At 38.9% G+C, this 61746-nt stretch overlaps 1 protein-coding gene and 1 long non-coding RNA gene across 5 annotated transcripts; both read right to left on the minus strand.

The window, feature by feature from the left end:
• Window positions 1-11444: 11444 nt before the first annotated feature.
• LOC124162660 lies at window positions 11445-12646 on the minus strand. Its single transcript, XR_006865640.1, has 2 exons — window positions 11621-12646; window positions 11445-11480 (listed from the first exon to the last, which is right to left on the minus strand). It is a non-coding gene; the product is annotated as an uncharacterized LOC124162660 (long non-coding RNA).
• Window positions 12647-19082: 6436 nt separating this feature from the next.
• LOC124162472 (methyl farnesoate epoxidase-like) lies at window positions 19083-60471 on the minus strand. 4 transcript variants are annotated; one of them, XM_046539014.1, is made up of 10 exons: window positions 60360-60471; window positions 37143-37271; window positions 36425-36661; window positions 34479-34660; window positions 33819-34067; window positions 32849-32963; window positions 27541-27721; window positions 26959-27091; window positions 19509-19650; window positions 19083-19359 (listed from the first exon to the last, which is right to left on the minus strand). In XM_046539014.1, the coding sequence occupies exons 2-10, from the start codon at window positions 37225-37227 to the stop codon at window positions 19178-19180; spliced, it is 1506 nt and encodes a 501-aa protein (XP_046394970.1). In that variant the 5' UTR covers window positions 37228-37271; window positions 60360-60471; the 3' UTR covers window positions 19083-19177. The 4 variants fall into 4 exon arrangements, with proteins under 4 accessions (XP_046394970.1, XP_046394973.1, XP_046394972.1 ...); XM_046539017.1 differs by lacking the exon at window positions 60360-60471 and adding an exon at window positions 46519-46537; XM_046539016.1 differs by lacking the exon at window positions 60360-60471 and adding an exon at window positions 40153-40412.
• Between the last annotated feature and the right edge of the window lie 1275 nt (window positions 60472-61746).

A 61746-nucleotide genomic window follows, 5' to 3' on the forward strand; every position in this document is an offset into this window, starting at 1 on the left:
TGATTCCCTCGTTATTCTGTAGGTAATCCAGCACCTTATCCAACAACGAACCTCTGGCAAACGAACGAATTCTTGCAGAAAAATTTCTCGGGTTTTCCACCAGTTGATGTCGTCCATGTCTCCCGACGTTTCGATCTGCGACTTGCTGATCATCCTCAGGGGATCTTCCGAAGGAGGATGAGGCAGTTTCCCCTGAGAATGATCAGCAAGTCGCAGATCGAAACGTCGGGAGACGTGGACGACATCAACCGGTGGAAAACCCGAGAAACTTTTCTGCAACTGATACGCCGGGAAAACCTAAGATCATACAGAACGAATTCTTCTTTCCCACTTAACCCTTTTTTTCTTACCCCTAAACGTACTAACCAACAGTGAAAACCATAAGATCCGCTAAACCCTATCTTTCCGATAAACCGCATTCACGCTGAATGTCCCCAACCAATTATCCATCTGGGTGCCATTAAACATAAATAGTGAACCTTGCAAAGTACTTTTATTTTCCAAATAAAAATCTTGAAAATGGCTAAAAAGGTTTGATATTATTTTAGTTGATATGAGTGGGTAGACTAGAATTTTGCTAAAAGACCATATGAAGGCGTGAAAATTTGTTTTCACAAAGGAAAATCAAGCTTGTGACAAGGGAAATGTAGTTATCATTATCGAATACAACTTATTTATTTTGAAGCTTTACGTGCGGTGTCGTGTATATTGAGGAAAGGATGAGAAAAGCCAAGAGACCTTCGAGATATAGGTTTACGGGAGAATCCAGGAAGTGAAGTGGACAGAGAAAAAAAGGAACAACGAAGTGCTGGACATGACGGGCGAGAAGAAGAAACTTTTATGTGAGACACGGAGGAGACAGAGGGTTTGCATGGAGCGAATACGAATCCGTAGATGATATTAAAAACCGTATTGTAGGAAAGAATGCACGGCAATCGAGGGAGGGCGAAGATTAAAATATAACCGGGATGACTGTTATCCATTTTTAAACGCATTGACACGCGTTTAACGCGAGAACCAGGGGAATGCAGAAACAAAAGACGAGGAGCTCGACCCTAAGAGCCCAAATGCAACGCCGGCGAAACTGTTGTTAAAGACAATGAAGACTCACAGAGTAAGTCCCGTAAGCAACGGCACTCCATCTATATCATTCAACGGAATCCTGCACAAGGATCTTCTACTCGATAGCGGAGCCCTTCGCCTAATATCTAGTATTAAGAGGCACTATCTATTATGATCTTAAATGGCTAGTAGCACATTTATTGACATTTATTTATTTTCCGCGCCAAGAAACCGACCTATTTCTTAGACGCTTGAAACACGAACGAAGCATAGGTATCTGATAGAGTGACTGATACAATAAGCCCCGGTGACAACACGTACAACAATTCGACACCCCTTCTACAAACTTCTCAACACGCTGGCTTAAGTTAAATGGGAAGAACCCTCTAAGCCATATTCGAAACTTACCCTTTCTTCCTTTCGAGAACCCTCCAAACAACGCACAAGTCCCCACCTTATTTTACTTCACATCCCTCCATTGCTCCCAACAAGGTACGTCAGGCACCCATCAACCAACCATCGTGCTCTTAGAACCTAACCCCACGAAAGCCATCCCTCTTTGATACTAAAAATAAATAAAAAAAATAACGCTCCTCATAGTTTTTTTCCTCGAATGCTACTACCCCTCACGCCGTAAGTTCACCCTCTACCGCACCTTTCCATACTGTCTCCACCCCTCTTTATGTTCCTCCCTCGCCAAACACAACCATCCTTCTACTACCCCCCATCAAAATCCAATTTTCAAGAGGGCTCGCCGATGTTGACATTATAGGCGCTGGGGGAAATTGAAGCAAAGGACACTCCGGCAAGGCATGAGACGAGATACGGACAGGAGGAGGTGGGGAGAGGTAGAGAGAGAGGAACGAAAGATGGGGCTGAGAGGTGATTGGTTAAGGGTTCCAGATGCGTATAAAATAAGGCGATTGGGTTCGGCGATAAGGGGGAGGGAGGTGATCGAAGGTGGAAATGAAGGATGGAAGAGATTGGGAAAAGAGAGAGAGGAAAAGTCAGGCAATTCGATGTCTCGAGACCGGAATGTGACGATGGTATAAGTGAGATTGGGCTCGATCCCTTATTATAACATATATAATTTTATTGCCGAGTGTTATACAGATTTAGAAATAAAAATACTCTCATTTTTCCGTTTATCGATAATTCGCCCAGTTCTCGAGCGATTTACCGAGAGAAATCGACGGTCCTCTCGCAAATAAGTAGATAGTTGACGTCACGAACTTCTGCTGCAAGGAGAAACGCTTCTCAGCTACTTCTCGGCCTCGCACATAGTCCTCGAGTTGTAGGTATGTTGTCGTTTACACAGTTATGAGTGATTCCTTTCCTTAATGTGCACTTTTCCGTGAGCGAGTGCTGAACCGGAACTGTACTGGCGTCACCGAATCATGAAAAAAGGGAGGCATACTTCGCGGATTTTAGTTTCTAAGTTTCATATTTCTCATGACAGTTTGTAGTACATGAGGGATTCCTATTCCACGCTGCAGGCTTCAGGTTAGTCAACCCTGCCAAACACTCTGATTGGGAATATAACGATTAAAACGCAATTGGGTTCTTATTCACCGAAGTAGTAACGGTAGAATATTTCATGTCGCATAACATAGTTGACACGACTTTATCTGGAGTAATCATGGCAAATCAAATTGGAGTACCCGTCTTCATATTGATAAATATCTCAAGTCAGCTCTTAAGACTTCTGATGGCCGTGGAGTCACGCAACAAAATGCTAACATCGAAATGTTTGCTAACGAGCAGAGGTAAATGGAAGTCCAACCCGCTCCGGATGACATGATAACAAGTCTTATGTTTGAGCTCATGGCAACCAATGAACGAACAGGTAAACAATATAAGAAAGTTGGATCAAAGTAGGTATATAAAATGTGAATGTTGGTGGCGGCTGCGTAGGTAACATTTTCTGCTCGACGTTTCACTCCTCCTACTGGGAGCGTTTTCAAGAGAATGAAAACTCTTCCATTTTCATTCTCATTCTTTCATTCTTTTCCACTCTCTTGAAAACGCTCCCAGGAGTGAAACGTCGAGCAGAAATGTTACCTACGCAGCATTTCCCGAAAGCCACCACCAACACTGATTAAAAAAGCTGCGAAAATCTTCATACGAAAATTATATAAAATGTGCTCACACTGGTTTAGAAAAAATATCTACCTGTATCAATGGAAATCCATACGTTCACCTACGTAACTTAATTCTTTAAAAACGGCACATAAAATGCATGTAAACCTGTTTACCTTCAATTAACAATTTTTTCCCGATTAAACCCTAAAATATATCATCACGGATTAATCCTTCTATACTGGCGTCACATTTTTATGCAACGACATATTTTTCCAAAGTATGTGGTTGTATAAAAATGTGGTCTATTTCTTCATGTACTTTTCCCTCCATCCCCACCACCTTGTACAAATTACTTCGAGGTTTATGGAGTATGTGTTAATCCCTTCAAAAGGCTTAAAGCCGTATTCACAATAACTTAACTTGGCGTTGCTATGGAGTTTAAAACTTGAGAAGCGCTCAACAGATTCAGGCTTCAATTGGTGAAAGTTAGACGTATTTAAATAAATAAAAGATCGTAGCACTTTCCCACAATTTTTTTACTGCGTACAGCACGTTTCGGCTCACTGAACCATCATCTGGAACAAGACCAGATGTACTTGTCTTGTACCAGATGATGGCTCAGTGAGACAAGTACATCTGGTCTTGTACCAGATGATGGCTCAGTGAGCCAAAATGCGTTGTACGCAGTAAAAAAAACTTGTGGAAAAGTGCTACGATCTTTTATTTATTTAAACTTGAGAAGAACGTTCAATGGTTAGCAACTTACAAGGGCGTAAATCGAGTTAGCATACCCATTTTTTGAGAGAATCTCAAAGTTATCTTAAAATAATTAGTCGTTTCAGGCATGACTTTATGGAATGTACTTGACATATTGAAAAGAAAAGAACACTTTTTAATTCCACTTAAATATTTAATGTACGTCCTAGGTTTCGACGTGGCACGTCATTCATCGTCTGGATGAATGACGCAGAGAAGACGCAAAGATGCACAGAAGACAGAAGAATAAACAGTTACACACCCTTTCACCCGACCCACGCGTCACTACTTCCTTCTTTCTTACCTACTCTTTCATTTACTTTAGAGACAATTTAATTACTGAAATCCCAAATCCTCTCCATGCTCTTACACTCATTCCCCACCTCTTTGCCCAAGCCCCGCCCTTGACTCTCTCCTCAGAACATTTTTTTAAAATATATTTTGAAATAATTTTGTGTCAGGTTGTGTTGCGCCACATCGAAACCTAAGTTGCCCATTACATATTTATGTGAAATTACAAATTTTTCTTTGATTTTTCGATATATTAGAAATAGTAACTTACAAGTAAAAACTGAAAGAATTATAATACCTTTTGGAAGTCCTCTAATAAGGATTTCACGATTGATACATGGTCTGAGCTGTGATCGTAGGAAAATTCAGTAATCATTTCGGAGCAATTTAAGTCAATTTTCGCCTATATGATTGGTTATAATCGGGATATTAATATTATCTTCAACTTCAGTTCAACGGAATTTGCAGTATATCCGGAATTCACTGGTTAGACTCAGGACTAGTAAATACGTACAATGATTCCCTACGCCTATCTACCCCACTCTGGGGTGACCTCGGGCCCAAACTACACAAACCATCCTACGTGTTAAAGCAGTCTATGAGTGAAATAAGTGATGACTCTGATTGACAGAAGGTAAATAGTAAATTATAAATTTACTCCCATGAATAAAAAAATAAAATGGAGAGTGAGAAACTATTAAAATGGCATTAATTTTTCTTGGAAAGACTGTTGACAACAAAAAATGTTATTAACCAGAATTATTTGCATAGAGCCGTAGGAAATATCATCTTCTTATATCAAACGCTTGTTTACTCTTGACGCCAACTGATTCTTTGCATTGGTAAACATTTATTACTTAAAATTCTCGGAATATGTTGTGATGATTATCTTTTGATTTCAATTTTCATTTACACATGATTAAGTTTTAAAACGAAGCTGGAACTAATGTTAAAGAGAGCTAGATGTTTCCTCAAAAATACGCAACATAAAAAATAGTTATCCGACAATTCCAAGCGCTATTTGACTAGATGGTGACCATGACTATGGCGTATCCTCATCAACACAAGTAGATGCAATTTTACTAGGAAAATGCATTCATCGCAAAGAATGAAATGGCACCATTTATAGTTCTAATGTGCGCCTCCTAGAGGTCAAGTCAACCGAGATAATTATTTCTCAAAAATCAAGCGTTTATAAATCGACGTCTTATAATAATGAGGAACTTGACAGACCACGAAACGTTGGGCTAGATGGATTCTGAATTAATTCAGCCGATTCAGGCGTGATATAGTGGAAGTTCGGCGTGGCTATGAATGCCTTCCGGGGCTCCCACCGGGTTAGGCACTCCACTTCTGTCGACGTTTCGATGAAATACTTTTTCACCGTACTCAGGGGTAGTTGATACATTATGTGCCTGCTAAAATTCAAGTCTACCGAAATAATTATTCTTCAGAAGGACAAGCGTTTATGCTACGAAGCGTCTTAGAAAAAAATGAAGAACGTGACAGACATCGGAACATTGGACCAGATGGATTCTGAATAAATTCAACAGATCCAGGCGTGTTAATCATCAACCAGCTCCTGAGGACGATGAAAAAGTATTCCATCGAAACGTCGGCAGAAATGGAGTGCCCAACCCGGTGGGAACCCCGGATGACATTCACAGCCACCATTCGCCGGGAAAGAATCAAATTCTTCTCCAAATTCGACATATTGAAATAAGAGGTAGTTGTACTTCTCAACGTAAAAAGTGCAACTACTCCTTATTTCAACAGATAGATTTTATCACCCTGCTGGCAACCCGGAAGAACTGTACTCCCCTACAGTTACGCTTTGCGAGGATGTTTCCCCAAGAAGTCATCAGAAAGAAAACGGCAATCCAGATTATTGGCGTTTAAACGAAATTTCTACCTATCGTGGGGACTAGATTACGATGAAAAAGTCATTATTCCACCGAATATCAGCGCTCTCAAGACTAAGGGGACGAATGTATGGCGACACGCCTAAGGAAAAGGGCGTGACCCCGTTTATCAAGCGACGCACCTGAGCATTTCATTAACCGTGGAGGGAAAGTTGATTTTTTTCCGATTTCCCATCCCCCACGGATAGAAAGGCTTCAAGGGAGATGATGTGGCTCCGCTTATAGCTTCCGGTTCCGAAAAACGTACCCTTTCGCACGATCGGTCGACGGGGTGGGGTGGAGAGACAGAAGGGGTTTTTTGGGGGGGTAGCCCGCCCTTGACACCGCTTTAAATTAGCTGTCACGAGGTAGGTACGATTTCTCTCCACTCGAACTAGATTGGCTGTCGTTAAAACGTGACGATGGAGCGGTAATAGCTTAAAGATATGCTACGGAGGACGTGGGTTGGAGAATGACGCATGGTCCTCAGGGATGGAGGAGACGGAGCCATTATACGAGCGGCCAAATTTAGTGCACGACACAGCTTTAGACATGTCCAAAAGGCGATTCAAAATAGAAAATTCGGTAGGGTACGAAATAAAGTGTTTAATTAAACATATCGCTCGCGGTTTCCTTAATTTTAAAATGGGTCAATGTTTGACTCTTTACCGTCCAAAAGGCGATTCAAAATAGAAAAATAGAAAATTCGGTAGGGTACGAAATAAAGGTTTTAATTAAACATATCGCTCGCGGTTTCCTTGATTTTAAAATGGGTCAATGTTTGACTCTTTACCGTACATTCATGTCAGCCTCGCCTCTCTAGGAAGTAGACTTGGCAATGAGCGACCATAAATAGAAAATTTGACTGCTTGCGAAAGATATATTTTTTTAATCGGTTTCTTTTATTTTAAAATGGGTCAATTCTTTACTTTCTCGCGTACGATCATGTCGGCTTCTCCTCTCTATGAAATAGACTGGACAAAGAGCTTCTCAAAGCTGAAAACTCGGTTAGGTACAAAAGTAATTTAAAAACAAATCATATTATTCGCGGTTTCCTTGATTTGTAAGTGGGTCAAAACTTTTCACCATACATTCACGTCAGACACACTACACTAAGAAGCCCACTTGACTGAGCGGTGAACTAGCACTTTATAACCCGGAAGGTGTTGAGAGTAAGCCTGGACGATGTATCGATACACCGTCAATTGACACTTAAGTAACACGATATTTAAAATCGGAAATCTGACATTAAGTTTCGAAAAATATTGATAAATTTATCCCATAAAAATCGGGCCCGATAAACACATCGGATAAGGGAAAGTCAATCAATCCAACGGACAATTTCTTTTGTAAATAAAATTATAAAATTAAGAAAAAAGGTGTGTGAGGCTGGATTGCATTTCAAACGATTTCATTAAAACAGGAGACTCTGCCATTGTACCAGAAGTGCGGCACTCATTCAATATAACGATGAATAACAAGGCTTTACCCAGTGATTGGACAAGTGCATATGATAATATTCTAATATTAAAAAAGAGGGAAATGAGCATGCAAGACACTACGAAGGAGGTCAATACTATAATCTTAGATTTCACCGCAGCCTTCGGCAGAGTGTCCTCGCAATCATCTCCTCTCAAAACTGGAGCTGTTACCACAAGATGGAAGGGTTAAAAGTTGGATACCAAACTTTCTTATTGGCAGGAGTCTTAGGGTTAAATCAGAAAAGGAGTATTCATGGGAGACATAAGTCACATCAGGAATTCATTAAGGGAGCGTCCTGGGGCCACTTCTCTTCCTAATCTACTTAATGTCCCTCTGGGGAGCATTGATTCTAAGGTCTTTCTTCACGCCAACAACAGCATAATTTTCAGGAGGATCGAAGGGACTGATGATCATGGCATCCTTCAAAAAGACATTGATTATCATTCTAAGGTGCATAGATAACAATATGGATATAAATACTAGCGTAAATTTGCATAAGAAACACTCAATGTTGGCAGAACTCACTTTCGGGATATAAAGTTATGTGTAGTAATTCATCTCTCGGCTGAGCTTTAAGCCACCGAGTACATCCACCAGGTTGCGGATGGTGGGTCACCCTAGGTGGGTCAACCTAGAGGTTAGCTGCAATATAAGCAAGTTTACTTGTCAAATAAGCAGTCGAGGACAAAAAGCTGCGGCATTCTGAGGAGGTATTGGTCTATCCTTGGGTAAGATAAGCCATCCAAATGATAAATTAAGCCTATGAAGATGCTGTGATAAGGCAATGAGAGGTTGCTTTCAATTATGTCTCACATCACCCAGGGGAGAGGGCAGCAGCTCTTCTTCATATGAGTTAAGGTGGAGACCACGGTGGTCAGTACAGCAACACTCATTTCACTACAGGCGGGATAACATTTACTTTAACGGCTGTAGTACTGCAATGTGGAAGGCAAGGGGAAACAACTACATTATAATCCCCAGAAGTCACAGCTCCTCCAACCTTAAATAATCTGACGTGATGGAATTCTCTCAGGTAAAAAATTCTGGAGGTAAACTAATCCCCATTCTGATCTCTGGGCAGGGACTACATGAGAGGGTAAATCAGTCAATTGTGATAAAGTTATAAGGATAGGTACTTGGAATGTGAGATCACTTAGGACTTGCGGTAGGACAGGTTATTAAGGATGTGGAAAAGATGAAATACGTCACTATGAAAAGGTTTGCTGATAGGAGAGAGGAATGGAGAGCTGCGTCAAACCACTTAGGATTGTTGACACATGATGATGATAGTAATAGGGTGGTTTCCTATTATTTTTTATTGCCTAAATCGAAAGATTATTACTCCTGAAGTACGCATTTCACGCTATTAGATTTTCAAATGACGACATCTATTTTTTGCGATAAAATGAAAAGTGAAACTTTTCAAGCACGCGAAAATGCGACGGCTAAGAATGAATGCTGGGAAAAGCTCATGTGACGTCATTCTGGTTCCCACTTTTGCCGTGTGTGGTGACCTTGGGGCAAGGATGTGTGCGCCGCGGTGATGCAGGGTACTCTGCTACCTCCTAGCAGCCTGCTGCAGGCTGCTATCAGGTAGCAGAGTACCCTGCTAGCAGGTAGCGCTTGGCTTAAATAAGGATTATTAATACCTCATCAAGCGAAGGAAACTTTCCAACCATAGGTAGTTTTAAAAGGTGATTATTTAGAGATGTTTCCCTGAAGTCTATACCTCATGCATGCATTGGTAATCTCAGACGATGTAAAACTCCTATCTACTCGTATAAAAACTAGGTCCATGTGATGTCACGTGGAGTGGCATCGCATGGGCCATGGGCCAATCTGGCCTTTTTCAAATGCAGTAAAAATTGACCATTGCTATTCCTCTAAACTGGGATTTATAAAACCAAATAATTTTTATATTATGAATACACTAATGGTGGGTAATGAATGGCAATCAATGCCTTTCGTTTCCTTTGATGAAGGAAACTACCCTATTCATGCAAATACCTTGAGTTAACTTAATCAGAGATTTAGGATAGGAAATATGTCCTAAAATATTTCAAAGTTTTGCATAAGACAATCAAGTCTCTAAAGGGCAGCAGGATGGCCATTAAGGTGATGACATATATGCATTGTGTCTGCTAGGCCCTCAGGCACTGCTAGTCAGCAGATTAAAAACATCAAGCAATAACAATAATTACAACCGTCTAAATTATACTGATTGGGTGAATACAGATTTTGTGCTCACGCATTATTCGAGAAAGAAATACAAACAGCAAAATGTAACAGTAGAGATTAAAATCATCAATGCTACCACACTCATCAAAGAAATAAAATACAAATGTTGCACTCATTTGTACTTCCATCTGAGTCATAATAATTACCAATGATTTCTCCCTGCCTGCATTGTCTGTCACCTCATGTACGGTTTCACTTAACCATTTCCGAAAAAAAGGTAGTCTTGAATAGAAATCTTGAAAGGGATTGTTGACTCGTCGTCAGGACTGAGAGTGGGAAATATAAAACTCCAATTGGCACATGCATGGACACAAGGTTCCTCACTTCAACCTCACTGGTAAGGTTAAAATGAGTGTATTGTAATCTCTATGGAATGGCTTGGTTCTCTGGATTTATATTGACGCATGATGGATTTTTTGGAAGATGAACATTATACATTATAGGTACATATATAGTTCTCCTAAAATTAACAAAAAACTGAAGATGAGATTTTGGTAGCTATAAAGGTCAGTGGCACAGCAGGGGGGGGGTTTTGGGGGATAAACCCCCCCCCAGAGCTCAGAGAAATTTTTTAATTTCATCAATTTTACTTAATGGATTAGTATTACTTATAGAATAGTGTTAGGATTAATCAAATATCCCACAGAAAGCCGTAAACCTCACCACTTTGAACCATTAATCCTAAAAAAAATTTAGAGGAGAGCCCATGCAACTCCCACTCACCCTGGCGGGTATGCAATACCCCCACACCCCAAAGTATTATTATCTGTTCATTTTATCTCTGCGGGTCAACTTTCGTGAGATCCCGGACACTCTCGGAGGGCCTCGCTGAAGGGGGAGGGGCCTCGCTGAAGGGGAAGGGGCCTCGCTGAAGGGGAAGGGGTAGTACCGATAGAGAGAGAGCAGGAGCGACCTTAACGTTGCCAAATGTACATAGCCGCCCTTGTGTCTCACTGAAAAGGTGTGACTCACACGTGGCCACAGATATTTTGGGCCCGGCGGCGAAACAATGCATACAATGTATTGAGGATAATCCCATCTCAGAAGCCAGGATATTGTCCGCTAAATGCGAGACCGCTGGTGAAAGGCATACATAGGCGTAACATTCTCATAAACGGGGAGTGCAAGGGAATTCGCAAGGATAAGGATGCAAAAAGAATGTAGAAAAGTAGCGCGACGGGTATTTTATTAAATAATTTATTTGTAACTTATTGCTGGAGTGGTGTGGCTAATATTTCAACCTCCTCGTCTTCCCTCCCGTCAGTGTCTTCATTTTCCGAGTCACTTTCCGTGAGCTGTATAATTATCGGCTCCATAATAGCGTCCCTAGCAATTTCTTTTTTCAGATCTTCATCTTGCAGCTGTTCTGCATGACGGACACATGCAGCCCACGCATCCTGCGTCACTTCATCGATGACCTGCAAAATTAAAGTTCGCGCATCACTTATTCAATCCAACCAAGAATGTTAGCCAATCTCTCCAGTTTTGGCGATACCAACCTGATTAGTGATGTCTTCAAGGTCTTTCACCTTGAACGTGGTATTCCTTTCAGCTACCTGTCTTTTTACTTGTGCCCACACCATTTCAATTGGATTGTATTGGCAATGATATGGCGGAAGTCTTACGACATTATCTCGCTGCTCCAAGACACTTAAAAAGTTTTGGAACCTGTGAATGAGTTTTAAAGAAGCACGAAGTTAACAATAAACATCAACTTCGCTTAAAAATCAACAAGAAGTGTGTATAATTTTTAATATAATATTTTTTTAAATAATACTGTGAAATTAATTCCTAAGTTTTAGACTTACCATTTCGTAAAGACGATTGCATTCATATCGCAATGGTAATCCGTATTTTTTTTGCCTTTACTCCGGAATACCAGCTTGCATTCGTTGAGGAAGCCAGTTTCCGCCGATCCCACATGACAAATTATTAATCTTGATCCCTTCCCGATGGGAACTTTCATCCCTCCTTCTTCATTCGGCCCTATCCAACATGCTCCTAAGGAGTAATTTTGATTTACCCAAGTTTCATCGAGATAAAAAATTGGCCTTGGTCCACTGCTCCGCAAGTTTTCCATTTTTCTGAGGAAAGAAATTCTGGCTGCGACAATGTCTCCCCTCTCCATAAGGAATTTCCTCCCATCCACTGTTCTTTTATAACGGAAGCCAATGTCCCTCATAGCCTTCCACAATGATGTGCGGCCACCGACAAATTCACCTGATTCCCTCATTTTTCTATGGACCTCAGTAATTTTTGGGAATTTCCCCTGGTCATAAAAATCGAGGATATTCCTCCGCAAAACAGTTTTTTGGAATTCATCAAGCTCTGTAACTGTCTTTCTCCTTGACTTTCTCCCTTTATAAGGGGATTTAAATTTCGGAGATCCTCCACTTTCGGGAGAGGTATTCCTGCCTGAAAAGGTTAAATAAAGATTTATTTAAATCTACCAATTTTGCCTAAATGAACGAAAATTTAGGTTATAAAAATAGATTGTATTGTAGACAATATATACGAAGAAATGTAAGATTGGAAGTGAGATCATTACCTTCGCGAGCGATGGCCTGGATTCTTCTCAGGGGTAGCCCACAGGCTTCCGCAGCTCTTTCCTGGACTTTCTCAAGAGAAAGAATTGGTTGTCCCAATTCCTTTTCCCGTTGAAAATAACGAAGAACATTAAACACAATGCTCTTCGCTCTACTGCGAAGCAGCATGTTGACTTTCTTCTCCATAGCGCCTTCAATAAACACCCAAGGTATCGAAAACTATATAGGTTGTAATACCCAAAAGTAAATACGGAGTTGAGGAAAAGGGTTAGGGTTTGGTAAGAAAGGGATCGGAAAAGTACTGAGAGGGAATAGGTGGAGGGAGGGAGTCGGTGCTGATGGGAATACAAAAGATGAATAAAAATTTTCTGGAAAGGAGATGGAAAAGGATTGAAGTGGAAGAATAAGGAACAGTAAGTTATAAGTTGGATTTAAATGGAAGAATCGAAGAGCACCAAGAGGACGCGCGAGATTTGGCAACACTGCTAGCAGATTCACGAAGTTGACACGACGGAGGTCTGAGAGCGACTGACGTTCCGAAGTGCTAGACCACGCCTACTGCCTGCTGATTGGCAGAGGGAAAGTCACGTGTAGATAAACTTTCCCTCCTCTCACCCCAACTCTGTTAAGCCACACCAGCTCACCCGCAGAGATAAAATGAATAGATAATAGTTGCTCCTAAAACCCCCCCTAGCCTTGATTTTTGGCTGCGCCCCTAATAAAGGTGAATACCATGTATGGTTACACATTTTAAGTCCACTACAAAACACTCAAAAAGCAACACATTTAACAAAAATAATGATTTTTTTCTCTTGTGAGATAATATTTGCCACATTGCATAATTTATAGTAGCCCTGAGTATAATTCTTTGATGGTTTTTCCACAATGTCCTGATGAAGGATAAAAATGCACAAAAAATTATTATTATCACAAAATAGCAATTGATAGTTTCTCTTTTCCTTTATAAAGTAATATCATTATGCTATGATTTTACTATCAACAGCATACCAGGGTAATTTTTTCGTCCTGATGATCCTCATCTTTGTTGTTGGATGCATTGAGTTGCAATGAAGGGGACCATATGAGGAGAGATATTAGTTCATATTTAGAATACGTGTGCCTATGGTAGGGTTTTTGCCTGGAGAAAGAGAAAAAAGTATACCATCGTGAAGAAGAGAAGTGTGAACAAGGATGCATCTTTCCGCAGTTATGGGGCAATGGTATACAATGCTATACAGATTATTCAGGCTTTGATAGAAGAGTGAAGCTATTACAGGCATAGGCGGATCTAGGGGGGGGCACAGGGGCACATGCCCCCCCAGAGCCTTAAAAAATATGGAAGATTTTAATTAAATCCCATTATCATTGCGTTCATTTTGTATTACGAAGTAACCCCCCCCCCCCCAGAACAAAATCCTGGACACGGTCTTGGGTGTGCCCCCCCAGAAAGAAATCCTGGATCAGCCCCTGATTACAGGGGAGGAAGGCAGGAGCAAGATGTTTACCAAGTTGTTCCCTTTAAATGGGACAGAAAATGATTGCAAGAAGGAAGCTAGATAGGAATGGGCAGGGTGCTCTATCTAGGTCATTTCTTCCCTTTTCCATATCCATAATTGGTGTTTCATCAATTTTTTGTTTTGTTCATCAATTTTTTGTTGAAGCAGTCATTTACCTTGTGTAGACAAAAAGTGAGGGCAATGACATGTATCGACACATGCCAAAAATATATTTTACATTGTCATTTTTATTTTAACTGTTATGTGGCACCTATAATATGTATTAGTTTTAGAGACAAATTACCCTTTAATCACTAATGTAAAAATAACCACCCAGTATTTTTTTTCAGGGAAAAAAATTGTCAGGGAATTTTGAGAAATGTAAGGGAAAATGTCAGAGATATTATCAGGGAACCTGAAATTTTCAATCTGTGGCCACCCTGGACAATCTTAAGATTGGTTTGACTCAACTTTGCACACAAGTCTCTTTTCAGCTAATTTTTTCACGTATGTATGTACACAATTTCTCCCCTCATCCTCTCATTCTCACATCCTTCTCAACCTGTTTCATTTCTTTAGAGCAGAGTCAGTTTCATTTCAAGGGCATACCCATGATCATAACTAGGGAGGGGGGGCAAGCCATGGTCTAAGGGGGGTAAGCCATAGTCTTGGGGGGAGGGGGGGCAAGCCAAGTTGTGGCATCTGAAAAAATAGTTTTATTTTATTTACATATCTTATACTAATACATATAATTTTTCGTGGGTTTAAAGAAAATTTGTTGAATATTTACTTTCATTTCAATTCAGTACTGATTTTGCTTAAAGACTAATGTCATTTTTGCTTCTAGGGGGGGAGGTGAGCTGCCCCCCCTGCCCCTTGCTGGGTACCCCCATGTTTCATTTCAAAGGGAATCAGCATCCTGTGTTGCAGAACTTATCTGTCCTATTATTTCATTTTTACATTCTTATTATATGTATTTACTTATCATTTCATATTACATTCCAACTTCAGAACAATTTTCAGTCTCTAGCTTATATCAAAACAAATTACATACATGTGTATACTGATTACTGAAACCTGGTTCATTATCTTGCTTTCAACAAACTTGCTTGCTAACTGCTGAGTCCATAGGCTTGTGTACCACACTCACTCCTCTGCAGTGTGCAGACCTTAAAGTCCTCCCAGAAGCTTTTAGCTGGTGGACTCCAAACTGCTGCTAAATTTCTCTTGTACTATATTTAACAAACTCGTTCAGTGCTGCATCTAGGAAGTAAATTTTCCCACTTGTATGTTGATTTTTGGGCATTTGCAAGTATGTATTGTTTAAGTGACTAGGTTGGGTATAGCCCTACTTTGGGTCTCAAATTTGGTTACCATTCAGGAATAGTGCTGTGGTGTGGAGGTTTGTGTGCTCCCCTCCCCATATGGAGGGGCATGCATATTTGTAAATTAATATCCAAATCTCCCCTCCTACCTAGTTTCCTTTAGCCATATTTTTTCAAAAAACTTCAAATAAAAAATGAATCAAAGGTTGATGCAGTTTATTTTCATTTAGCTGAAGGGAAGTAAATGATCATAAATGCAATCATTTGATTTTATCAACTGTGGTCTTACTATCTGTTATAATACATAAATGGTTGTTTTTGTACTTATCTTATGATAAAATATCCTTGTTTTAACCTCATCCCAGATAACACGGCATTTGTATTACATCAATAATACACAAAAAATACGTGCCCAAATACATATGTATAAGATGGAATACGATGGTATTACATCGGTATATTTCACGTAGAAGTGGTTCAAAAGTCCCTATAGATGTATGTATTCGTGCGTATTACAAATTGGAAATCTGAATACCCATACATGAATTATACATATGTATACAAAGGAATACAATCGTATTACGTCTGTATATTTCACGTAAAAGTGGCTCAAAAGTCCCTCAGGATGTATGTATACATGCGTATTACAAATTGGAAATCTGAATATCCTTACATGTAATATACATATGTATCTGCAGGCCCTCGTACACGAATTATACATATTGATTTTCTGACCCACATCCACTTAATATCAATATGGATCAAACGGATGAATAAATATAAGGAAACCAGAACATACAGATAATAAAACATTTATTCAAAGAGAAAAATAAAATAATACACACAAATAACAAGTGTGGCCATGAATATTGCTAACAAGCATTAAGGGCCAGCAAACAGTAGGTGAAACTTAGTTTTAAAAAAATGGCACAAAGATAAATCAAGTACAAACAATGGTTTGAGTTGGAAAATAGAAAAAAATGTTAGCACGGAACAAGCGTTGTAACCCATTGCACAAGAAGAAACCTGAATTCAGGAAACCAACTCTGCACAATTAACCACTTTCTGAAAGGAGAAAAGAAGAAGTCAAGTTTAAAAGTCATGCAAAAATATATCTTTTTGTAAGATCTGAATAGGAGCTCAAGGCCTTTCAATTTGAATTCTGTGAAGTCTGTAAATTTAGTACTAATTCTGTATTCTGAATGCAAATGAAAGTTTGGCTTCTCTGCTAGGTTCCAGACATAAGTTTTAAATTTTTTCATTTACCAATTATGTCGAGGTCCCAGCTAGCACAGATTTGACATTGTCCTTTGAGAAATCATATATTTTGGGGATATGCTTTCATTTTACAAAATTAATAGCCTTTCTCTTAAGAAGAATGAGAAATATGAGAAAAGATCATATGACTACTTTTAAATATAAATTAACTAGGGAAAACGTGAATCCATTGGTATGCTTATTTAGTACATTATACTAATTTATTAGTACCATGATTTAGTATCGGATGATTCACACAGAAAAAATATAAACTTGTGATATCAAATTTTCAAACAAATAAATTTCATACATAACCGATAATTTCAGGCTTAACTTTAAGAAACCTCTCCATCATGGATAAAAAAAATTTTTTCCCTCAAACCTTACCTTGGTATTAACAATTCCACCTGGTCTTCTGGCTTTGCTTCGTCGTCTTTTCCGTAATCCATTCTCCTCTTGTCCAGGCCAAGCTATTTACATCGTCGCCTCCTGGGTATGCGCGAAAGAGCATGAAAATAAAATAATAATTAATTAATTTGGCCCATACGCACCTCTTTCTTACATATAATGACAAACTTTCGCATGACAATTACGTATTTATCTTGTGTTAATAATAATGACGAAATGCACCTTGATTTGACTGCATTTCAAGATGAAAGAAATATTACATTTTGCTTTAAGGGAACCGATATTACACGACCAATACTTCTTGCTCGTTAAATAATTAGAAGTAGAGGGCAAAACCGGTCGGAACCTCGAGGAATCTATTAGTGACAAGGCTACGCTGATAAGTCTAAGGTCAAAGATGTTATGACTAAAGCATAGGATAACTAGGAATACAAGAACTACAATACAGTAGGCTGTGGTAATAAACAGCGATAAAACAACTTACACTTGAACGAAAACATTCCTTTAAACAATTTTTTCTGCTCTTAATTAAGAGAAGAAAAAATGTAACTTCAGCCGCGAAGCACGGAATTACTATACGACGCATAATCTATTAATTTATACGTACAAGATTGGCATTACTATGTTTTACCATATAACTTCAATGGACACCAGTCTCCTCGATACATAACTCAACAAAAAAGGAAAACAATAGCCAAACATAAACAAAATAATTACCTCTATTGGCGCAATGTGGTCAATGTAATAGTTGTATCCAAATATACTCAAATAACATAATTAATGTAGTCTATGTATGCGTACAATATAATAAAAGATAAATCATACCTTACCTTAATTATCCAGTGACAGGAAACTGTTGGAGCTGGCTTGCACGAATCGCAATAACGTGCGGGATTGAAGCACATTTCCAGCAAAACATAGCTTCGGTTTGAGCGCACCATCCACACGCACCGGTTATCGAGGATTAAAACACTATGTCAATTCTTCCAATACGTATAATAATACAAACAAATATAAAATTAACTATACATCAGTAGCCGGAGTTCCTCCTACAGCCCCAATCCTTACTCTGAGCCTACAGCACGTTCTTGACGTTCTCGTAGTCTCGAACGAAATGCCGAGCTAACTGTTAACGAGTTTATCACTCCCACTCACTTCCCTAGCTTGTTGCGACAGAATTGAGAATTTAATTTTTTTGTTTAAACAGTTAATTTAAAATATTGTTTAAAAAATTAAACTTCGCTTTTACTTTTGCGCTGTGCAAGAACTATTTTTTGTATTTTTCATGTATTGTGAACCATTTTCCATGTGTATATTTCGCGGATGGAAACTGAATTTTACATATGTAATACGTCTGTATTTCGCGTGCATTTACAAATTAACATAAATATGGTCGCCATACTACCCTTGCTCACATCGATCAGTATATGATTTATTTTTAAGCTTCCTAGGTATAAATTCGAATGGATGAATGATCATTGAAATGAGGAAATCTGGCGTTTGCAGTGAACATATTATTTCTGCAGAAATGTTTCTGAACATTTCACTAGACGCCACGAAAATCCACCTCTCAAAAATTACAGGAAATATACATAATGTATATTTTGCGTATTTTTGACCACATTTACATATGTATTTCCTCTGTATTCATACATATGTAAAAGTAGCAAGTGTTACACGATATTTACATTTGTATTTTTGACCACATTTACATAAGTATTCAAATTTCAAAAATACAAATGTATTTATCGTGTAACACGTACCACTTTTACATATGTATGAATACAAAGGAAATACATCCAATAATACATATATATTACACATGTTATACATAACAAAAATAAATATGTATGTGACCCATGAAAATACAATATAAATACATTATGTATATCCAAATGTGTGCTGTTGGGGATTTTATTCATGAAATTCTATTATTTTCAAAAACATTTTTTTATATTATTGAATCCTTCCAAAATTTTCATGCCAGGTTCCAAACGAATTATGATCTGAAATCATTTAGCTCAGATCTGAATCGGGTATGGAACTGAAGTTCCTGATTTGGAACAGGTTGGACACTGAATGTACTGATCTAGGGCTGGAAGGCACAACAAAAGTTTTTAAATCATATTTCACATCATTTCCCAACTCATTCTCAACTAATTCTTTGGAAATCAATTTCAATATTGTCCAATTACTTGTCTAAAATTTATTTTTGATTAATAATTTTTTGTTGTTGAGGAAATTTTAAAGGTTTAGCAATTTACTCGTTCACTCAACAGCTAGATCCATCGTATCCGAGGGATCACTGGCGATAGAAATCAGAATGATTTTTATTACTCTCTCAGGCATACTTGAATTTTGAACTCACTTGGCATAATAGTAATATTACCAACTGGCTCTTTTGAGGGCATTGGTTCTCCCTCAGGCACTCGTATTGAATATCTCTGCATTAAGCAAGCAAAGAAAAGGAACACATTATTTCTTGCAAGTGCTTCTCCAAGGCATGATCGCTTTCCTGTAAAAATAAAGAAAAAATATTTAGGCCATTAGCAAATGTAAAAATACAGGTTAGGTGTGCCGTGATACTGATGTGGATGTGTGCTCATCAGATCACTCATTTGTATCCTGAAAACGAGTACTTAAAGGCTTTAAGAAGTTACTCACCCACTCCAAATGGCATATAAGCCTCATGACGAATAACCTTGCCATCAGGACTTATGAATCTCTCAGGTCGGAAATTTTCAGGATCACCCCATATTTCAGGATCATGGTGTAGCTGATGCAGATTCAATAAAATTGTGGAATCCTAATTGGATGAAAAATAGGTTATTTTACTATCCCTCCTTTCAAGTATTATACATATGACCTATGGTCACCTTATAAAACTCCTAAAAAAAAGTTTGACCAAGAAAGACAATGCAAATTTCAGTGTCAAATATATGAACCCTACATGTATTCCAATGCACTGTATTCATTAGCTACAGTGGCAGATCCAGGATAGGGTCAAGGGGGGAGCCTAAAAGGGGGTAACCTCCTGGCAGTAGTGGGGGTTCGAGCAAAATTACCATTCTATCTAGTGTAAATTGGATACCCAAAGGAAGGGAAACCTGTCTGGATCTGCCACTGGATTGTAACATACTGAACGCATGTAAAATAGGCCCTAAGTTATGAGCTAATTTGTATTTCAATTTGTAAAAAGTAGATAAATATATCAGAAAATGTAACTAAATACTTTTGTACAAAGTGGCAACCTCCAAAAATTTTTATTTTATTTATTGTGTGTTTCAACCCAATGGGAAGGCTATAGCCACCTTGCCCCCCACAGATCTGCCACTGATTGGCTATATATGAATCAGCCAAATGTGTAGTAATCTGCATTTCATGATACCATACCCAGATAACACGGCATTTGTATTACATCAATAATACACAAAAAATACGTGCCCAAATACATATGTATAAGATGGAATACGATCGTATTACATCGGTATATTTCACGTAGAAGTGGTTCAAAAGTCCCTATGGATGTATGTATTCGTGCGTATTACAAATTGGAAATCTGAATACCCATTAATGAATTATACATATGTATACAAAGGAATACAATCGTATTACGTCTGTATATTTCACGTAAAAGTGGCTCAAAAGTCCTTCAGGATGTATGTATACATGCGTATTACAAATTGGAAATCTGAATATCCTTACATGTAATATACATATGTATCTGCAGGCCCTCGTACACGAATTATACATATTGATTTTCTGACCCACATCCACTTAATATCAATATGGATCAAACGGATGAATAAATATAAGGAAACCAGAACATACAGATAATAAAACATTTATTCAAAGAGAAAAATAAAATAATACACACAAAGAACAAGTGTGGCCATGAATATTGCTAACAAGCATTAAGGGCCAGCAAACAGTAGGTGAAACTTAGTTTTAAAAATGGCACAAAGATAAATCAAGTACAAACAATGGTTTGAATTGGAAAATAGAAAAAAATGTTAGCACGGAACAAGCGTTGTAACCCATTGCACAAGAAAAAATCTGAATTCAGGAAACCAACTCTGCACAATTAACCACTTTCTGAAAGGAGAAAAGAAGAAGTCAAGTTTAAAAGTCATGCAAAAATATATCTCTTTGTAAGATCTTAATAGGAGCTCAAGGCCTTTCAATTTTATTTTTTTTTCAATTCATATAAGCAGTCAGTATTCTGTGAAGTCTGTAATTTTAGTACTAATTCTGTATTCTGAATGCAAATGAAAGTTTGGCTTCTCTGATAGATTCCAGACATAAGTTTTAAATTTTTTCATTTACCAATTATGTCGAGGTCCCATCTAGCGCAGATTTGACCTTGTCCTTTGAGAAATCATATATTTTGGGGAAATGCTTTCATTTTACAAAATTAATAGCCTTTCTCTTGAGAAGAATGAGAAATATGAGAAAAGATCATATGACTACTTTTAAATATAAATTAACTAGGAAAAAGTGTATCCATTGGTATGCTTATTTAGTACATGATACTAATATATTAGTACCATGATTAAGTAGCGGATGACTCACACAGAAAAAATATAAACTTGTGATATCAAATTTTCAAACAAATAAATTTCATACATAATAGATAATTTCAGGCTTAACTTTAAGAAACCTCTCGATTATGGTTTAAAAAAATTTTTCCCTCAAAGCTTACCTCGGTATTAACAATTCCACCTGGTCTTCTGGCTTTGCGTCGTCGTTTTTTTTCGTAATCCATTCTCCTCTTGTCCAGGCCAAGCTATTTACATCGTCGCCTGCTGGGTATGCGCGAAAGAGCATGAAAAGAAAATTACAATTAATTAATTTGGCCCGTACGCACCTTTTTCTTACATATAATGACAAACTTTCGCATGAAAATTACGTATTTATCTTGTGTTAATAATAATGACGAAATGCACCTTGATTGACTGCATTTCAAGATGAAAGAAATATTACATTTTGCTTTAAGGGAACCGATATTACACGACCAATACTTCTTGTTCGTTAAATAATTAGAAGTAGGAGGGCAAAACCGCTCGGAACCTCGAGGAATCTATTAGTGACAAGGCTACGCTGATAAGTCTAAGGTCAAAGATGTTATGACTAAAGCATAGGATAACTAGGAATGCAAGAACTACAATACAGTAGGTTGTGGTAATAAACAGCGATAAAACAACCTACACGTGAACGAAAACATTCCTTTAAACAATTTTTTCTGCTCTTAATTAAGAGAAGAAAAAATGTAACTTCAGCCGCGAAGCACGGAATTACTATACGACGCATAATCTATTAATTTATACGTACAAGATTGACATTACTATGTTTTACCATATAACTTCAATGGACACCAGTCTCCTCGATACATAACTCAACAAAAAAGGAAAACAATAGCCAAACATAAACAAAATAATTACCTCTATTGGCGCAATGTGGTCAACACATTGCGCCAATAGTTGTATCCAAATATACTCAAATAACATAATTAATGTAGTCTATGTATGCGTACAATATAATAAAAGATAAATCATACCTTACCTTAATTATCCAGTGACAGGAAACTGTTGGAGCTGGCTTGCACGAATCGCAATAACGTGCGGGATTGAAGCACCTTTCCAGCAAAGCATAGCTTCGGTTTGAGCACACCATCCACACGCACCGGTTATCGAGGATTAAAACACTATGTCAATTCTTCCAATACGTATAATAATACAAACAAATATAAAATTAACTATACATCAGTAGCCGGCCCTACAAACACAATAAGGATCAAATCTGTATTTTAGGGAGATTTCATAATACATCAAATCTAGATTTCCAAATCCTTTTTAAATACGGATTAAATCTGTTTCCGAAGTTTCTGCGCCACTAGCGGCGCTAGCGTCGGTGACGTAATTTTTCAAAATGGCCGAAACATTAGTGATGAAGTGTGAAAGTGTGTTTTGTTATTGTTACTAAACGACTAGATTTGACCGACACGAGCTGCATATGGTTTATTTGCTCCATTATCTGTTATATTTTTCCTTAATATCCATCGATTGCATAAGTATCGTATTTGCACCTCACAGTAACCTGGATCTTCCGTATGTAGTGAACTTTATCATTCAAAATACATGTATAGTTTTTTTAAAAACCATATTCCATTACGTTGGTGCACATTTATCTATTACGTTGGTTCATTATGAGTTTATTTTATGACTGTATCGTAATGTTTCAATTTGTAAAGTGCCTCTGAAAATAGTAACGAGGAATGGTCTTGACAACAAAAACGACGACGAGGAGAAATTTTTCGTTTCTCAATGTTATTCGGTGGGCTTATTTAACCCTGAAGTCCGTTTCCATAATTCCCTTCAGATTCCTTCTTTTGAACCTGGTTTCTCCATTAACTTTTTTCTTACTAAGCCCATGGTTGAACTGTGCTTTTAGTGTCCTCAGGTATGTTAACTTCAATGGCTTTGTTATTATGAACCTGCTTTCTAACTGAACCTTGCAATATAAAAATTTTATCATTTCTCTCCCTAAAAATTCAATAGAGTGACCGTTATTGGGCCCATAGTTGAACTGTGACTTCAATGGGCTCACTTATATTGACTTAAATGGCTTTATTTTTATGAATCTGCTTTCTATCTTAATCTTGTATTATAAACATTTAACTCTGCCGTGAGTGTCGTCATGTTTGTTGATTTCAATGCCTTTGTTTTTATTGATCTGCTTTCTCCCTGAACTAGTACTTTAAACATTTATTTTATATTGACTGCAAAGCCTTTCACTTTATCCACCTGCCACTTTTCTATGTAGTATATTGTGTTTATCTTTCCTCCCTTTCTGGCTGCGGCAGGCCAGTGCAAGGGATAGGAGGAGGCAAATGATGCTCAACATCAATTAGATTCATAGTAATTTGGAATTCATATATAATGATAATAAAAAATACTTGTGATTTTTCAGTAAAGCATCAATTACTCTATCTCATTTTTTTAAATCCATATTATTTATCTTTTTTCTCAAGTCAGTGTATTATTGCGAAGTGGTTACTTAATGTATTTTTCCACCTAAAAATCTATGACATTGATAAGGGCACATTAAAAGCTAGTTGAATTAATACATTATTAATTTCATTGTAACTTGAAATGCTTGGAATTTGTATGTGACATAAATAGATATTTGTACCTTTTTAATAAAATATTAATTATTGAGTCATGTTTTCTCAATCCAAATAAACAATCTTTTTCCTTCAAGTCCGTTTATTATTGCAAATTGGTTAGTTAATTTTTAAAGATTTTGCTTATTGGGTGCTTGATAATATAATTCTTGTTGGAGTTAAGGGGTGAATAGGTAGAGATCTTATTGTGGTGGTCAGAGGGTTTTCCCTTCAGGGAAGCTTCCTCAATATCTTTCATTAATTGTAACGCAAAGGTTCCTTGATAAAAGTTCAAATGAAAAGCAGTACTATAATGTATCCCTGGAAAATCTAGATACTGAAATCTGTATTTAATCCCTGAAAAATCTGTATTGTGGGGCGAGATATTTCATGTATTAAATCTAGATATAATATGAGAAAAAGAGGACATAGCAACACCTTTGCAACAGATTAAATCTAGATATTATTGAGATTTCGTGGATTTCAAAATACGAGTTAAATACAGATTTAATCCTTTCTGTGTTTGTAGGGGGAGTTCCTCCTACAGCACGTTCTCGACGTTCTCGTAGTCTCGAACGAAATGCCGAGCTAACTGTTAACGAGATTATCACTCCCACTCACTTCCCTAGCCTGTTGCGACAGAATTGAGAATTTAATTTTTTTTGTTTAAATAACAGTTAATTTAAAATATTGTTTAAAAAATTAAACTTCGCTTTTACTTTTGCGCTGTGCAAGAACTATTTTTTGTATTTTTCATGTATTGTGAACCATTTTCCATGTGTATATTTCGCGGATGGACACTGAATTTTACATATGTAATACGTCTGTATTTCGCGTGCATTTACAAATTAACATAAATATGGTCGCCATACTACCCTTGCTCACATCGATCAGTATATGATTTATTTTTAAGCTTCCTAGGTATAAATTCGAATGGATGAATGATCATTGAAATGAGGAAATCTGGCGTTTGCAGTGAACATATTATTTCTGCAAAAATGTTTCTGAACATTTCACTAGACGCCACGAAAATCCACCTCTCAAAAATTACAGGAATATACATAATGTATATTTTGTGTATTTTTGACCACATTTACATATGTATTTCCTCTGTATTCATACATATGTAAAAGTAGCAAGTGTTACACGATATTTACATTTGTATTTTTGACCACATTTACATAAGTATTCAAATTTCAAAAATACAAATGTATTTATCGTGTAACACGTACCACTTTTACATATGTATGAATACAAAGGAAATACATCCAGTAATACATATGTATTACACATGTTATACATAACAAAAATACATATGTATGTGACCCATGAAAATACAATATAAATACATTATGTATATCCAAATGTGTGCTGTTGGGGATAATACTTAGCTAAACTGTGTGAGTTGACTTTTGAAGAAGAAACAACAGAAGATTGATCATGTAACATTTCCTCATCGCTCAAGCATTAGTTAAATTCAGCCTTCCACATGTACGTTGCTTAGAAATGAGGATGTAAAGATTACTGCACAAAAACAGTAATCTGTGCATTAGACCCTCACTTTACATTATTATGTAGTCCATTTCTTTGGACTGATAATTTAGTGAATTCCATTAAATGTTGAATCGACATCATATCCAGGTGAGGTATCAGTTTAAAGAGTATCAGCATATATAAATGTCATTATTTGAGAAATGTGTATCATCAGCAAATAAGGCTTGGAATAACATAATTACATAATCACAAAATTAGCGATCACTCCTGTGACTTTGAAATTCTATCATCCAATTTAAACAACGTTCATTTGTAGAACCAACCCATTGAATATCATCTATATATTAGCGTATAGGCAACAGATGAAGTGAAGTACCTGAGAATTACGATAACTTTTCACCTCTGTTAGGGAACACATATAAGAAATATTTGTGGCATAGCCCTAAAGAAGTTAGGATTCGTCAAGCATATTGTGTGAAGTTGAGCATATGCTGCAACAAGCAGTCCAAAGTAGCAAAGTCCAAAGCAGTCCTAATCCTAAGATATCTATCCTCCCTTTATCCATTTCCCTTTTGATATTTTCTAACTTCCCCGCCCTCATCATAGTCCTCACATTCCATGTCCCTACATTTACAGCCAACTTCTTCTTCTCCATCTTCTTGGTCTTCTTTTCTTCCTTTGTCATTGCTGCTGCCGCTGATGATGATGATGATGATGATGATGATAAGTCTCTGCAAGGATTTCGCATGTTGACGACCCCAAGGGCCTTGCCGACCTCGCTGCCATGCCCGACACCCACCCTTTGCGGACGGGTCCCGGACGATTAGATTCCGAGATTCATTTGGTTGTACTCCATGTTTTCAGGGAAGAGATAGTTGGTAGGGTTTCCCACTTCCATTCCAACAGTGTTTTTAACGTGACACCATCACGTGGAATACCTTTCGTCTGGCTCCTACCCTTCAACCTATCTGGCATGGGTGGCCCTACCGGGAATAATTTAGAATTAATCCCACCAGTGCAGCTCTAGGGGTCATAGGAACGCGCAAGCCTTTCCACCGCGACAAGGTTGCAGCCCAAGGGAAAGGCAAGGAAGGGTAGACGAAGGATATTCCTAAACTTCCCTTACCCTTAATGGCATGCGGAGGAAGGGTAGAGGGATGGTAAGGGAAGGAGTTCCAAGGAAGGGTAGACGAAGGTTTTTTCTACCCTTCCCTTACCCTCCTTGGAGTGTAGGGTGTGGGTTGTGCAAGGGTAACTTCCCACCATGATGGCTACTACCCTTCCTTTACCCACCATGGGGGAGTTTATTTTTATCAGGGCGTGATACCAGTATAATAAGCAAAGCCTGTGTCTTTTTAAAAAATGTATAAATAAAATTTTGATTCTTATGCATCTGTTCAGCAGAATGCCATTTTAAAGATATGGGAAATGTTAAACAAAATTTTTATGTACTTATACCTTTGGTATAACATATCCTCTGAATTCAGTATCCCTCATAGAAAGCAATGGAGCGTGAGGTACAGCCATTGGAACTACTGTACTGGATCGTAGAATTTCCATTACTGTTGCTTCATTGTATGGTATAAGGTGACTGTAAAAAAAAGATTAAATGCGTGGTATTTTATATTTTTAGTGTGAATAGACCTAAGCATTACACTATACTCCATTGAAAATTCCCCCTTGAATGTTCTGAAAGGGAGCTTTGAAAAAATTGCTTTAAGGAAATATGCATGCATTTCATTTGTAGGATTATATTTGCATAGGAAGCTATTGAGCTAAATTTTCCATCAGTTATGTACTTCAAAATTGTAGAGATATGTATCATGACTATGGGGAAATATGTAGATACCAATGCAAACTTCAAGTCAGGCATTAAAAGCACATAAAAATATGTGTTATTATATTAATAAAAAAGATCTTGATACAAAAAATGGGAAAGGCAAAATCCATTTTAAATAATTTAAGTGGGTCCGATTGGATACCTACATATGTATATTGCAATAAAGAATGTTAACATTTTTTGTGGCTCTGTATTCATACCTATCTCTGTCATGGAAAGATGGATGTCTATCTTTGCCAATGACACTGTCCAGTTCTTCCTGAACTTTCTTCTGTACTCCTGGATTGAGGATCATATAGAGTATAGAGAACACAATGGTGTTGAAAGTGGTGTCATATCCAGCAAAAAACAAATCACCACCTATTTCCCTGAGCTGCACATCTTCCAACATGAAATTCAGTAAAAAAAATACATTGCAGTTCACTGGATACATATTTTATGAATGATTAATTTTAATTTATGTTGAAAGTATGTCAACTGAGATGATACAAATGAGTTAGTTACCCAATAATAGGAAAATGCAACGGAAAATATATATTTGCCAATTTTTGATAAATATTTTTTTTTTATTTGTCTATAGGTTAACTATAGTGTGAATTGAAGTTTTCAGGCTTTCCTGGTGGATGTATCATGGATGGATGCACTCAGGATTTTGACCGGGTCAGGTTCTCCACCAGAGATGACATTTCGATGAACGAGTTTCCTATAGTGGATGACTCACTAACTGTCCAGATATTTCGATGAACAAGTCATCTATCATAGACAGAGTGCTCATCAAAATGTCAACCATGATGGAGACCTGACACAATGGAAATCCTGAGTAACCTTCCACCATATATTGTGAATTTTTCATCTTAATAACCTCCATGAAAGAAATAACAATCAATTTGAAATGGATAGACCATTGCTGTTTCGATCATGTTAGTATCATTGTGTTGTATACAGCATTGAATTTTTTTTAAACTATTCACTGCCCCCATATTTTAGCTTTAGTAATTTTTTAGTAATTTGGCATGAGCAAAAAGTATACTTGGCCATGGCTTCTAGGACTGGATAATGAAGGAGGCAATCAAGATCCATTGTGAAACAACAAACTTCAACCATGACTTAGGCTTGCTTTAAATGCCGTCTAGAACATAGCAATACAAAAAATAAAGGAAGAAAGTCAAAAGAGCTATCAGGGTCAGAGTACCACTGGTGCAGCTCGCCACAGCCATTGTTTTTTCCATATTTGTCAAAGTCTCCTTCAAATCCTTCTCTGTGTCAGTTATGATTGCTATGTCATCAGAAAATTGCAGCATACTAATGTTTTCTCTGTGCATATTGACACCCAAGCCTCCTCCTTGATTTCATTGATGGCTTTCTCAATATAAACATTAAAAATTACGGGGAACAGTCAGTGGCGTAGCCAGGAATTTCGTTCGGGGGGGTCCAAAATCAGGGGGAAACATTTTTGAAAAATAATGTACTAATTAGAGGGTTTTTAACGAATTCAAACGCTTTTCATAATCGAAAAAACTTCATTTGTTAAAAAAAAATATTTTGTAAATTCATGATTTTCCAATATTTTGTTATCTTTCACGGAGAAAATTAATTGTGCTTTTCCATTTCGGGGGGAGTCCGGACCCCCCGGACACCCCCCCTGGCTATGCCACTGGAAATAGTGCACACACTCGTCCTACTCCTTTTACTATTCTAGCTTCTGCACAACGGGGTTCATATTTTATCACATATAATTGGTTTTTATACAAGCTGTGAACAATTCTACCATTGTAGAGCACTCCGATTTCTTTCAGAATTCTTAGCATTATATTCCATTCACATTATCAAATGCCTTCTCCACATCAACAGATGCTATGAAAGTCAGTCTGTTCATCTCCATTCTCTTCTCCATGAATAGCCTCAGAGCCAAAATTGCACCTCTTGTGCCCTTCCTTTTCCTAAAGGATGCCACTTCAGAATGCCGCCACTTTTTGTCCATGACTGCGTATTTGACAAGTAAACTTGCTTATATTGCAACTAACCTCTATATGTAGAGTTTGACCCACCAACCTGGTGGATGCACTTGATGGCTTAAAGCCCAGCCGTGACTGGAATTTTTATAAAGCAAAATGAGGCCAAGGTTCCTATGTTCACACCAGGGGGCCTATTCTCTAACTCGAAGCTCCCGTCGTGGTAGCTTCGAACTAGCTACCAGAATTGGCTACCAACCTTATTCTCTAACAGGGAGTAGCTTTCTCAGACCGAGAATTTCTGGTAGCTTTCTCAGACCGGATATGGGGTATGAGAAATATTTCGTGCGAACTCAGTTTTTACTCTTGAACCAATGAAATCGCTCGTTTCATTTCGTAACCTGCGGGAAAATCATAATGTAGTCGTTCTCGGCTGACTTTTTCTTCTAGTTGAAATTAATGTGCTTTGTAAATTACGAAATGCTGAGTGCCTTCAGCTTTCATAATAATAGAAATACGAATAACAATAGAAATACGTAGAAATAATTATATTTGGCTAAGCGGCTTTTATATCAATTCAATAGTTTCGATCGATGCAGCACTTTATGTCACGATTGATAATCATGTAGGCCATGTAAATATAATGAAGACAAAATGTTAGTAAACTACCAACACATTAAACCAATGCTATCACATTGTCGTTCTAATTCCCGAGAACTTTACACTCAGCGCTCCTTATGCTTTTGCCTGTTTGATGCAAAAATTTTGATGACCAACTTGAACTGTTTCTGTGCAGAGATTGTTCCTTCTTGCACTGCGAGAGAATATCGCAATAACATGTGCATACGATAAATGTATATTATTTCGGTAATATCTTCAACAAAGTTAATGGGAAGGTGGAGAAAATTATGTTTGAAAGTTACGTCATTTCACTCAGATTGGCCTAAGCAATCATTTTAGGCTCACAATATGCTTCAAACGATATTTACACAAAACTTTACTGTCGTGCCGTTCTCACGACGGCTAAATTAATATTTAAATGGTTTTATGAATAAGTATTATATGCCAACCGCCAAGCTTGCACTATTGCAAGCGAGGGCGATTCATTAGAACTTGACCATCATTATGAAAAAACAACCTATTAAACGTAGTTCCTTCTCCCAATATTAGTCATATTATATTATTGTTTTTGTGATGACTTCCTCCGTGGGCTTCTGGAATATCCATGGCTACACTTTCTCAAAATTCAAAACAAATACACCAACTTAACTACCGGCACTGAAATTAAATGCGTATATACGGCCAAAGACACACAAATGAAAGCAGAATGATATCATGAACACATTTATTCATTGGAAGAGCAAAGAATTTATTAATAACTAACATGAAACACCTTACATTGCATTATAACACAATAATATATCCACCTCTCTACGGTCTGCATCTATGTAACACTAAACTCTCTTCACACAATCACTTCACAACAAAGATCGTTGCTAATAATGCACGGTAAAGTTAATCATAAATGTATAAACACTTGCAAAAATAAGACATCCATCTCTGTGCAGTGGATACATTGGCATTGGTAATGATTTCAACGCATCAATTTGTACCGTCACTACAACAGTCTCTCGCAACATCAATAATAATCACTGTTTTCGGGGTTTTTCTTCTCACTAGTAATGACTTCATGCAAAATAAGATTTCACGTGATATAAAATGATTGAAAGCAACATTTTTCTTCTCCAAATAATGAAATCAACTAGTTAACGCGATCGATAGTTCACTCCGAAACATATATGTTTAGTCACGAAATTTGTCACTCATGCCCACTACTTTGTTAAGAATACAATAATTGAAGGCTTCAAATAATTTACGCAGCATTCCCGACCTCATTAAAGAAAATAATTACGCAAAACAACAAAAATAGTCAACACTTTTCTTGTTTACCACTCAATCGCTAGCCGTGTCAAGAAAGACTGATGGGATAGAACAAAAGATTAGCGACACGCGCCACTTGGTTCACGGCGGTTCATAGGAATTCCCATAGAGTTTGTAGAGTATTTATGGGAATTCCCATGGCCCTATGGGAATTCCCTATGTATTTTGATGGTAGCTAGCTGAAGCGCGGGGTTCGAGGGCGCGCTTCGCGAAGCTACCGTGGTAGCTAGTTTGAAGCTACGGAAGTAGCTTCAAATCCCATAGAGAATAAGGGTTGGAGCCTAATAAGCTACCGGTAGCTTCTGCAAGCTCCCTTCGCCGGAGCTTCAGCGTTAGAGAATACAAGTGGGAGCAAGTAGCTTAATTAAGCATCTTTCCACCAGAAAGCTACCGCGCTTCGAGTTAGAGAATAGACCCTCAGGTTTCGGACCACTTAAGTAATAAAAACTTATAATTATACCAGAGAAAGTTTGTGAGTAATAGAGGTGCTAGGCCTCCAAAACCTGTGGCTTAATTAAGTTTTGATGTTCCTTGAATGACTAAAATATCTTGGGTTCCCTTAACCCTCTATGCCCCAAGTAATACATGAGAGGTGATTGGGAAGGCTAACTGTTACTTTGAAGTCACCCTGGGGCATAGAGGGTTAACCAAAGGAATTTCTGGAGGAGTCGATTTCATTTTGATATTATCATCATAAAATTGGGGCAGAACAACGAGGATTTATGTACATAACCTTACAAGAGCAGCCATATTTATAACATTTATAATATGTATTAGAATTACATCATTGTTGTTTGACATCTATATATTTTTAGTTTAACATTTCATTCCAAGCACAAGAGGCTAGTTCCCCACAGAACATGATAATATCACTGTTGGGAAACAAGAAAGTAAAGTAATGAAAACTAATAAGTTATAGAAATCAAATCTTAGGCAGAAAGGAATGTAATTGGGGTTGGGAATAAGAAATTACCTTCTCAGGGTCATCAACAAAACATAAATCAAGCAGCACATAAAGTCAACGAAATATGTATTTCCGAAGAGAGATCATGGAACAGCATATCAAAAGATATACACAAAGATCTTATGATAAATTACGTAGGCATGAGCTTTTTTAGTTTTAATTTACAGATAGTTTAAGCATATCAGAGGTGTAATCACTATATTCAAAGAAAAATCAGTGGCGCATCTAAGAATATGCTTTGGGTGGGATGGTGGGGTATTAGGGGCGGCTTCCCCTCCCACCCCCCCCCCCTCCAGGCAACAGAGTTCCGGGAAAATTTTTGAAATATGACATACCTGGAAATACATTTTACATTATTATGGCACTTCAAATTTAGCCTTAGGCAGATGCAGTGATTTTTTATCAAAACTTGACAATAGTTTTAAATAATTATTTTATTTCTCTGAGGCATTGGGGGGATCTATCCCCTTACCCCCCATAATTATGTATGTCGCTGAGAAAAATAATGCTATGAAAATGATGAAAAGTAAGCATACATAGAGCCTGACACTAGCATCATATCATTGTTATATGTAGTGCATGTAAATTCTTTTTTCATCTTGTTGACTTGGTGTAATAAAATTAAGGGTAGAGTTGATTAAAGCTACTGACCTGTGAAGGTTGAATTAGGATCTTTCTTTCTTTTATTCATCTCTGTTAAATAAACATCCATAAAATCTCTTGGGTTGTCTGGGTCATGGGTTGTTTTATGCTCATCAATGTGAGTCTGAAATTTAAAAAATTTATGTCTATTTAATAACATACTGATTGGGTATGTGGTGATTACTGTTTTAATTAATTCCATAGTAATGTCCTATGGTTTCTGACTTTAATTTAAAGAATTTCCAAGAATAGGACATTGCCAAAAATAAAATCTTCCGGGTGGTTTTTGAGAAACAAAAATTTTAGACAGCATCAGCCATTTAAATATTTTTGCGGGGAGTAATTAATTTCACCTAGTTTAAATGCTTTTTAATTTTCAAGGCAGAAGAGAGTGATAACTGGTTAAATGTCATGTTAGATGTATAAAAATATCACTCAATATCACTCGTCCTGCATTACATTATTTTATGGAATGTTTTGAAAGTGAAGAATTACCCAAGTGAAGCTTGAAAGAAAAGGAATATGTATGTACTTGTTTGACCAATTTTTCATTTACGAGGTGATTGCATCACTGAATATTTCATCAGTGGTGAATAATACCATTTATATAAGTAGGTACATAATTAGTTTTAAAAGTGAGTTTTACTCTCATGTAGACACAGTGGCTTAGCCAGGATTTTGAAATGGGGGGGTTTACCAGAGATTTTGGGGCTGGAAGTGGATGGAAAACACCCCAGGGCAAATGGGGTTCCTCCTCCCAAAAATTTTGGTATTTTTGATGTTGAAAACGTGATTTTTAAGACTCAAAAACAGTAATTTTGTACGAGTATTTATTTAAAGTTATTTATTGAGGCCATCTTACTCGTTTTTGGCACCTCTTTTTAAGGCTTGAAGTAGGGGTTGTAACCCAGAAATCCCTCATGGCTACGCCCCTGTGTGGACACACTTTATCATTATTATTACACAGTTAATAACTTACCTGAAAAAATTCTAAAATTTCTTGAACCTTGTTATATCTCTCTCGTATGTTTGTCAAGTATGGAAACATTTTTACTAATCCTGGAAATGCAAATTCTATTGTTCCCCCAAATTCAGCTTGTGCAATATTGTCTTTTATGAATCTGAGGAGTTTTTTGAGGTATGGATCAGAGAAATTGAATCTTACCCCTGCTAAAATGTGCCATAGGATATTTATATTTGCTGGCCCAAGGATATCATGAACTATAATCTGAAATGAAACATAAATGTATCTATTCAAATTTATAAATATATTACCTGGTAATGTGAGAGGAAAGACCTCTGCCCATGCTATGAGTCAAGCACCTCTTGTAAAAGCTTCAAAGATAATAATAAAGCAGAAGTACGCCAAGTGATAAAGAGGAATGAAGTACATAGTAAAAGTAAGAACATATTGTATTGTTAGGACAATATTGATGTTATGAAGTTTAAAATTGCAGAGCAATAAATTGAGTAAGTCATGTAAGCATGTTGAGTTCATATGGGAGGTCAGTTGTGAAAAGGTACTGGATTGATAGCTTTTGGATGATCAATAGTAGGTGGAATAGAAAGAATAACTGGAATCAATTGATTAGGATTCAAATTGGTATTAAGTTTAGTCTTCATATTCATGAATACTCACAGTTTTTGACCATTCCCCAGGTTTCTTTCCTATCAGACTTTTATCAATTTCATTGAAGACAGATTCAATCTCTTCAATGGTGATACTCTCCATGCTTGATTTTCCAAAACCAAAGTCTCTAAGGTGACGTAGCGTAAACCTTCTTTGCTCTTTCCACATTTCTCCAGAAGTGAATAAAATACCTTGAAATAAACATGGATACATTTTTTTCTTAATCTGTCAATTAACATATTGGTTAATTTTTCTTTAAATGATTGAAAATGATAGAAGTGGATATAAATGATAATTTATAAATGTGCGAAAAGATCCACAGAGAAAAAATCATTCGCCTTGACCGGGATTCGAACCCGGATCCCCCGATTTCCGGTCGAGTGCTTTAGCCAGTTAAGCTACCGAGGCTGTGGATATTTTCGGACACTACCGGACAGGTGTTGCTGGACTGCTGAGCATGTGATGCCACAAGCAGTCCAAATCGTGCGCACAGCGCCACAGCCGGAGAGCAGGCCCGGACCTAGAACACAAGGGGTGTTCGCTCTAGACTAGTTTAAAGTATACCGGGACTAGCCGCGGTGATAACTTTTACGGGAGTCACCCGAAATGCACAATCGTGCGAAAGATCCACAGAGAAAAAATCATTCGCCTTGACCGGGATTCGAACCCGGATCCCCCGATTTCCGGTCGAGTGCTTTAGCCAGTTAAGCTACCGAGGCGTCATTCTTCCCTGTGGATATTTTCGGACACTACCGGACAAGGTGTTGCTGGACTGCTGAGCATGTGATGCCACAAGCAGTCCAAATCGTGCGCACAGCGCCACAGCCGGAGAGCAGGCCCGGACATAGAACACAAGGGGTGTTCGCTCTAGACTACCCTACTAATTTATAAATGGTTATAGCCTGTGGATATTCATAGATGATTTGTGCGAAATGAAGATCCACTATACATACATATTATTTTTTGCAAGGTTATGCTTTTCTGGTGGAAGTGAGTTGAAGTGACCAATTCAATAGATTCCTCTTTCATTAGATTAGTTTTCGGAGTGTCTCATTTGTTTATTGCAAAGAATCGAGAAATATGATTGGACGTGTACAAAACTCCGCCCCTGGTAGGGGCCGCTATCGGAATAACGCGAGCCAAATGCTGGCGTTATTGTCGATGCTATAAAGCGACCCCAAATTCCGCTTAGGGGCCGCTATTTTGAGATAGTGAATCGGGGGGGCGTAATATTGCGCCAGAAATAGCATCTTCGTCGTGATAGCGGAGCCGCTATCTGTTACAGAATAGCCGTGCATATATGTCAATTGTGAAAAGTGAATACAAACAAAATACATATTATGAATAAATTTTATGTACATGCAAATGCTTGTTGGCACCTCACAATAACAAGAATGTTTCAATTCTTATATCTTTAGCGGTAATCCTTAGGGTTAAGTCAGTAGTGAGGCAAATTGAGAGTTAGATAGGTAGAAAGATTTGTTTCGTTATATATAGAACACAATATTTTAAGTTTCATGAATTAGTGTTACCAGGTCAAGATAGAGTGATATCAGAACATTGGTATGGTCATACATTTGGGCACTTGTTGTAGGCACAGTAACAGTGTGGAGTAGGGAGGGAGCAATAAGAAATGGGTGGTACAATAGGAAATTCCAGGAGGTACCCCCTGCTGTGAGGGCTGGTCCAGAAAAATTAGGCCCCTTATTGATCTTTACAGTGAAGGAAAGTGCCCTAGAGCAAGATATGTGAGTAGCGATGAAAATTTTGGGAAACTGCTGCAGGTAGTCGAGCAATGGTCAAATTTTTTAAAATGTTTTACCCACATTATGCAAAATGAATGAAAATGTTCCTGCAGTTTATGGGTAAATTCTATTCCACCTCCGAGTTTACATTAGTCATTCCCTTTTCAAAGATAAATTTTATATGGAGAATGAAATTAGTCATTTACTCACCATGGACTTCTTTCAAAACTTTATGCATGATTAACTTTGGTCTTCCAGCTAAATCATCTCGGAATGAAAGCTCCTTGATGGCATCCAGTCCAGATACAAGCACTACTGGAGTTGTTCCTACATAAAATCCAACCACATCTCCATAGTGCTTTTTCATGACAGCTGTTGACTGGTATAAGAATGGACCCCATTTTTGTAAATAATAAAAGCTTCCTACAATTGGCCAATTTGGTGGACCTTGAGAATAAATTGCATACTATTTTATATCATACACATATATTAGAATGTTCACCTGTTATTTCATTAGTGTATCTGTTCCATGCTTAAATTCATTTAGATCAAAATATTTGGTAATTTTGTGATAAAGGAGAGATTATATTAAAAGGTTGGACCATATGGTGTAGGTACGCCATTTTTTATGAACCCTTAAAAGAGGTGAAAAAAAGTTTCATACCTTTAATTGAGGCAAAAGGAGTCATTTTATAATTCATATTTACACCTCCAACAAAAAGCCATGCTAGCACCTTATTTTTTTCCTACTCCATTTTACTAAATATGATAACCTCAGAAGACAATCTAAAAGCTCATGTGTACATCAAATATAAATTTTGTTCTAAAAATAATGTTCTCAGTTATAAAAAAATGGGCCAACTATCCATCGCAGAAATGATTGCTTTCTAAGAAAGAAGTGTGAATTACCTGGAATTGGAGTACTCACCGGGAGGGAATTTTGATGGCTTTGCAAGGAGGAACCACCATAGCAGGTATAATAAGATGATGAAAAGTACCACGTCCACAATCATCTTTTCTTCTTTATCGTATAAATTACTTTAATATCCATGCACACCTAAAATATTTAGTTCATTAATTAGAATTTTCTTTTATCTTTTGACTGTAGGAAATGAGTTGTAGTGTTCATATTATACATTTTTATCTTGTGACACTAATGCATAAAATCAGGATTAATATTTTACATGACCAATAATCAAAACAAATTAAATCTACCACTCTTAGATTGAAATAATATTACAATACGGTATGGAGGAATAACATAAGGCATTGATTTAAGGAACTGTCATGTATTATTATCTATTCATTTAATGTACATCACTAAAACCTCTAAATAACAGAAAAGTATGTAATGAGTATTCCATTAAAGAATGGTAACTTCAGTAAAGCCTAATTTTTAATTTTAAAAACAAAATGTAGAGAAAGCAGAAATTTGTAAATCTAGGAACTCAGAAATCGGGATTTTGCTGTGCTAGTGCCAGTTTAAGTATTCTCTAGCATCAAAGCTATAATGGGAAAGAAAACATTACATAATCTGTAAATAAAATTTCATAGTGACTTCTCTCTCTTATGCTTTCAATGCTCTGTGATTTCTTAACCCTTTCACTGCTGTAAATGTACCTGGTACGTTTGCATGGTAGGCTGCTCTGAATGTTTCTTTCTTCTTTCCTGCTATATGCTCAGCACTTTTGTCGTATGTGACGAGTAGGTTTCCGGAGTGTGAGCAGCAGCGAAAGGGTTACTAATTTATATGTATTGACATTGTATTTAGAATGCATGCAGTGAGGGGGGGTTTTGGGGGATAAACCCCCCACCCCCCCTTGGAGAAATTTTTAAGTCTAATCCATTTTAATTATTTAGATCAGTATTACTCATAGAATGGTGCTAGAATTTATCAAATATCCCTCAGAAAGCTGTAAAACTCGCCATTTTGAACCACTATTATTCAATTTTTTCTAGAGGAGGGACCCTGCAACTCCTGCTTACCCTGGTGGGTATGCAATACCCTCACACCCGCAAGTATTAGTTGCGCCTAAAACCCCCCTTAGCCTTGATTCCTAGCTGTGCCCTTGGTGGTTGGTACAAAACTAGCTTTAAGAATCAGTTTAATTGATGATTTAAGTTGATGTAGGTGTAGTTATCTGGAAATGGAAGATTTCCATTTCCAAAAATATGCTTATATGCATATGTTGCTGTGTGACGTGTTAGAGTAGCCTGCTATGTCAAACTATGCCTCGGGCTTTGTACCTTTCACTTTCAAGAATGGCTAAATCTTCCTGTTCCCATATTCTTCTTTGTCGAAAATATTCTTGTTTCATCTTCCCTATTTGATGACATGGTGGAGATGCTATCATCACCAGCAACCAGTCGTCACTCACTCACTGGGTGTCGGTCATCACTAGTACTCATCAGTGGTTAGTCTTAATCTAGCCATCAGTGGGAGTCAAAGCAGTTACAAAGAGCCTCGCTATCAACCCTTACCATCACCAGTAGCTCCTCTCCTTCCCAAGACTTTGGTAATATCCTCATTTTTGGCTATTCTAGATGCTCAAATTCATTACTTCATGTTTTCATCGAGCAGATTAGCGAATTGGGATATTTACTAGAAGTAAACTTTGATTAAAACCTTTAAATATTTGGGTGTGATTTTTCACTTTCCAACACCAAGAGCTTAACCCACTTTAATTTACAACCCACAATGCAACTCCAGTTAGGTACGGGCCATTATGTCACAGGGGCAACTAATTTTCATTCCACGGAAGGGGGTTTGTCCTTGATGTGCTGTCTGCACAGCAATCGTCTGGGAAGAAAAATTGATTCAAGTCTCCATCATCAGGATTTAAACCTGGGTCTTTTAGATGGGTAGACCACTAATTAGCCACATCATCAAAGGACTCATAGTCACAAATTAAAATTAGTGGGGAAGAGGGGAGAGTTTTAGCAATATCGGTCCGCAGGCTTGTCAACTAGCTCCGGAGAGGGTTAGGCTAATTTCAATTGTTACCTAAAATCACCAAAATTTCTCAGTAATTAGCATTTACTTCCAAATTTCCCAGTCCTCTTCTCTGCACTCTGCACTTTGGGGGGGGGGGGGGCCCGGGCCCCCCCCCACCCCTCAAAGTGAAGAGTGCAGAGCTCCCCCCCCCCCCCACACCCTTAAAAAATATGTGAGATTTCTAACACATTATTTTTAACACGTCCCATTATCATTGTGTTCGTTTTGTATTAAGAGGTATCCTTGTGCCCCCCCCAAGAACAAAATCCTGGATAAGGCCTTGCTTGTGACCCCCCCCCCCCCCACCTAGAAATGAATCCTGGATCCGCCCCTGACCCTAAGGTAAATTGTAGTGGAACTGTTTATTTTCCCATCCATTGAACAAAATTTCAACACAAACATACAAATCAGATTATTAAAAGCAGTAATTAACAACAAAGAAAATATGAATCATGTTTCAAGACACTTAGTCTGATTTCTTGCTCAATCCAAGAAGAAGATATTTGGCTACCACACTCCTGAGACTCTCTATCCCTAACATCATGCATTGATGCGTTAACTATAGTTAACATATATGTACCGTAGACTTCCCCTTTACGATGCGTTTGACTCGATTGATTCGGCATATTATCTTAGCTGATTTATTTCACGCTTTTTAAAACTTCAAGTTTTGCCGATTTTGTTACGTCTCGCGCGATATGCCCCATTTGTCAACGAAACACATTTTTAACAAAGTAACACTTATATGTCCTGATGCTTTTTTAACTAATTCTACTTCGGGAGACAACTGATCCAACTTACGATAGAATTTGCCTAACCATCGATCCTCCAGAACGGGTTAATATCGTTAAACGAGGGACTGCTGAGTACCTACCTGACAGATTGTAATGGGTTGTATCCCTTCGTGCTGGAATTCACTGGGAATAAGTTGTGGCACACGTACCCTTTATATCTTCATTGACAGTGAACACAGCCCACATTGAACCCACTCGTTGATCGTAGAAGTTCACTCAGAAGATAAGTGGTCGGCGACCCTCAGATGTGATGGTGAGTCTGCACTACTAAGGACTGTGTTGTTTTGATCTCTTATCGAATGAATCCAAACATCCCGTCTCCAGAGCAATTTTCCCCTTTGTCATTGAGAAGGGGAGCTATGTTTTCCTTCTTCCGTTGTGAGCAAAGAAGCGTGCGTTGCCGTGAATACTCATTCGTCGTCTGGGTTCTAACCCACAGTGCGCGGGGGGGCGGTCACCACCAGCCTTCATCCGCCGCGGGTGTTGCTCAAGACGCGTGCTTTCACATCAAGCTACGCCAAGGCCAAGGCCTCGCGGCTATGGTGAATAGGGCCAGGCATGGGAAATATATCGATGCATCATGAAATATTTATTGGGCTAGGCCTGGTGATACATCGTGAAATATTTAATTGTATCGTGAAGGCGATTTGGAGTTGTTAAATGATTAAAAAAAACTATATATGTAAGCAGTGGCGCAGCGAGGGGGGGGGATTTTTGGGATAACCCCCCCCCCCAGAGCTAAGAGAAATGTTTAAGTTTAATCAATTTTACTTAATTTGATTGATATTACTTATAGAATAGTGTAAGGATCAATAAAATATCCGTCAGACAGGGGCGGATCTAGGATTTTTTTCTGGGAGGGGCACAAGCAAGGCCGTATCCAGGATTTTGTTCTGGGTGGGGCACAAGGATACCTCCTAATACAAAACGAACGCAATGATAATGGGACCGTATTAAAAATCTTGCATATTTTTGAGGGTCTGGGGGGGCACGTGCCCCTGTGCCCCCCCCCCCCCCTGGATCCGCCTATGCCGTCAGATACCCGTAAAAACTCACCATTTTGAACCATTTATCTAAAAATTCCGCAATTTATTAATCTCGCACCTTCCGCTTATCCTGGTGGGTATTCCATATCTCCACACACCCCGGTATTAGTTGCACATAAACCCCCTCCAGCCTTAATTCCTAGGCTGCGCCCCTGTATGTAGGTACCATTCCCAATAATAAAGGTTTGTGGAACATCTTAAAATGATTTATTACGCACTACAGATTAAAAACTCAGTAAATAATCGGAAATATGTTCCAAATTCTGCTTCTTGGCATTAAACTTGTGGTTGTCACTAAGTGATAAAGGGTGTTGATTACAGTTTGCATGAAACTTCTAGAACGATTCAAGGGCACAGAGTATGGCTGATTGAATGATACGTATAATTATTGATAGATAGATAGATAGATTGATAGATAATTCCGATGAATGATTTTTTCGATGCATCAGGTTCAATATTTTTATTGGTCCTTACAACTATCGTTACAGTTTTAACCATTGTTACAACCAATTATCGATATGAAAAATACCACGAATCGGTATTTAATTTTCTATTTCTCCCAGGCCTACTTCGGTCGTTTTTTTTTCAGTTTTCCAGAGGTCCAGATTAAAGCCTCTCAAAGTTTCAAAGAACGCATCACTGCTTTCCAGTCGGCCTCTTTTCGTGTCGTGGAACTTGATTAAAACTTAATTTGTTATCTTGAAAATTTCGGAGTAAGTAGAATAGATCCTCGTCATTATTATTTTTATCTGGAAAAACGTCCTCTGTATTTTCTCGTATGCAAAATTTTCTTATTAGAGATACACTGAGGTTTTGAAAAGCGCTTTTCTTCAATTCCTGAAAATATCAAGATTATTGCGTATGTTTGGTACAAGTAGTTCGTCGCGAAAAAGGCAGGATGTGACTGGCTGAGCGGTAGTGTCCTCTAAAATCACGAATTAGTGAAATACAGAGGACAAAATAATATCCGCATCATTTCTTTTTTCCTCTATGTGAAGAATATGCCACTTTAAGAGAATTTTGATGGTAGTGAAAATAAGGAGTTTTGGCGCTGTGTCCGGCTAGCCGCCATATAACTTGCAACGGAGTCTTTCTTGCGAATAAATGGTACGTATCATTTTCTTAAACAACGATTCCTCTTTATTGAGAACTTTCGGCGTTTAAATGTATTTATGATCGTACCTCCGAAGGCACTGGTAAGAAGAAATTCATTTTTCGAACGTGTGCATATTAAGGATCGTTCAAGTATTATTTAAGCATATTTTGGCAGTTTTCAACTCCTTGTAAATATAAATAAGTATTAGCCGAGCTCCAAAAATAAGCTCAGTATCCCCCATCTCCCCTAAGGGTCCTTGCGCAATACTTGAACGTCCGTTAGAAAAAAAATGAAAATTATAGCATTGTATACATTTAACTTTGTACTGTTCTTGGCTAACAAAAAGGAATTATGGAAAATGAATGAATACATTTTCTTAGGCTCACTTATATGTATGAGAAAGCACGATCCGGGTTTCATAACATAATTACATCTTCAAGGTCGTTCTTTTTCGAAAATGTTAGTGAACCGAAAGATTTTATTCTTTTCAGTAATGGAAAGGTTTCACACAGATAATCCTGAAATCATCAGTTATAAAAAGGAATTAAAAAGGAATCTGTTTTTTTTTGCAGAATGCTCTGCTGCTTTAAAAAATTCTAAGCTGCTCACATAACGGCTCCGATTGTCGCTTTCACTGCGTTCGGCCATCAAGGCCTAGACTTGCAGCATCGCGCCCCTTCAGGGCAGTGGTTCCCGACCCGCCCGGAAGTCTGCGAGCGACTTGGTCTGAAATTAGGCCATCCGTGGACACCTGTACGTCTGTTGTAACCCATCCTCCGCGTCTTGCCCGCATCCAAATTTTAAAGGTGAAAAAGTAAAACAGGTTTAGAATTCATTCGGAATTTCATAAGTCTCGTATTTTTTCTCTGTCCTGTAACTTTCTTATTTACTCTGCGACAGGCGCGCTGCTAGGAATTAAGGATAGGGGGGTTTTAGACGCAACTAATAATTGGGGGCTGAGGGGAATTGAATACGGGAGGAGCGCGTGCCCTCTTCAGAATTTTTTTTATGATAAATGGTTCAAAATGGCGAATTTTACGACTTTCTGAGGGATATTTTATTAATCCTTACACTATTCTATAAGTAATATTTATCCAATTAAGTAAAATGGGTTCAATTTTACAATTTCTCTTAGTTCTGGGGGGGTTTTATCCCTCAAAACCTCCATCCAAAACCCCCTCGCTGCGCCACTGCTTTGCGAAACACCTCCGAGACTACCGTTTGGGTAGCAAAGGTGGAGGCAGCTGATAGCCTGGGTCAGGGATGGCGGAAAAGGCTTTTCAAGAGTTTGATCTGGATTTCAGTGCCTACCGTGCGGAAACATGGACAAGTAAGAAAGATGACGAGAGCATTCCAGAGGCTGGGCCTATCTGATCAGGTCGTCTGGTTGGCATTTGTCGAGGGCCCCAAGCTTAGGGGGGGGGGGGGAGGGGCGCAACGCTCGCGTCTTTCGTGAAGCGTGTATGAAGGGTGTAATAAAAAAGAATAAGATTACTTGAACCCTATTTTTTGTGAAATTACAAAATTCTACGTTTTCATTAGTTGCTTTACTTACAGCATACTAGGTGTAAAAAGATTGTATGAAAAATGAATAGAAAAAAGGTGTCAGAAGATAAAAGAGACAATTTTTGCTTTTTGAAAGGGTGATTCGAAAAGTTTGTTATAGTTTTTTTAGATTTCAGTGCAGTTTTGAGGAACAAATTCACTAAATGAATAATAGAACCATAATTAATTATTATATTTTATAAGCTGTGAAAATCTCACTTTTTGCAGTAATTTTCTTTAGAAATTTTTATTTTTTATTAACTTTAATCCAGTTTTTGAAAACCAGAATAGCGTCTAAATCCATTTCCAGGCATCCAATTTGCTAACATTTTCCTGGGGATACCCCCCGAATCCCTCGGTAAGGAGGACCCCATCATGAGCCCTAGCCGAGGGTCCACAATCTCCCCAGAACGCCCCTGACTAGAGGCGTTCAATGAAAATGGAGAAGGTGAAACGGATAGGATTAGGCGCGACGAAGTGCTGACCGTGGTAGGTAAGTTTTTAGATGAGATAAGCAGGAGACAGAAGAAATGAATTGGGTTAAAATGAGAGGGCGTAGGCACTATTGTGCATTCAAGAGGGAAGTTGGGACGGGAGATAGGCCGGATTTATCTGCAAAATTCTCCGGGTAAACGGTTTGAATACTTTATTAATTATGATCCGTTCCTATTTTATTCACTGCAAAACAATACTGCCATTCAGAAGCTCCAAATGCGGCATCAGTTCACAAGTACTGATTGACTCGATCATAGTGTTTCTCTTCGCGGAAACTTGAGGCTTTCACGTAAAAACGAATGGGGTCATTCACCTAGACCCGAAGTTGCCATTGACTAAAGCACCTAATTTGTACGATGGAAGTGCCAATAAGTTAGCCATTCTTTCATACCCTAATAAGCTTAAAATGAAAAAAAACGTGAAAGCCGTCGCTCTCTTCTCATGAGCTAGTGACGTCATTAACTCGTTCAAGGAAGGAATCGCTCACGAGATTCTGAATAACAATGAACCACGTGAAACCGATCCGTGAGACCGAGGAGCGCGGAATGAGCGGTGGCACGCTTGACAGTAGTTAGTGATGTCATCAACTTATCTGCGTCGATTTTTCAACGCGAAGAGTGTGACAAGTGGGCGATGGATCGGGAAACGGAAAAATGCAAGCGTGTTAATTTTTTAAACCCTGTCCAAAATGGCAATAAAATTACTTCATGACTGAGCCTATTATCATTACAATGAATCAATAACAAAATCACGGGTCTTACCTGTATTGCCTACGAGAAAATCCATGTCTCAGTAGGATGAAATCCATGTTTATACGGTTATATGTCTTCCGTGAACGATTCCGTGACGATTTCTCAGTGAAAAACTGTCCTCAAACTTCAGTGAAGCTTTGTTGACTCTTCTTTTACCCTCCTAGGTGCTAGATGTATTTGCCGGAATTTTCATAGGAAGAGCTACAGAATAGATTTCAGTCACTAGGCGGAAATTCCGTTCGCTACGTTTGTTTCCCAATGATTATCCCTCTCTATTTCTGTCGCCCTCCAGCTGAAGAGCATAATAAACCACTAATTGACAGTAAGGACTTATGGAGTGTGGGTGGCAACCAATTGTCGTGGCTGTCTCGGTCCGTTCGTAACAGGAAATGGCTCGCTGGATTGAGTCATCGCGAAGGTCTGTGTTAGAGGACACTACACTACTGAAAGTTAAAAAAAATCGAGAGGCGGTCGCTATCCATCACGTTCGGGAGCAGTTGAAGCCAAGCTGAAGATCGTCCGGGGCATCCAAACATGACCGATAGCCTTGTATTGGGAAAATGCGGGGAATTCGATAGTAAAGCATCGATTCGAAGATGGAAATGTCTAAATGTATTATTATTATTATTATTATTATTAAATAATTGGTTACAAGTCGACCATGAAGTATGAACGCGTAATGAACACGAACAGGGGCAGATCCAAGATTTCTTTCTGGGGGGGGGCACAAGCCAGGCCGTATCCAAGATGTTGTTCGGGGGGCACAAGGATACCTCGTAATACAAAATGAACGCAATGATAATGGGACCGTATTAAATATCTTGCATATTTTTTAAGGGTCTGGGGGGGACGTGCCCCCGTTCCCCCCCCCCCCCCCCTAGATCCGCCAATGAACATGAAAATGCACCGTGTAACTACCCAACTTCTTCGAAGACATGAACAGAAAATAGAACCTGTTCTAATTTGGTTCATGCATTCGTACATGTTCCGCTCCGGTCCAATAAAATCTTTCACGCAAATAGGCATTAACTCGTACGTGTGTAATGCGCCGTGCAACCAGTTCTATAGGAAAGTGTATTTTGAGAAGCTAAAATTGTCGTATAGGATCCATGGGCGTACCAAGCGAGGGGCAGGAGGGGGCAGCTGCCCCCCTTGCCCCAAGAAGCAAAAGTAGATTTAGTTTAAAACGAAAGTATTTTTTATCCAAGAAAAGTGATATTAGTGTATATAAAACATGTACTAATAATAAAAATATTTTCGAGCTAATAAATTAAAAAACTAACAAAGCAACGATATAATTTTCTTTTCGTTTTCATACAAATCTTTTGAGGTCATTAACCTTTTCTGTGTTATAACTTGAACGACCACGGCTCGATACCCTCTAGATATGGTCCTGGGAACGCCCTTAATATCCCAGGATCCCAGAAATTTATCTTCCTAGTTGCAATTTCGCTGAATAAAAGATTTGAAAGTTGCCAAATATCATATGCATTAGAATAGAGCGCAATATGTGCGATTTCTTGGCTTCGCTTGGGTTGAGTTTCTTTTTTTTAATTTTCAGTGAACGCATTAGGTACTTACATTTGGAGTATGCTCCACGTAAGTGAGGCGTGGGCAAAGACAGCAGCGGAGAAATCCAGGATGGAAGCCTTCGAAATGTGGTGCTTCAAAAGAATGATGAGGATCAAATGGATCGACCGAGTTAGTAATGTGGAAGTCCTAAGAGGAGCAGGAGAGAAGATAAGCCTCATAAAAACCTTAATAAGGAGCCGGAACAATTTGATAGGCCACATTTTGAGAAATGATGAACCGATGAAGACAATCGTCGAGGGAAAAGTAGACGGCAAGAACGGAAAAGAAAGTCCTCGAACAAAATATATGGAACAGTTAAAGAAGGATTTAAAAGAGAAGAATATGTGGGTGTGAAAAGATTAGCTCACAGGAGAATTGAGTGGAGAGCCTTAAAAGCATGGTTGAGGTCAAGGGAACAACGTCAGCAACCTTTTGAGACGGAAAAGCTAAAATTATGCAATCAGCTGCAGGGATACATTTCGACAGCGCTTTAATTTGAGTACCGGCAAATACAAACCGCCGGGAGGCAATGTATTTATTATCGGGAGGTTTTATCCCATCAATCCTTTCCACATTCATGGTTTTTATCTTGTTCCGAGCCTTTTTTCGAGTGTTGAAAATAAATTAATTTAATCATTTTTTTGCGCATGGAACTGGAAGGCCGCAATTTGAAATCGAAAGGGCCGAATCTCGCGAGCCGTGCGTAGTTTGCTTACCCCCGGTGCACCGCGTTGTAGACTGGTTCATTTATTTACAACATTTGCAATATATGTAGTATTTGCAATCGTGGGGAAAATCATTGAGAAGTTATGTAAATGATAGATCTCGTGGTGGTGTACACCATTACGAATATAAAGTTTGGTGAATATCTTGAACTATAGCCAGGCTCGGAACTAGGGCGGGGCAGAGGGTGCACGTGCCCTTGGCGGCAATTCTCAGAGGGGCGGCAAAATGATCACACTATTAATAAGTTATTTATTTTTTTCTTTTTCAGTTGAAATCAGAGCAGTGTGTATTCAGAAATGAGAACAGAACTCTGTATTCAGCTGTGTATGTAGATGAAGGGATCATGATAAGAGAAAATTAATCTGATTTAGACAATTTATTAGATAGTTTGGGAAAGGAGTTTTAAACAAAGACAAGAAATAATCCAAAGGTTTTAATTGGCATTAAAACTAAGGACTCTATTTTCCTATCTCAGAAGGGGTTTACAGATTATATATTAGATAAATTCGAGATGAAAAATACCAAGGGAGCTGATACACCTCTTCAAATTGGGAAAAGAGTTGATGAGCACGAAGAAAGGGATAAAAGTGTTCTCAAGTTTCCTTACAGAGAAGTGGTTGGTAGTCTTTTATATTTGACGAATAAAACAAGAGCAGACACGACTTTTGCAGTCAACTATGAAAGCAGAAGTCTAGAAAATCCAACAAAAACAGACATTGAAAATGTAAAAAGAGCATTGAAGTATTTAAAGAATACAGAGAACCTGGGTATTCGGTATAAAAGAAGATCAAACTTGACTCTGACTGCTTATACTGACTCTGACTATGCAGGTGACTTAAACACTAGGAAGAGCACAAGTGGATACGTCCTGATGTTCTGTGGAGGTCTAGTAGCCTGGTGGTCACGTAAACAACCAATTGTGGCTCTCTCCACTACAGAGGCAGAATATATTGCAGCAGCTGACTGTGTGAAGGAAGTCATATATGCAAAAACATTTATTGAAGAATTGGTTGGTAAAGAATTGAGTGTAAGTTTACATCTGGATAATCAAAGCACTATTCGACTAATTGAGACCGGACAGCTTAATAGACGAAGCAAGCACATTGATGTAAGATATCATTTCATTTCTGAAAAGTTATCACAAAAAGTAGTGACTTTAAATTACTGTCCAACACAATATCAGTTAGCTGATATATTTACCAAGCCCCTCAATAGTATCAAGTTTCATGCACATAAAAAATTATTACTGTCAAGTAATTGAAGGAATTTTAATTTTTGCTAAAAGGTAAATGTGAGATTAATTTTTGCTGTATAATGATTATAATTATATGAATTAATTCTGTGATGTAATTTTCAAGAAAAGTTTTATGGTGTTGAATGATGTAATTTGTTTTCTGTGGTTTCTAAAGAAAAAAATTAAGAGAGAGTGTTAGATATTGTATCTAAGAGATCTAATCTGTTTACTATTTACTGTGTTGAGTTGAAATAAAATAATATTGTCCTGTGCGTTGTGTGAAGTTATTAGTAAAATACTTAAAGAATCAGTGGAATTTCAACAAATTCCACAAAATAGAAAAGAACTATTCATCCAGGAAAGAACACCGGCAAAATATATATAATAAATACGTGCGGCTTTTGGCGAATCAGCTAATACCTTTAGACTTTAAATAAATACACGGTGACGTAAAATATTGTTTTCATCACTTATATTGTCATCAAAAATGATTTCTCGTATAATCGTAAAGATAGAGAGGCAATTCAGCTCATTTATTCCATAATTATCAAAATAAAAATAACATTGGACACTGCCCAACATTCTTCAAAATCAGTATCCGCCGTAAAAATATGGTGATCTTAAATGGTATTTACCACTCACACAACATGATAATCCTCAAAACAAACAAATATTTCATCCACCCTCCTCTACGTGGACAGAAATCAGCTCACTACAATGGAATATAGCATAGGGAATAAACTTAGCGCATATTCTACCGCAGGCCAGCAGACGGCATATCTGGCGCGGCAACAATACTTTCGTTTACCTTGGCAACCAGAAAACGTAGCCATACGGTGACATTTTATCAATTGGATTTTCCAAGCGAGAGAGAGCGGATGCGATAGCATATTGTGGTGTTATAAACGAAGTTTACACGCACTGTTTACAGTATCAAACAGCTACAGTGAGTAATACATCAATCACTTGAGTAGCAGAGGAAGAAAATAGTCATCTTGCAGGCGTTTGCAGTCAGCAACAGCCGGCGGAGTTCCGTCTTCGGCCAGCAGAGTTCCAAAAGAACTCGTGCAAATACGAGATTCCATTTATATCCTGCAGTTGAATCTCATTATCGATTCCATTCAGTGGATTTGGAGTTCAGACCAAACAGCAGATCTCGCCATCCATATTTTCCGGCTTGTACATCATGGAACGGATTTTAAAGAGATGTGCATCGAGCATCTCTGGAAGTGCGATGGGTAACAGCCTGGAGGAGAGGCTGAATAAAGAGTATATCGTCCACCTGGAGCACATTCAACCGAATTTGATTAAAATTCCCAACGAGCTTCGAACCCAGGCTGAAAAATGGTTGATTTATCTAGTCGGAGTGACTCCCAAGACCCTGGACGAAAAGGAGAGGCGAAATATCCACCTGTCCGTTCTCCTCAATGACATGGCATCCGGAACACTCACGGAGATACACAAGCTCACGAATCCCCCAAGGCCAGGGGAGCCAATGCCTCCGTGTCCGGAAATATACTTCGACTACACCGAGGAGAAATTGCTGGCCGCGGAAGTCGTTGAAGAAGACCTGAGCGACGATTTGTGCTCAGAACTCAACGAAGCGGAAGGAGATGGAGCAATTTCGGCCAAAGGAGAACGTGTTCAACACCATCCAGTGACACAAACTCCCGTGGTCGCTAGTGAAACCTCGCCTGGTGACAAAAACCGTCTTCCCATGACGGATGATAAGAAAAAAGAAGGACACAACCTTAGAAGTGGTAACACCGACGTTCGTCCAGATGCCGAAATTGATGGAGCAAATTCGGCCAAAAGAGGACGTGTTCAAGACCATCCAGAAACTTTGGATAAGGAAAAGGCTCACAAAAATGGGAACCTTATGGGAAGTGTCGAAAATGACGGCATTCATTACGGAAACTGTCGAGATCTTCCATCTGATAGTAAAATAATTGGAAGGAAAAACGCAACTGGTGTCGAGAATCATTCCTTTCATGGGAACGGTAACGGCATTCATGCACACCACTTCCCACCAGAGAAATTTCATCACTTGGAATATTCTGTTATGAAGCCTAAGAAACAAATATTGTGCCATAACATTAAAACGGGATGCAATGACGCTTTCGGCGATGGTGAACGTGATTCATTAACGCCAATGTATATCCCATCAGAACCCGTTGACGCCAGCAACCTTCCTTATATGTTGGCTGAAGACGATAGAAAGAAATGGGACAATAGAATGGACCGCGAGAAACCATGCCAACATACCGAAGGTGATTATATAAATAAAAACTTCATTCCATTACAAAAAACCAGAGCCTCCTACCGTACTCTTGAGCCGGCTGAGCGGATGGAATACAGGACCCACAGAATGGATCGCAAGAACCCTCATCTTCACAACGAAGGTGTCGTATTGAACGAAAACTACGTTCCATCGCAACAACGTAGAGCCTTCCACGATCCTTATGAGCCAGCTGAGCAGATGAAATTCTGTACCCACGGATTGGACGCGAAGAATAATCGCTTCAAAGCTGAAAATGACTTCAGGCATCCATGCCAACATGGACCCACAGAAGAACGGGAACAACGGAGAGGTGCGATACCTGGTGTCAGGTTTGCAACTTATACACCACCACCGAGGCGACCCGCACAAAATCTGGGAATCTCACAAATGCCGTTGGATTATCTCCTGGAGCTAGTGGACCGGGCTTGGAGAGGCGAGGCAATTGAGGAAGTTGAGATTCTCCTGGAAAGCGTTTACGAGGATATGAGGGAGGAGCCAGAAAACGAATGGCTGTGGGAACAGCCAGACCCCCTAATAATAAGAGAGGCCCTACTGCACAGGTTGACGCAGGCAATCATCAACGAAATGAGGCGACAGGAGCATAAAAAGCTCCACCCGCAACAGACGACCCCATCCCGCCAATACTTCGGCCAGACTTCACCTGGATGCAAGTGTTCCCGCCACTCTAACTACCAAATGAATTCATCCCAAAATGTAAGTACATAATTCAAATTATATTAAAATACCTTTGCCGAGGGCAAAATGTTTGTTTCCTCTGAGTTACATACTAAATATGCACAAGAGCGGGAATCGATTTCTCTTCTTGAGGCCGATATTGAAACGGCGAAAATCTAGATGCTGCGGTGTATCTGATATGCTGCCTATGCTATTTTTTCATGCTGGTTCTTTCGTATGGGATAAGTATTTACGTGAATCTCACGAACAATGAAATCCACTTCTATGAGTCTTTCGCATGTCTTAACCTTCTTCTAATCATAGGTCATGAATAAGTATTGTTCATTTTTTAAATTTTCAATATTGGTGTGAATACTCCACATAAAAAGAAAATAGATCACAAAAACATGTGAATGGCCCCATTCAAAACTTAATTCTATAAGCACATAAAAAGGCGTAGCCAAAACGATAAGTTTGGGGGGCACGAACAGAGGGGTTAAGGGGGGTTTAACTCTCCTCTGTGAAATATATGAGGACTTTTATCTCTAGTAATCCCATTTTATGCTATTTTGGCACTTAAAATTACACAATTAATCGGTCGTCGGAAAGTTGTTTGGCTAAAACATACTGGTGGAGTACAATGAGTTTGAGGGTTTTAGGTGAACTCTTCGAAGGATACAACACACCGGGGCCGGGAACCAAGCCAGTAGCTAAAACGCCCAGACACCCGGGGAGGGGAAGGAAGGGAAAGAAAAAGGATAGAGGTGCTGCCGCGATGGGAGCCCGCCGACAACTCTGGGAAGGGATAGGTTCGGAAGGGCCGGGACGAGGGAAAAACACCCCAACGCTATAGAAGCGAAGGAGGCCCTACTATTAGCGAAACCAAGCATAAGCAGTTAATGTTCTTGCGATTCTAGTGGATTTTCCTATGAGGAAGAAAAATCCATCGATCGAATCGCTTGATATTGGTGGAGAACAATAAATTTGTCTTATAGGTCAATATTGTTCTGCTTAAATGAATTGTCTTAGGGGGTGCGTGTCCCCCCGCGCCCCCCTGGTTAAGCAACTGACCTCTTTTGATATCAGCTACACATTATCCATAACGAACGCTTCCTTTTTCATCGCAGATGACTCGTATGGATTACGGCGATGCATGGGAAGGAGGAGAAAGAACACATCATTCCCGCACCCATTGCCGTAAACACAACAAACCATCCATGGAGGAAACGAACCAGTCACAACGCAGAACTGGACATCTGGAAGGAATGGTTGCTGGTGACATTCAGCCGCGAGGAAGACAGCGAAGAGGTACAGCAGATATGGCTGCCTATCTGCAAGACTACGAAGAAATGGAACGCGATTTGAAAATTCTCGAGAAGAAGAGGAAGTCTATGATAACGGCATACAATGAAGGGCTGCAGAAAATATCCAACCCAAATGTTCCACTCCAAAGTGTATGGATGCCACTTCGCAGCGAACTGGATGACATCACGCGCGAGATAAATATGTTAAAATTAGAACTATCTCAATTGGATCAATATTATGGAATGGATATCAAAAACGATATTCAATCTTGTCAACCTGTGATTGTACACAAACCTGTGATTGTGACACAAACTCCTGTCGTCGCTAGTGAAACCTCGCCTGGTGACAAAAACCGTCTTCCAATGCCGAATGAAAAGGAAAGAGAAGGACACGACCATAGAAGGGGTAACACCAGCGTACGCCCAGATGCCGAAGGTGAGGTAAAAAATTCAATCTATTCCAAACCCGTGAACAGTGGAACATTTAATCATTCTGACGTGCCAACTGAACAGGAAACAAAAGGCAGGAATGAGGGTAATTGTCGCAAAAGTGCGAGCCACAAAGAAAAAGATAATTTGATAAAGGGAAAAAGCCTAGAAGAGGTAACAGATTACATTAATACTCGTGTCAGCGTTGAATACGAGGTGGTAAATTCTGAGCATTCCCCGCCAAAAAATCCTGGCGCTACATATCATTCTTGCGTGCCTACCGAACGGAAGACAGAAACTTTGGATAAGGGAAAGAATCACAAAAATGGGAACCTTATGGGAAGTGTCGAAAATGACGGCATTCATTACGGAAACTGTCGAGATCTTCCATCTGATAGTAAAATAATTGGAAGGAAAAACGCAACTGGTGTCGAGAATCATTCCTTTCATGGGAACGGTAACGGCATTCATGCACACCACTTCCCACCAGAGAAATTTCATCACTTGGAATATTCTGTTATGAAGCCTAAGAAACAAATATTGTGCCATAACATTAAAACGGGATGCAATGACGCTTTCGGCGATGGTGAAGGTGATTCATTAAAGCCAATGTATATCCCATCAGAACCCGTTGACGCCAGCAACCTTCCTTATATGTTGGCTGAAGACGATAGAAAGAAATGGGACAATAGAATGGACCGCGAGAAACCATGCCAACATACCGAAGGTGATTATATAAATAAAAACTTCATTCCATTACAAAAAACCAGAGCCTCCTACCGTACTCTTGAGCCGGCTGAGCGGATGGAATACAGGACCCACAGAATGGATCGCAAGAACCCTCATCTTCACAACGAAAGTGTCGTATTAAACGAAAACTGCATTCCATTGCAACAACGTAGAGCCTTCCACGATCCTTATGAGCCAGCTGAGCAGATGAAATTCTGTACCCACGGATTGGACGCGAAGAATAATCGCTTCAAAGCTGAAAATGACTTCAGGCATCCATGCCAACATGGACCCACAGAAGAACGGGAACAACGGAAAGGTGCGATGCCTGGTGTCAGGTTTGCAACTTATACACCACCACCGAGGCGACCCGCACAAAATCTGGGAATCTCACAAATGCCGTTGGATTATCTCCTGGAGCTAGTGGACCGGGCTTGGAGAGGCGAGGCAATTGAGGAAGTTGAGATTCTCCTGGAAAGCGTTTACGAGGATATGAGGGAGGAGCCAGAAAACGAATGGCTGTGGGAACAGACAGACCCCCTAATAATAAGAGAGGCCCTACTGCACAGGTTGACGCAGATAATAATCTACGATATGAGGCGACAGGAGCATAAAGAGCTCCACCCGCAACAGACGACCCCTTCCCGGCAATACTTCGGTCAGACTTCACCTGGATGCAAGTGTTCCCGCCACTCTAACTACCAAATGCATTCATCCCAAAATGTAAGTACATAATTCAAATTATATTAAAATACCTTTGCCGAGGGTAAAGGGTTTGTTTCCTCTGAATAACATACTAAATATGCACAAGAGGGGGAATCGATTTCTGTTCTTAAGGCCGATATTGAAACGGCGAAAATCTAGATGCCGCGGTGGATAACGAACATTACTCTCCATTTCTATGAGTCTTTCCTATGTCTTAACCTCCTTCCAATCGTAGGCCATGAATAACTATTGTTCATTTATTAAATTTTCAATATTTGAGAGAATACTCCACATAAAAAGAAAATACATCACAAAAACATTTGAATGACCCCATTCAAAACTTATTTCCAAAAGCACATTAAAAGGCGTAGCCAAAACAATAAGTTTGAGGGGCACGTACGGGGGGGATCATGGGGTTGAAACCTCCTCCGGGGAAATATATTAAGACTTTTATCTCTAGTAATCGCATTTTATGCTATTTTGACACTTAAAATTGCGCATTTAATCGGTCATCGGGAAGTTGTTTGGCTAAAACATATTGGTGGAGTAGAATAAATTTGTTTTATAGGTTAATAGTTTTCTGCTTAAATGAATTGTCTTACGGAATGCGTGTCCCCCTGTGCCCCCCCCTCTACGCCGTTGACCACTTAGCTCATCATAATCCATAACGAACGCTTCCTTTTTCATCGCAGATGACTCGTATGGATTACGACGATGCTTGGGATTTAGGAGATAGAACACGTCATTCCCGAACCCATTGCCGTAAGCACAACAAACCATCCATGGAGGAAACGAACCAGTCCCAACGCAGAACTGGACATCTGAGAGGAATGGTAGCTGGTAATATTCAGCCGCGAGGAAGACAGCGGAGATGTACAGCAAATATGGCCACCTATCTGCAAGAGTACGAAGAAATGGAACGCGATTTGAAAATTCTCGAGAAGAAGAGGAAGTCTATGATAACGGCATACAATGAAGGGCTGCAGAAAATATCCAACCCAAATATTCCACTCCAAAGTGTATGGATGCCACTTCGCAGCGAACTGGATGACATCACGCGCGAGATAAATATGTTAAAATTAGAACTATCTCATTTGGATCAATATTATGGAATGGATATCAAAAAAGATATTCACTCTCGTCAACCTGTGAGACAATATTACTAGTTTCACTGTCATCATGTAACAATAGTTGGTCAAGTTCGAAATTATATTCCTTTACTCTTTGTAAAATGAAAAACTTTAGTTGCCACGCACCCTGATCATACCATGGCATTAAAAAATTTTGTAAGAGCAGTAGGTCATTCATGATGAACTCTACTTGCTCAAAAAATATTTCTCGAACGCTTTCATTTTGCGGTTTTTTCAATTTTGTGTGTAAATGTGATTTTTTCCTGCATGGCCATATTGTTCTACACATTATGATGCATGTCACCAAAGGCATCGTCACAATGTCACCATGGCATGCCAGATACCAAATTATATTTCCTTGGATGTACTTTGGGATGCATTAAAATTTGATGACGTTTTTGGCTATCTAATTGTATTGCAATATATTATTTTACCCTTATTCTCCCATTGATCACCATAAAATATATATTCCGCTGAGTTTTATTATTTTTAATGACATCCACTGCGCGTTATTTTTTTTAATGGCCCAAAGCTCTTTACCAATTAAGATTTCACTTTTTCCCGGCGTATGATGGCGGTGAATTCTTCTCGGGTTTCCATCCGGGTGAGCTCCATCTCCATCGCTGCCGACGTTTCGATAGAATCCTTTTCTATCGTCATCGGCCCTGATGACGATAGAAAAGGATTCTATCGAAACGTCGGCAGCGATGGAGATGGAGCTCACCCGGATGGAAACCCGAGAAGAATTCACCGCTCTTTACCAATTATTTTTCAAGTTATGAAGTGTTCAATTAGTGCCACTTTAAATATTTATCCACGCTTAACTCAGCCAGAAGGACGCGACAAATATTCATGAACTAGGTCAGGGATGCCGCAAATGACGGCACAAATTATGGCTCTCGGACGTAGTCATTTTCAGATGTGATCATAGTCCCCATTTCCATCATTTTTTTCCTTTGAGTACCCATCATTGGACACTTACGTGGAATAAGCAGCAGCCAATTAAAGTACAACAACGATAAGGAAGCCTTAAATGACAGAGTGACGTAGAGAATGATGGTTTACGCAATATTTCCTCAAGGGGTCTGCATAGAGAAGGCTCAATGTCATTCCATAAAAGGCTGATTTCTGAGGCCGCTGCGGACGCATTTTAATCTGTTTTCAAAAATGTCCGCGGCTCTGTGGTGTGTGTAACTCGATCCTCTTCCATCCAATATTTTGCAGTACAAAGTTTGTCATTGCGAGGAACAGCATTGAAAAATAACGATTTTGACAGATCACATTATCATGGGCGTACCCAGCGGGGGAAGGTCCAGTACGGGGAAGCTGTCCTCCCCCCCCCCCTCATATGAGTAAAAGTAAATTTAGTTCAAAACGAAATTTTTTCAACAAATTTTCTTCAGGAAATCAAAGAAAAGTGATATTAGTGCAGGGGAATGGAATTTTTACACTTATAAAATGTTATTTTCGGCTAAGCTAGTTGCACAGCGGAACCGTGATGATTGACAATAATTTTTCCTTGGGAAAAGATATTCGAGGCATATTTTCACGAAGCCATCCCATAATGATAGATAAAAGGTTTACTGTGATCGTTTGCGATAGTTTATTTTAGCGTAACAACCGAATATTTCACCAAATAGTTAGCATTTACTCTTAAGGGATTATCAATGTTTTGGTCAAAGTAGGCTATCCTACCCAAGCACCCCCATTCCTGCCACATTTCGCTCCACGCTCGAAACCAGTGGTTCCCCCTCCAGTATATTTACCTACAACCTCCTTGGCGACAACATATTTAGAGGACGACATGAGAATCCTCTTTTAATATTCGTGCTTTCCCCAGTCAAAGAAAATCATAACTGAAATGCGTGAATGCGTGAACTGAAGTACTCTGGATCGCCACCGGATCAGGAACTGCATTACTGCCGACGTTTCGATGTCCAACTCTGCCATCGTCCCATGGCCTATTGGCGCTTGCTTTCACTCAATAGCCCTGAGGACTATGGCCGAGTCGGACATCGAAACGTCGGCAGTAATGCAGTTGCTGACACAGTGGCGATCCCGAGAACACTTCACGGAATCTATTCGCCGGGAAGGCACCAAATCATAGCTGAAATTATGACTGGATGATATTATGTACGACGTCACGCGCAGAATAAATATGATATGAATACATCAATCTCAAATGGATAAATATTATGGAATCGATATCCAAAATGTTATTCACTCACGTCAACCAGTGAGGCAATATTATGAGTTTCGATGTTCTTATGTCGCAATAGGTGATCAAGTCCCAAATTATATTCTCTATAGTATTCCACTCCGGGGGGCGGCTAGGAATGATGGCTGGGGGGATTATGTGCAACTAATACCAAGGTGTGTGGACGTATGGTATACCCACCAGGATAAGCGTTAGGTGCGAGATTAATAAATTGCGCAATTTTAAGATAAATGGTTCAAAATGGTGAGTTTTACGGCTTTCGGAGAGATGTTTTATTATTTCGTTCACTATTCTATATTTATATCAATTCAATTAAGTAAAATGGATTAAAATAAAAAACTTCTATGATCTCTGGGGGGGGGTCAATCCCCCAAACCCCTCCCTCTTGCTACGCCTCTGATTCTGCTAACCTTTGTGGAAGTTCAATCTAGGATATGAAAAGAAAACTGTATTTATCCACCAATTATTTCTCGCGGTACAACTAGTATCGACGCAACGGCGTCTTCATCAGGCACCTAATGATGATGAATGTACCTGATGAAGATGCCGCCTCGTCGAAACTAGTTGTACCGCGGAAATGAATTGGCGGAAAAATACATACTTTCCTTTTCATTGCCCGGACTCAAAACATTGGCCAAACATCACGAGCTTTCAAATGCAAAATGAAGGAACATCCAAGGGCCACCAAGAATACACAATATCACCTATCCGCCATCGACGAGGCTGTATGGGAAGGACCAACCCAAAAGGCTTCGAAAATGCTTTACTCATTGCTAAAGAGAATTATTACTATCCACGACTCATGCGAGAGGCTATCTAAGTAGAAAAAAACACCTAATTTCAAAAGGGAGGAAAGCTAATCATTCTCCAACGCCTGGATGAAACTCGTCCACAAACCGACCAGTTAACAGGCACCTGCCCAAAACCAAGGATTACATAAGAAGAGAAAAAACTTCCATCCGACACTTCAAGCCTGAAGACGCGTGCTGCAATGCCGACGAAACTATCATAGCGAAAATGAATGGACGCGGAGGATCACCCGAAAGCCAAGCTGCGAGTAAACTCCGTTGTATTCCACACAATATTTAATAAAAGACTCGACCGGTTTCAACCTTTTCAGGTCATTATCTTACGTCAGGTCTGTATTATGATTAATTTTTTTTCAATTACTCAATACTTCAAATAGGAGTTGCATCAGATACTAAATTATCGACCAAAATGATAATTGGAATCTTGTCACAGTCAATCCGCGCAGAGTTCTCTAGATTGCTCTCTCAACACTACTCTCTCATCTAGAGGACTCTGCCTCGGCTAATAGGGGCTTTAGGCCCCCAAACTAAGCTTCTTAAGCTTCCCCCAAAAATGTGTTCAACTTTGCGAAAAGTATTTCGTGGGACCGACAAAACATAAAGTTAGTCGGCATATAGCCACCTTCATAAAATGATTTTTTGTTTATGACTGCCTAATGATGGAATTTTACGTAAATCTCTCAATATAGTTGTATGTATATTTTAAGGGGATGGTTTACCTGTTTAGACGTAGCCAATCCCCACCTAGAAATAAATATGCGTATTTGCGCCTACTTAGAACCAGATGACTAAAAATGTAGATTTTCATAGCAAGGAATGTCTATTTCATATCATTGGCCGTCAGTCGAAAAAAAATGGAAAAATTGAAAATAAACCCCCAGTCAAACACCTCTGTAGGTATCTTGCAGGGTAATATGTAGACGATTCTCCCGATGGCATAGTGCGCTAGCTCGTTGCTGACGTTGGTGCCCTCAAGTTGTGGAAGCAATTGCGTTGTTTATTGGGAAATAGAAAAATACAATTCCATTGTAATTATGTAAACGCTTTCGCTCACACGTTATCTTGTGCCGATTTTTACGAAATTACTACTGTCCTAAATTCACTACCCAAAAAACAAGATCGTCTAATGCGAGATGGTATGGTAAATGAGAATACCCGGTACTTCATCACTGGGACAAACCTCTCTAAGGATTTCTTTATTTATTCATTTCCAACGGATCACACCATTCTATCTTATTCCATCCTAGAATCCTCTGTTCGACGTAATAATTTCCAAAAATTATAAAAAAATCCTCATGTGATTCATTTCTAACTCTTGGATCTGGGCCTCCTTGAATATCTTGGCATGGCCAATAAAAGTGAGTGAGCTCCGAGTACCCAAACGCAAAGATTGCGCTTTTGGCTTTCATTCAGTGGCGGATACCTATGGGGGGCAACGGGGGCGTCCCCCCCCCCCCTTACGGGACTGCACGCATTGCCGAACATTGCAGAACCACAATTGTGACTTTTTTATATACTTTCATTTGGTGGATGACTATGACGCAATGCTTGTGCTTTTACCTTTGGGTACTCGAAGCGGTATTGTAAAGATTATATCGATTCTCACTTACCGTTGCCGTAGCTTAAATTTTGATATCACTGTGATGTCTACATAATGACGCTTAATCGTCTCGCAGCGAAGCTCTCTCTTGAACTGCTATGTCACTGTGACAAAATTCAACTCGGACAACCAAAACTCGACCTTATCGCGCGCCTCGAATATTTTCCCCGATACAGAGGATTACGTTATCTCCCTTGGTTGTATTGTTGCGCAATGTGTACACACTCAATGACTGTCATACTTATACCCGTTGCTACCGGATAATGAGTTGCCGAACGGTCAATTTGTGACAAACTCCCGTATTAAACATTTACCCATTTGGAAATGGAAATTTCTTATATTTCTGGTTGTGATAGTGCATGGAAAAGAAAAAGACGTCAATTTCTTTTCGTTTTTCGTTCCGTGGCCTACTTCCCAAGCTATTCGCGGTGAAAAATCGGCGGCTTTAACCCTTCCGCACGCAAGCTGATGACGTCACCAACTTATGCCGAGCGGGTAGCCGCTTCTCAGACGCTATTCGGCCTAGAGTGGTATGTTGTTGTTCCCACTGTTGTGAGCGATTCCCTCCCTCATAGAGCGTTATCCCTGAACGACTAAATAAACCGGAACTAACTTGACGTCACCAACTAATGGAAAGTGGGCAGAAACATTCGCGATTTTTTTTAAAGGTTACAAGAGAATGACTGAATGAGGGAGACTTTTTTTGTCGTAACTTATCTTTCCCTTCCATCCTCTAAATTCTCTAAATGAACAGCGGTTTCTAGACTGATTGTTAGTTGAACGGTCCCGTTTTTAGGTACGACTGTAATGCTAACGCATGGAAATTTGGCATTAACAGTTGTTGGACATCCTTATTCTCCTAGTGGAAGCCGAATTTTATTGAGGGAATTGGACAGGGCAGGAACAAGAAGTAATGTCAGGGGTGCCAAAGATCAGTTTGCCACCCCTCCTTCCCTGATCTCCCATCGCTCCCTCCCTCCGTCTCCACCACTAAAATATAATATATCCGTTAGCTATTTTTTGGAGATGTGGTAGTTTAAATTACACACCGTATATTTGCTGTTAAGAAGTTTAATTATTATTATTGATTATTAATTTAAAAATTAATAATTATTTTTAAATAATTTAATTACGAAAATTAAATAATTTTTTTCAATAAAATTAATGTCAAATTTTGCCACCCCCTGAAATCTGCCGCCTGGGGTACCTCTGCCCCACCCTTGTTCTGGGCCTGGATTTGGTACAGGGGTGCACATTAGGGCGGATCGCAAAAATCGATTTTTTTCAAATCCATCTGGCCCAATGAAAAAAAGTTGTGGGACCGATCAAAAATAAGGCCTGAAAAATTTGAGACCTGTACGTGAACCCCTGACCCTCGCTCAAATGCAATTTAGGGG

The sequence above is a fragment of the Ischnura elegans genome, chromosome 7 (assembly GCF_921293095.1).
Source record: "Ischnura elegans chromosome 7, ioIscEleg1.1, whole genome shotgun sequence".
NCBI classification, from domain to species: domain Eukaryota; kingdom Metazoa; phylum Arthropoda; class Insecta; order Odonata; family Coenagrionidae; genus Ischnura; species Ischnura elegans.

Coding starts and splice junctions, on each gene's coding strand:
- LOC124162472 (XM_046539014.1), bottom strand. CDS start 37,227: ATGATTGTGGACGTGGTACTTTTCATCATCTTATTATACCTGCTATGG. Junction 34,068..34,478: donor CTGGGGAATGGTCAAAAACT/GTGAGTATTCAT, acceptor GTTTCATTTCAG/ATTATAGTTCATGATATCCT. Junction 19,360..19,508: donor TTATATGCCATTTGGAGTGG/GTGAGTAACTTC, acceptor TTATTTTTACAG/GAAAGCGATCATGCCTTGGA.